Genomic DNA, 72089 nt, shown 5'->3' on the forward strand with positions numbered 1-72089 from the left:
CGAACAGGTCCACATCTGGAAGACCCCACTTCGCGCACAACATCTGGAAGACAGCCGGGTGGAGAGACCATTCCCCCTGATCCAGGGTCTGGCGACTCAGATAGTCCGCCTGCCAGTTCTCCACTCCCGGAATGTGAACCGCCGTTATCGCCGGGACATGAGTCTCGGCCCAAGACAGAATGTCGGCCACTTCTCGAGCCGCTCGGGCACTCCTGGTGCCCCCTTGGTGGTTGATGTAGGCCACCGCCGTGGCATTGTCCGTCTGCACCCGAACCGGGCAGCCCTGCAGCCGGTCCGTCCAGCGATGAAGACAGAGCCTTATCGCACGCAATTCCAGAATGTTGATCGGAAGGGAAGACTCCCCCTCCGACTAGGTCCCCTGGGCGGACAGAACGCCCAGAACACCACCCCAGCCCGACAGGCTGGCATCCGTGGTGATTATCGTCCACGAGATCGGACGAAACGACTTGCCCCCGGACACCAACGGGGACTGGAGCCACCACAGAAGGTTTTCCCTGGTGCGATGACTCAACGAGATCTGAAGATCCAGAGATTGAGGTCGCCCGTCCCACCTGGACAGGATCTCCGCTTGGAGACCCCGCGTGTGAAACTGCGCGAAAGGAATCGCCTCGAAGGCCGAGACCATCAATCCCAGACATCTCATACCCGTCCGCAGAGACGAGTGTGGAACGTCCCTGAGGGACCTGACTTCCTCCTGAAGAGTCCTGAGTTTGTCTTCCGGCAGGAAGACCTTCGCCTGCACCGAGTCCAGTATCATTCCCAGATAGGGGAGACGAACCGACGGACTCAGTGTCGACTTTGGAACATTTATCGTCCAACCGAACTCCTGCAGAGTTTGCATTGTGACAGACAGGTCCTTCTCCAGACCCTGTCTGGTCGCAGACCGAACCAGAATGTCGTCCAGATACCCCAGGACAGAAATGCCCTGGGCTCTCAATAATGCCAGAACCGGTGCAAGCACCTTGGTGAAGACCCGCGGAGCCGAGGCGAGCCCAAAGGGCAACGCCACAAACTGGTAGTGATCCTCCGCAATGGCAAATCGAAGGTACTTCTGATGACCCTCGAATATGGGGATGTGAAGGTACGCATCCTTCAAATCGATGGAGGCCATGAATTCCCCCGGAACCAGGGCAGCCACCACCGAGCGCAGGGATTCCATGCGGAACTTGCGAACTCGCACAGAGCGGTTCAGAGCTTTCAAGTCCAGAATCGGACGAACCTTGCCCTCCTTCCTGGGCACGGTGAACAGATTGGAATAAAACCCCCGAAATCTGTCCCGATGAGGCACCGGAACCACCACTCCCTGAGCCCTCAGGTCCCGCACCGCCAGGTGCAGATCCCGCAGGCGCTCTGGAGACAGTTGAAGATTTGAGGGAAAAAATCTGCTCTCCGGCCGAGAGAGAAACTCGATCTTGTAACCAGATCGAACGATTTCCAGAACCCATCTGTCCCTCACACGGGCCAACCAGGGCTGAAGAAAACCGAGCAAGCGTCCCCCCACCCCAAAACTGGGTGAGGGCGCCCCTTCAGGCCGAACTGTTATGGGCCGCAGGTCCGGATTGACCGGACTTCTGTTTCCCAGACCAGGGCTTCTTCTGAGAGCCTTGGCCCTTGAACGGTTTGCCCTTGTAGTGCGGCCGAAAGGCACGAAAGGACCCCTGAGGGGGCCGAAAATGAGCATGCTTCTTCCCAGAAGCCCCCTTAGCCTTGGGGAAATGGGGCAAGAGAGTGCTCTTACCCCCGGTAATCCCCTTAATCAACACATCCAGGGACTCCCCAAAAAGGCGAGACCCATCATAAGGCAGATTGGCTAAGGTTTTACGTGAAGATTGGTCCACCGACCAACATTTCAACCAAACCAGGCGGCGAGACAACACCGCCACGCTGTGCACACGCGCGGCCAACGGAATCAGGTCCAGGTCCAGGTCCGCATCACACAGATACATGACACCCTGGTGGATCTGATCCACCATATCCGGGGTCGCCGCCGAGGCCGAATCGGCCACTAGGACGCGCCTAAGCATCTGCGTCCAACTTGCGATCGCCTGGGCCGCCATGAGAGAAGCAAACAGAGCCTTAAGCATAGAACCCGTAACAGAATAAGTATGACGGGCAAGAGACTCCAGTCTCCTATCCGTGGCATCACGGAAAACAGGGGATCCCTCTGCAGGGATCGCAGTGGCTTTGTTCAAAACCGCAATAGCATGATCCACTGGCGGAGGCACACACCACCGTTCATCAGTGGCAGGCGAGAAAGGATAACGCAGCTTAAATTTACTTGGTACCGCAAAAGGCTTGCGCAAATCGCGCCATTGGTCCTTAACAGCGCGCTGAAAATCAGCATTGCAGGGAAAAACCTGCGGCGTCCTGCGTTTTCTCTGCGTCCCATAAGCCGCCAAGGCAGCTGGGGGACACACCTCGTCCTGCAAACGTAGCGTCTGCTTAATGGAAGCAATCAACTCATCCATGATTGCAAGCTCTTCAGGCGAGCCAGGGGGAGAATTATCAACCCCCTCAACTTCAGCCTCTACCTCAGACCCCACTAGATCAAGAGAGGAGCGGGACCCCGATAGGGGGGTCCCCGCCAGAACAGCCCCATCACCTTCACCCTCAGAATCAGAGGACAGAGCAACTCTGGGCCGTTTAGTAGATTGAGCAGCCACCAGCATTTGCACCTGTGCAGCAAGGCCAGCCACAATAGTGGCTAAATCCCCCCCTGGGGGGGAAACAGCGGTCCCCTGGCTTTCCACCAATACTGTGGGAAACTTGCCCTCCTGAGAATCCATTGCCCCTGTATGCCAGACAACCAAGGGTTAACTGCCCCCTTACAGCAAGCGCGGCAAGCGCAGCCCACCGCACCACACTCAGGCACAATGAGACCCCCACAGGGAATATACAGACTGAATACAGGCAATGGAACACAGGAATAGAAGGATAAAACCTGAGGAGACTCCGCTGCTGCTGCTGCCTCGATCGGTGCTTCCAGGAGAGAGGAAGTGATGCTGCCAGGGCGCTCTATGTAAGCCTATGGAGGCTACAAGAAAATGGCCGCCGTGCATGTAAACCATGCGGCCGGAGCGGGCGCCGGTAAAATGGCGTCGTTTGGCGCCGAAATCGCCGCTCCACAGTGCATAAAATCACACACAATATTATCCCATTATATGGATACATGTTAGATCGCCGCAGCGATCGCTGTATATGCCCCAACATGCCATTAAAAACATGCCCCACAGCACACAGCTCCTCACACTGCCCAGCCTGACATACTCAGTGTCATACAGCTCCCCCCCCCCCCTTGCAGCCCACAGCATGCAGCCGAGAGATAGGGAGACAAGCAGTGTGATTAAAGGCAGGTTACACAGTCCCAGACTGAGACCCCCCCCAGACAGACAGGTCCCCACATAGATACACTTACCTCACATGGCGTGGGGAACCCGCACAGGCGAACAAGCCGCTGCACATGAGGCAGGGAGAGTCGCAATTCAAGACGCACACAATGGCGGTTCAGAAACCGCACAGCGTCCGGTGAGGTAGCCACCTCACCAATCATCCCTGCACCGAACAGGGATGGGTCGTTCACTGTGCCAGGAGCGTTACCTGGCTGAACGCTCGATGGCAGACTGGGAAGCCACTGACCCACGACCTGCGACCAGGGGGATCAGCCCGAGACCCAGTCCGCATGATCCTCTTCGTCCGAAGAACGAACTAATGCTGACAAAAATAACAGCTAAGTAAAGGTAGAGAGAAAACTCAAACAAAATATCAAAAAGAAGAAAGAGTCTGGGACAAAAAGTCCCAGCACAGAGAGAGCCAGCCACTCCTGACAAGCTAGACATTAAAACTGAGATATGGTTGCAGGAAGTAGGAGGGTATTGACTGAGGGGACCACCCCTTGAGGGTGGGATATGTTAAAGCTTTATTGTTAACATATTCTGTTGCCTAACTACTCCTTCGGAGCAAAGTCTAATACCCCATATGTGACGAATATGAAGAGGCGGCGACTGTCGGAGGACGTAAGAGAAACATTGTCGTCACTTTGCCGTGTATATGGAAGGTGACAGTGTCTCTTCACTAAGGCAGAAGAGCAATTTGCAAAGTGATGTAACCCACAGATAACAATTAATAAGCATATACGCCAACTTGTTTATTAAAAAGGTTGTCGGTGATAGGTTGCCATGTCATGTACACTTTTTTTATTAAAAGATTAACCCAAATGTTTCTTAAAAAAAATGTCAGTCTGAGGCAAAGGCTGAACCAGCAACAACTGAAATGGTGCCTACCAGTTTATCATGAACATCTGACATCTGTCATTAGACTCCAATAAAGTGGCCAGTTAAATTCCTATGAACTCTGCTTTAGGCCAGATATACAATTAAACTATAAGGTGAGCTTATACCGAACCACAAGCAACCTTCAAGAAAGTTCAATATCCTACTGTCAAAGAAGAGATATTATGCTCACCTCTCCGGCAGCACGCGATCTAAATCCCCTCTGTCAGTCTTTTCTGTATTCAATGCTTTCTAAAGTGTTGGATACCTGTGTCCTCCACCATGTTGGTAATAACCAAGAAAGGCGTGGGAAACACAGGCATCAAATACTATCAAAAGTATTAATTACCCAAGAGACTGATGAAGGCTGCAACACTGGAACGGTACAGGAGGAGAGACAGGTCACAGGCCACTGGAAAGGAGCAAATAATACTTTCTCTCCTGTAGGGAACCTGTCATTTTCTCTTTAATGTCTCATATTTAAAATAGTACATACAAGACATATGGCAGTAATAAGTTCTTCACATTTACTATATCACCAAAAAAGTCCAAAATATCTACATAGAATTATTATGCAAGTACAAGCCATGTACTGTAATGCTTGAATTTGCCCCACAACGATTTTTAGGTTTTGAACACGAGTATATAAAGAACACAAAGAAGAGCTTTATTGGCTCAAATACATAGTGTAGAACACATAGGAACACACAAATTGAGGTAAATCAGGTAAAGTGAGCAGAAGACTAACCAGTGACATCTGGTAGATAAGACCGACTCCAATGTCCTTCATGGTCTTTGCACAGACAGCAGCAACCCACCTGTGTTACCTGGTATTTGTGAAATGTTGCACTGTGCGGCGACTCTCCTGTTTCAGCTCCTCAATGTGACAATCTAGTTTTTGAATCAGATCCTGTGATAGCAGCTCCTCCTCCTGTAGGAACCGTGCAGCTATTGTACTGGCTGGGGAGGAAGATGGCATTGGGAGCTACAATAAGAAAATTGAGAGATAAAACATACAATATTGACAGATGTAAATTGTAAGATTCTAAAATTGATCTAGTTGAGAAGGGAATTAAAACCAAATTGCACTCGCTAGAGGCAGGGCATTACATCTTCATCTCAGAGCCTCCAGCATGGAGAACAAATAGCAAACAGAAATGCAGAAATGGTTTCACTAAATCTCTTGAACTTAGCAAGCAATGGCAGTAGCAGTCCTCACAGAAGTAGCCAATAAACAGTTACAAGGCTGTAGGCTCAGGGACACCTTGGCATCTGTTTTTTTTTTTTTTTTTAGAAATTCCAGAAAAAACACAGCTTTTTTAAGAGAACTGCTTAGGCACAAGTAACATTTCTAAATGTTCTTTATAACATAGCAAAACCTTCAATTTTTGGAGTTCAGGTCTACTTTATAAAACACCTAATGGGATAAAAGAACAATGAGCCTTTCAATAGTTAAATACAGTTCCTATAAAAACGATTAATCGCTTGAAAAGTTCACATCTTTAGGTCACAGAATATGGAAGTATATGTTTTTTTTTTCTTTCTTAGGTTCATACTTGCCTATGTGGAGCTGTCCCTGGCGCCTCCAACACTGAGAACCAAGTGATCAAACACCGCCAATCGCTGGGGTCTCAAAGCTCCCTGGGCAGAGAGCTTGTGACTGTCAGCAACTCTGTGCTCTGCCACACCCCCTCCCCCCTGTGCTCACTTGAGTGATGGGCTATGGAGAGGCGGGAGCAGCTGGCTCTGGCTCTCAGCGGCTCGCTGAGAGGCTGAGTCGAGTGCTTCTCCAGGCATGTGGGCGGACCCTGACTCCATTGTCAACATCTTGCCCAAGCCTGGACCGGCTCTGACGTCAGCCGTCAGCGGGCTTCAGTTCAATAACTGCTGAAAAGGGGTCACAGGCATCACAAAGAAAATGAAGAAAGCTGCTCCAGATGAGTGAGACTCCAGTTAATCCTCGCACACACTAGTCAGGTGCTAGCCCAGCTTGCATGCTGTGTATCATAAAGCAAAGGTTTCCTGATAGCTGCACTTCCAATAATGCTTTTTATCGAGGCTTCATGTGACAAGTGGTTATTAGATGGAGCGGGGGACAAAGAGGTAGATGCCTTTGGCGCAAATGTTAGCGCTTAGCCCTTACCAATTCACTCCTGTGATCCACAGGAGAAGGAAGTACAGTCAAACAAGCTTTGGCTGTACCTCTTTAAAGTGATTGTAAACGATCACCTTGTAAAACAACCCATTCAGTTTAAAATAGAAATGAAAGGCAAAATATTTTTGTATGGATTTAAAAAAAAAACATTATTATATCTTTTTTTTATAAGTGATCACATTCCCTCTGTTCTCAGCTGCATAAGGAGCACAGGGAGGAAAAACAGCAGCACACTGAACTTTCCAGTGAAAGGTTTTGTAGGGGGGTGGGGGTGTATCAGGAAAAGCGGGCTGAGTTCCCAGCACAGCCAGAGAACTGACTGCACCATGCTCTCGTGCCTAGTATGGTCAGTTTTAAAAAGGAAAATCTAGGGACTAGCAGGATCACCTGGGATTTCACACAACTGAAGCAATATAAAGAGAACAGGATCATTTATCATACAAGTACATGATACAGCAGGCACATATCAGGAAAATGAAATGTTAGATTTACATATTCTTTAATATAGGCAAAGTCAGTTTTCACCTGTGATTCCTGGTTAGAGTCCTCATTTATAACATGGACATCTGCGTTGCTGTGCTCAGATGACACTGATTCTAGAGAACTTGTCCTGCTTAAACCTTTTAGAACAGAGGCGGCTTCCCGTTGGGAATGGAGAGCACACAGGACCTCCTCGTACTGCTGAGAGACTTTATTCAACCGCTCATTAAGTGCAGTCAGCTCTGCCTCATGTTTGCCCAGCAGTTCCTGAGATTTCCTGTCAATAAAAGAAAACAAATGTTTTATGGACCAGATAAACATATTACATTTAAAAGTGAACCCTAAATTAGATACTGATCCTGAGGAAAAAAAATCATAGTTTCTATATATGCAGCTATGTTTTTCATAAAGTAATTTGGGGAAATCTATCAACACATTCACTGCCAGATACTTCTTCAGTACGCGACAGTGAAGGTTTATCAGTGGATTTATAACAACTGTGCTCTCATGCAATTTGAAGCTTAAGGCCTCCTTGAGGCAGGTGATTAGGTGTACACAGTGACTCCTAGCAGCAAGAATCAGCAGGTCTATGTGGCTGGGATCAAGCGTGTATATGAATAGCTGCACCTGCTCAGCCTGTACAAAGCAATGACAGGCTGGGAGGAGTTGTCGCTGTTCAGATATATCCACACAGAGTGGTTATCTACAGTTAGAAATGGAGTCTGACATCTGGCTGTGTCCAGGGTCATACATCAATCTCAAACCGAAGGTAACCGCTTGTTGCATCAATACATGGGAACAGCAATGGCTGCTTTCAGCCGGTCATTGTTTTGTACAAGCTAAGCAGCCGCTGCAGGTCCCATACACTTCTCATTCCAGCTGAAAGAGTCTGCTAAATCCTGCTGCTGGTATGCACCGCCTCATTTCCACTGAGCGGTACGGTTCGGTACACTTTGATCAGGCTTGCGTTTCCACCGCCAACAGTACCTCAACAGTGCAGCTCTACCCTGTTGGTACGGTACTAATGTGCTTGGTACCCCAACGAAAGGGTCCCAAAAAAGTGGTACGGTACGGTTCAGAATTAGGGTACCATTCACAACTTTTGACAATGGAAACGGCAAAAATTGCGTACTGCACCGAACCGAACTGTACCGCTCAGTGGAAACGAGGCATAATGGCCCATGCGAAAGAGGTATACGAAATGGCATGAAACAAAAGTATACCTCTGGGCTACCGCAGTGTAAAAAAACAAACAAATCAAAATAGCTGTACAACACCATTTTTAGAAATATACTAAGAAATGACATACAATAGCTCTATGCAAAGGGTGTGCAATGCGCTGCCTGCAGCATTTCAACTTCAGTCACATAGCTGGAACCTGACTGAGCGAGTTAAATTATTCATTAGGGTAAAACTTTAAATGTATAAGCGAATATAAATTTAGGGGCAACTTTGGAGATAAAATCACCGCACTACTCTAGAGTAGGGATCGACAGATTATCGGCAAAAACCGATATATCGAGGGCCGATATGCACTTTTTCCAATATATCGGAATTGGCTCCGGAGGTTACCGATATTGCCAATATTTCGGGAAAGTGCCTGCAGCTAGAGGCATCACCCCGGTACCGGCGTCCATAGCCGACGGTCGGCTGTCTTGTAATGACAACCGACGCGGCTGAGAAGCCACTCGGCTGTCATTACAGGAGCGGGAGGGGACGTCCCCACTCCCGCCGCCTTCCGTGGCTCGCCCGGGTCTCCTGTCCCACCGGGAGATCCGGGCAACCAGCCTGCATGGCCGCCGAAGACTTGATCAAAGCCGCATTCGGCTCTGATTGGGTCTCCATGTAAAAACCCGGAAGTGAGGTCATGACATCACTTCCATGTACTGGCACCAGATTTTAAAAAAATGACAGCATTCAAAACAGCCAAACTTGGCGTTTTGAATGCTTTTAAGTGCAGAGGAGGGGTTTGGGGTCTTTTAGACCCCCAGATCCCTCCACAAAAGTACCTGTCAAAAAAAAATATATATATTTTTTTTAAATGTACAAAAATATTGGTTAATATCGGCTGATACCGATATGCATTGGCCAAAATATCGGTATCGGCAACAAAAAACCAATATGGGTCGATCACTACTCTGCAGGCACATTTTCGAACCTTCCTCTTTGTTTAGGTAGGTTGGTGCATTAAAGAACCATGTAAAAGTGATCAATCCCCTATTACAACTACAAGAAAGACAACTGTAGAATTCTGTCACAGGAAATGCAGTACTGCCTTTGACCATTCGAAGTAGATGTTTGTGGTTTAATTTGGTTTTCATTCAGAACTGTGAACATGCCAGTAGCACATAATTTACGCTCATCCACCAAGGGGACCAGTTTCCTCACCTATCCACTGCAGTCTGGATATCAGACTCTCGTGTCTGCCCTACATGCTCCAGATTCCCTTGAGCCTGGGACAATTCTTGCTTTAGTCTCTGGTTCTCACACTCAAGATTTTCCAAAGCCTGAAAGCACAAAGATTGTGATCTGAAATAAATCCATAGAGCACATACAACAGAAATGCACAAGGGGGGGGGGGGCTCAGACTGCAAAGAGAAATAAAAAAGAGGATTTTTAAGAAAACTTGGAATAAATACAAGTAACTATATATCAGAGCATTGTTCTAAAGCTTGTGAAAAGGCAATTCTAGGATCATCAGGAAATTGTTTCAACTCCTTCGCTGCCAGGGCCCTGCACTCTACTTTTAAACTCCAAAGGCCGGACAATTTTTTCCATTGCTTTTTTTTTTCCCCCCTTACAGCTCCCCAAACCAAACATTTTCTGAAAGTATAGGACCAGTAGAATAAAAGGAAGGTGCTACAAATTTTTTAGGCCCTGGGATATTTGTGGGATTGTTTATCAAAACAATATTTTCACGATAAATCATTAGTGGATACATACATGGCAACATTTACAAAATTCCTACTAAATATAAAAGTAAAAAAAACTGTATTGAGGTAATAAATAACAAATATTTGTACATTTTAAATTGTACCTTTTTGTGAAATGGTGAAAACTGAAGGTATGCAAAACAGTAAACACAAACCATTTACTCTGAAAAATGTGGAGGTTATAATTCTTCACTTATAGCTTTCAGAGTTCGTAAAAGACCCATTAAACCATATATATTCTGAAAGCACATAACATGTAGAATAAAAAAAAAAGTGCTACTGAATTTTAAGGCCCCACAATAATTGTGCAAATGGTCATGAAATTGCTACTTTCACTAAAAATACACTAAAATCAGTATTACTGCACACAAACCCCACTTAACTTACAAAATTTCTGCTAACTTTCTACTAAGGCCTCGTTCATATGGAGGATACTAAAGTGTATGCCCTTTGAGGGCCGTGTTTACCCACAGGGGGATGCACAGGCAGTCCTATTCATGTCAATTGGGATGCAGCGTCTGCAAGGGCACAGCTGCTGCTCCCAATGTGACACCTGTGTGGATGTGGGTGCATGACCACAGATATAATGAACTCTGGGATCTGCACCCAGACCCAGATGGATGTCAAATTGGAAGCAATGGCTGTGTTTGTGAGTATGCTACATCCCAAATGACATCAAAGGGACTGCTTGCAAAGGAATGCATGGCATACCTGTGCAGGTAAATACAGCTTTTCAGGGGACATACGCTGTAGTATGCCCTATGTAAACAAGGACTATCATTTTTTTTATATTTGATGTCTTTTTTGAAACAGATAGGAGGGAGGGAAGACAGTCCCTCAAAATTCTACAAACAATACCTCATAATGACAATGTGAAATAAGTTTGTTTAAAATCTTTGCAAATGTATTAAAAATAAAAAAATCCCATGTACATAAGTATTGACAGCCTTTGCTCAATACTTTGTTGAAGCACCTTTGGCACTAATTATGGCCTTAAGTCTTTTTGAGTACGATGCTACAACCTTCTCCCATTTTTCTTTGCAGGACCTCTCAAGCTCCATCAGAATGGATGGGGAGCGTCGGTCCACAGCCATTTTCAGATCTCTCCAAAGATGTTCAATCAGGTTCAAGCCTGGGCTCTGGCTGGGCCACTCAAGGACATTCACAAGGTTGTCCTATAGTCACTTCATTGTTATCCTGGCTGTGTGCTTAGGGTTTTTGTCCTGTTGGAAGATGAACCTTCGTCTCAGTCTGCGGTCCAAAGCGCTCTGGAGCAGGGTTTCATCAAGAATGTCTCTGTACATTGCTGCATCTATCTTTCTATACTGACTACTCCCCCAGTTCCTGCCACTGAAAAATATCCCCACAGCATGATGCTTCCACCACCATGCTTCACTGTAGGGATGGTATTGGCCAGGTGATGAGTGGTGCCTGGTTTCCTCCAGACATGACCATTCAGACCAAAGAGTTCAACCTTTGATTCATCAGTCCAGAGAATTTTGTTTCCCATGGTCTGAGAGTCCTTCAGGTGCCTTTTGGCAAACTCCAGGCGGGCTATTATGTGCCTTTTACTGAGTGTCTTCCATCTGGCCCCTCTACCATACAGGCCTGATTGGTGGACTGCTGCAGAGATGGTTGTTCTTCTGGAAGGTTCTCCTCTCTCTACAGAGAAATGCTAGAACTCTGTCAGAGTGACCATCGGGTTCTTGGTCACCTCCCTGACTAAGGCCATTCTCCCCAGATCGCTTAGTTTAGGTGGACGGCCTGCTCTAGGAAGAGTCCTGGTGGTTCCAAACTTCTTCCATTTACGGATGATGGAGGCCACTGTGCTCACTGGGACCTACAATGCTGCAGAATTTTTCTGTGCCCTTCCCCAGATCTGTGCCTCGATACAATCCTGTCTCTGAGGTCTACAGACAATTCCTGGGACTTCATGGCTTGGTTTGTGCTCTGACATGCACTGTTAACTGTGGGACCTTATATAGACAGTTGTGTGCCTTTCCAAATCATGTCCAATCAACAGAATATACCACAGGTGGACTCCAATAAAGTTGTAGAAACATCTCAGGGATGATCAGTGAAAACAGGATGCAACTGAGCTCAATTTTGATTGGCATGGCAAAAGCTGTGAATACTTATGCACATGTGATTTTTTTAGTTTTTTACTTTTTTAAATTTGCAAAGATTTCAAAACAAACTTCTTTCACGTTGTCATTATGGGGTATTGTTTGTAGAATTTTGAGGAAAATAGTAAATGTAATCCATTTTGGAATAAAGCTGTAACATACAAAAATGTAGAAAAAGTAAAGCGCACTGAATACTTTCAAGGTGCAAAGTATGTTTCCCAACCCCCTCCCCTCTCCCCCACCACTCCCATCCTGACAGTTTGTGACTCCAATCAGCAGCTGCAGCCAGAGGGAGGGAGAGAGGAAGAAGGGAATTCTGGTCAGCAGAACAGTGGGGATCGATGCCGGAGCAAAAGTAAAATGGGGGGTCCATTGGGGTGAGGTTGGCTCAAGGTGGGGGGGGGGGTGTATGTAAAGTATTTTGAAAGCCCCTGTGGCTGCCTTGAAGTAGGTAGGAGAGGCAGGAAGCCGGCGGCTGCAGGGTAGACATAGGGGATTGGGGCTGTAGGGGGTGCATAAATACGTGCTGGGGGGCACATAGTATAGAACAGATGAAAAGGGGTAAATAGAGTGAGGGGGGACATGGAACAGCGACAGGAGGTGGGGGGTCATATTTAGGGTGAATAGCTCTGATCAGTGGATTGTCATCCACTGATCAGAGCTATTAAATTTGTTCAGCAGCATCTGCTGAACATTTCTGTTATAAGTTCATGGTCTCTAAAGTGACCATGAGCTTAAATCAGGAGGAAAGTCAGGTCCTGGCCAGCTGGAAGCAGTTCTGTAGGTCTGTAAGGTGTAAGGACCTGGCAGCAAAAGGGTTAAAGACATCTGATACCTAGCACACAAAGATGTATGCCTGCAACGCAATGGGGGGGGGGGGGGGGACTGTAGGCCTACACTTACCTGTACACTGAGAGGTAACAATAATGAGCTATTGGATGAAAAAATACAATTTCACATCCGCTACAGCTTATGTAAAAACACAGACAGCAACTGGCAATTACAAGTCCTACACAATAATCATCAAATGTCTACAGGTACTCCAACCAGGTCCAACAAAAACAATGAAATTGCATAGGCAAGTTCTCTGCAATGCTTCCAATAGTCTTTGAATATTGGTATATTTTGAATTACTAGAAACAAAAAAGATTAGCTCTTTTTACTGGCTAGCAGAGCTGAGAGACAGAATTTTCATTGGTACTTTGCTCAATCTAATCCATCAATTCAGGAAGAACAGAATGCAAGGGCCAGAAAAATGCATCACAATGTTTGCAAACACTCTTGCAATTCACGCTTCACTTGTGGCAAATACATGTATAGCCAAAACTATTTTTTGTTTTGGACAAAAGTAAGGAAGGGTTAAAATCTGTCAATTTGTTTTTTGCTAGGGGTCCCTCCACCTCCTGTCCCAAAGACCAGGGCTGTGGAGTCGGTAGATAAATGTTCCGACTCCTCAGTTTTTTGTACTTCCGACTCAGACTCCTCTGTATTAATATGCAAATGTAAAAGGAGCCAATATGGCTCCTTTTCCTGCACGTCTTTTTAAAATTGCATCTGTTTTCGGGGCCCTGGCTGCAACAGTTACTTGTCGTAATTTGCCAATTAGTGTAGCTGCATGGCGATCTTTTAATCCATCTCTTATGGCAAGTTGCAGTGTATGAACAGCACATCGCATATGATGAATAGTAGCAAGCTTCAATGCTTCTTCAACAAAGTTGTCTAAAAAAATGTCAGCATTCTCTTCAGTTTCTAAACTTTCTCCAATACTTGCAGAGCTGTCTTCCTCCAACTCTGATATCTGTTTGTTACCTTCTTCATCTGCGTTCATCTTCTCAATTGTGCTCAACATGTTAGAAGCATTATCTGTCACAACACATAAAATCTGTTCCTTTGTAATTTCAAAATCTTCTAGAACACCCTCCACTAACTTCTGAAGGTAACCACTGGTGTGATGTGCCTGGGTGTCCTTTAATCCGATGGTCCGTGTTATTGTTTTGTTATTTTCATCCACAAATCTAACATTAATAGCAAAATAATTGACTCTGTGACGTGTGCATGCATCCATTTTAAAGGAAGCCAAAACTTCCTTTCAGAACTTTCTGTAGTTCTTCCTTTTTACATTTGGCCTCCTCAATTATAAGTTTCCTTATACTAAGACATTAATTATAACTTTTTGTGAATTGGGACATTTAAATTAGCTTTTTTTAAAAATTCCAATCTAAATTTAGTAGGAGTCGGAGTATTGTTTGCCGACTCCGACTCCAGGTACCCAAAATTTCCTCCGACTCCGACTCCACAGCCCTGCCAAAGACACAACAGGATGTGAGAGGAAGTCTCTACAAACTGGAAATCCCCCTTTACTTAAACAGGTCACACCATTAGGAAATGTACCCTCACCTCCTGTTTTGGTGACAACTGTAAAATTTTAGATTTCCAATCACTTTCACCATACAAGTAGGCAGAATTATTTCCTGAGATCGATCAAAAACAGAAGAAACCTTCGGCAGAAATCCTAGGTCTATCTTCAGAACTACCCGTTCTGGAAAAATAAGTCAGAAAAAGCTCAATACAGTAAGAGAAAAAGCCTGCAGCTCGCTGACCCTTCTAGCTGAAGTAAATGCAGCTAAAAGACTTACTTTTAAAGACCAATTTTTAATTGTAGTGTCTTCTGGTGGTTCAAAATGACTATTAGTCAGACCCTGTAAAACCACCAACAAATCCCATTTGGGAAAAAACTTAAAAGGCACTGCTCTGGGTCTGGCCAGAGCCCTAAAGAACCTAATGATCAAAGGGTCCTGAGATAACTGTTTCTATTAAAAAAAAAAACTGACAATGTGGCCACCTGAGTCTTTAAGGTACTGCCAATCCTTTCTCCATTCTGAAATTCTGTCATGGAGAAATTCAAGGACGGAAAGGCCTTCTGTAGAAAAATTTATTTTGAGGTACACAAGGAGTTGTAGCATTTCCAGGTCCTAAAATAAAACAGCCCTTGTAACCTTTTTCCTGCTACGATGTAGAAGGGGTCCTTGAATCAGAAGATCTTCTCGCAGAGGCAGCAACCAATGGGGTTCTGCTGTTTAGTAGCGTCGAGAACCATGTTCTCTTGGCCCAACAGGGAGCCACTAGAATTAGACTTGTGGCTTCTTCCTGCAATTTTTTGAGTACCAACAGAATCATCTGAAAAGGGGGGGGAGCGTAACACAAGCAGAAGTTCCAAGGCTGGGCTAGTGCAGACCCTTCGCTTGGTCCTGCCTGCTTAGAAAAAAAAATAAACCGCTACTTTTGCATTTGCCTGAGATGCAAACAGGTAGACTTGTGGAACTCCCCATCTGTACACTATTATCTGGAAGACTTCATAATTCAGGCTCCACTCTGACTCTAGAATACGCTTCCTGCTTAAAGTGGATGTAAACCCCATTCATTAAATTTGACCTGAGCACATATATCTGTAGTATTTACTTACCTCTCTCGAAAGCCTTAAGTCCTGTGTCTTTCTGCTGCTCTGTTCCCCTGTTATCAGCATGATATCTTCTGACAAGTTCTCCGACACAGGAGATAAAAGCAGCTGGAAATTTGTGCCAGGTTGGGTGCATAGAGATTAGCAGAGAGCTGGTCTATTCGCAGCACAGCTCTGCATGTTTCTTCCTTCCTCTGCCTATGTGGAAGGGGGGTATGTAAGGAGATTTGTTTAATCTCTGTGTATTATCTGAGGCTGTTTTCTTCAGTGGGTATATGTGAGGGTTTACATCCACTTTAAGAAGTCTGCTACTTGATTCATGTTGCCCTTTAGATGCATTGCTGTCAAAGAAGCCAGACTGTCTTCTGCCCATGACAGGATCTAGAAAGCGGAGGCCAAGAGAACTCTGCTTCTTTTGCCTCCCTGTTTTGAGACCTAGGCTACCGCTGTGGCATTGTCGGAAAGCACCTGAATGTGATGGCCCTTAACCATCTCCTTGAATGACCAAAGCCCTAGGAGAATGGCTCTTCTCTCTTTAAATTTGGAGGATCTCTTGGTTTCCGTGTTCGTCTAAGAACCTTGGGCAATCTGGCCTTCAAGATGTGCACCCCAGTCCCAGGAGTTTGCGTCCGTCGTTAGCCTCTTTGCTGTTGGAAATGTCCAGAACAAACCCAAGACTTTTCCGATTCCTCCACCACAATAATTTCCTCCTGACTCGGGAGGGAATTGTGATTTGCTTTTCTAATGATTCCCTGTGAGACCAATTCTGCAGAATTGTTTGCTGGGGATCCCTCAAATGGAGGCGGGCCCACTAAACAGCTGGGATTGAGGCTGTAAGGAGGCCCAGCGTTGACATGGCAGCCTGAATCATAATTGGTAAGCTTGTCTGGACCTGCTTCACTGCATTTTGAACCTTGATTACTTTCTCCTCTGGGAGAAAAATCTTTTCCTGAGTTGAAACAATGGTATAACCCAAGAATCTTAAGATCTGGGAAGGGGCTAGGTTCCACTTCTCACTGTTAAGAAGCCACCTCAAACTCTCTAAGTGACTCTCCATCCTTTTTCAAATTTCTCAACAAATGGTCTTTCGAATTGGCAAAAAAGAGGGGATTGTCCAGATAAGGCACAATAGAAATTTCCCTCCCATCCTGAGCGGTGCCAAAGTCTCTGTCATATTCTTTGTAAAGATCCTCGGGAGGAGGACAGTCCGAAAGGGAAGGCTCTGAACTGAAGATGCAAAATTACGTGTTGACTGCCAATCACAAATACCTTTGGGATGCTAGGGATATGGGGACATGTAGGTAAGCATATGTGAGATCTATGGATGCTAGGAAGCGCCCTGCGGTAAAAAGCTTCCTCACCAAAAAAAAAAAAATCGCATCCATTCAGAATTTTGTACCGAAAGGATCTGTTCAATATTTTTAGATTGTGGGTTAACCAAAACCTCCCAGATGGGTTTTTTGACTAGGAACACTTGTGAAAAAAAAACTCTAGTCCTCCCTTTTCCCAGGGAACTGGGATGATCACTCCCTGCTGTAAAAGTTCCTGCAAAAGAGACGTCATTGCCAATGATTTTTCCTGACCTCTGGGGACTTGAGTTACATAAAACCAGTTTGGAGGGGTTTCTGAGAACTCCAGTCTGCATCCTTGAGACATTACCCTAAGGACAAACAGACTGGTCATGACAGTCTTCCACTGTGGGAAAAAGGAATGTAGTCTTCCTCCCACAGTCGGAAAACCATCACTGGTTTTTGGCTGGCTGGCTAGGTGGTCAGAACAAAACGCCTGTTCTGTCTCGACCTCTTTGTGAATTCCAGGGTCTCTTGTGACCTGATTCCTTAAAATATTGGGCTGCTGAATGGGACGAAAAAAAATTCTTCCTAACTGGTGGAGTCATCTTCTTTTTAGCTGGAAAAGCCTTCTTTTTGTCAGCCATTCTGTCCAAAATGGTGTCAAACAAAAGATCCCCATCAAACGGAAGACTGCACAGCTTCACTTTTGAAGCTGCGTCTCCCAACCAGGTTTTACCCACAATGCCCTGCCAGTTCTTTCTGAAAAGAGGAAGTCAATGATGCAGTTTCCTGCTTTACTAAATCTGCTATACAGGCCTTAAATAAATAAAGGCTTGGTCCAGGAGTCCCTAAGGGTGGCTTTACAGGAAGGACATTTATTTTTGGAGGGGGCGAAAAGTGCTTAGACTTTGCTTGGTTTCTTTCAGGCGAAAGCCACAGTAAACAAACAACAGCATAAGCTAAATATGAAAGACAGGCCTCCCTCCTCTAGCAGACTCCCATGCAGCAGCCTAACAAAACACCATCCCTACCACACTCCTTAGTGCAGTAACCTCCAGAGTGTGATGCAGGCTCTCCTCCCCCCTGTAGTAAGGAAGGAGAGGAAACAAAATACAACTTACAGGAAAAAATCTAGCAGCCTCTGCCCCTGCTTACCTGAGCCCAGCTGGTGCTCATGGCTCCTGCTCCCGCCACTGCCGCCGGTTTCTCTGGATCCAACCCTGCAGAGTGCAAAGTGGACATATGGCTGCTTTTATTCAAAATTCCCAGTCTTTTCGCCGCTGCGAGGACCATAAATGCACCAGCAGGAAGGCCTATCCCTTTATGAATGAGTGGAGGCCTCAAAAACACGAGACCCTGCAGCCTCTCAAGATCTCAACAATCTGGCTATTGCGGTCCTATCCTGCTTTCCACTTTTAAACTCAGGTGGCCAACTTAGCAATTTTTCCATCGTTTTTTTATTTTTCCCTTGTAGCTTTCAGAGTTTGTAAAAGACTCCCCAAACTATATTTTTTCTGAAAGCACATGACCAGTAGAATAAGGAGGATTTTTAAGGCCCCGCGATATTTGCGCAAATGTTTATCAAATTGCTATTTTCACTAAAAACACACAAATCCTTATTTTCACACAAAACAACAACATAAGTTACATAATTCAAGCTAAATTCCTACTAAAGCATTGTTCATTGGGGTGTGCTAAAGCTGTGTTTACCTGCACAGAGATGCATGTTGGTTGGGACACAGCAGCTGCAAGGACAGCTCTGACATCTGTGTGGGTGTAGATGTATGGCTCTAAACGCAGACAGTGTGAGTTGAGGAACATGCACCCACATGGATGTCAATTTGGGAGCAGTGACTGTATCCATGCAGCCGCTCCATCCCCATCGATATGGATAGGACTGCCTGCACAGGAATGACCGGTTACACCTGTGCATTCAGCTGCAGCCGCTGTGTCCCAATTGACATCAATGGGAATGCCTGTATGGGAATGCACCTGTGCAACTAAACACGGCCTCGCTTTAGTATGCCCTGCGTGAACTAGGCCTTAGGCCTTGTTTAGACTTGTGGTTGGGGGGCAGCATAAGCGTATGGTTGGCCGCCCGCCAAATGCCCCCTCTTAAGCTGCAATAGGCAGTGGACAGGGTACTGTAGCTGTAAGGCTTCACTCCCACAGCAAAGCTGACCCAACTTGTAGCAATGCCGCCGGTAAAACACTACACATTGAAGTCAATGGGGAAGCACTGCAAACACCCCACAACCTCATGCAATGCACACGGTTGCGGCTCATTTGTCGGCAAAATAGGGTTAAAACAGGTAGTGAGGAGGCGTCGCATCACTACCTCACCGCCTATCAATATCCACTGCAGTACGATCCAAACATGGTTTGGGCTTCAGGCTTCAGAGGTAATTGAGATTTGAATGCATGTCCTAATTTTTTAGTTTTTGTTTTTTTTTTATTTAATTTTTTTTTTTTGGGGGGGGGGCTTTTGAGAGACATTAGGGGTCTAAACAGACCTCTAATCACTCTTTTTTTTTTTTTTTTTAGACAGAGAAAGGAACTGAAGACAGTTTCTTTCTCTGCACCCTGAGCAGACTGTAGATGAACGAATTGGAGTCTGTATGGAGACTTCTCTTTAACATAGTACAAAGAGTTTACTATGCTTCATTCACAAACTGAAACATAATAAATCCAGTTTACTATGTGTCAGTGATTATTAAATACAGAAGCAATCTGTATTGATTGCTGACTGTAGGCCTTCGGGAAAGGAAGGGGGATGGTAAAAACACATGTTTACCAGCAACCCCCCCCCCCCCCCACCCCGCTCTCTATCCTGATAGCGATCAGACATTGGCTGCAGCCAGCATGAGGGGAAGAAGGGAGAGCCGGCCAGCATCTTAAGGGAGAAGGGGCCTGGTCATCAGTTAAGGTAGGGGCACTGAAAAGGGGGGGGGGGGGGGTCAGAGTAGCAGGCGATCAATTAGGACAAGCAGATCCCTCTGTTGCAGCTCCCAAAGCCGGCGGGAGGGCAGAGGAGGGAACCTGATAGTTTCAGGATGGCCACAAACAGATTGGGATTTGAGAGGAAGGGGGAAATCGGAGCAGCGGGGGTGAAGCGGTAGGGTAAGGAAGAATTTGAGTGGGGGTTGTTTTAGATGTCAGCAAAGGCAGGTGGAGCGGCGGCAGACACAGTGCAGAGAAGCGGCAGGGAGGGGGGTCACATTTTTTAGGTAAATAGCTCTGATCAGTGGCTTATCAGCCACTGATCGGATCAGTTTGTTCAGCAGCTTCTGCTGAACAATTCTGCTATAAGCTCATGGTCATTGAAGTAGCGCTGTAGGTCCATATACCGTACCGACCCGGCAGCAAAAGGGTTAAACCCCAACAGAGATAAAGGGGGAACCTGACCTATTGAGCTGATCTGATACCTTATCTTTCCGCTTATGGTCCACCATGTGTGATTAAAATGTGCATGGTGAGGTACTCACTACCTTCGCAGCAGTGGTGCAGTGGGGAGAATACCTCGCTGTAAGCACATGTAGGCCACTGTAACCTAGGATTAGCGACAGTAAACTGCTATTAATTTTCCCTCAGGATCTAGAACCAGGAGACGTTACTCGATTTGCTACCTAAATGCAGAGAAAAAGGCAGGGCGTGAAACAGACAACCCCCTTAAAACAAGGCAATGCATGTCAAGAACATGATTTCTGCTGTGCAGGTGAAGTACTGCACCACAAGCCAAGAGTAGACCTGGTGCCACAGCAGGCGCCCTCTAGAAAGACATCCAAATGGCACAATTCAGCCAGGCAATCCTTGACTGTAAAATCACGCCACCAGAAGTGTGGAATTCTCATCTCCAAATAGGATTCAATGTTTAAGAGGATTCAACCTTGTTTACTCACCACTTCAGTAGCAGGAATAAAAAGGGAGTTAATGTATTCCTGGCTTCGCCCTTTCTTTGGTGGACATATCCCTGCAGAGGTTCTTAGAGACTTGGCTCTGCACTGGGCAGATCATGTAAGAAGGTAGGCTTCTCTCAGTAGAGAGAAGTGGTCCATCACCTAAGGACACCAGCAAAAAACTGTGGCTAGGGGGGTGGGGGATGACTCTGCAGCCTCTTTTTTGCCAATGTCCAGTCACCTCAAGGTAACAATATATGACCCAGTGGTAATGATTTAACGAAGTCTATGTATTGTACTGTACAATCAGGTAAAAAATGTTTTGGCTGGAGTTCTTTTTTTAATAAACTGATAACTAACTTTCACACAATTCACAGATCAAAATCACACTGAAAAAATTCCTAAGCAAAGATGACTTTTACTGAAAACCAAATAATCTAAAAATACTAAAAACGTAGGAGGCGAAGTACCTTATGCTGCGCTGCTTCCCTTTCAGCTCTGACCCGTTCAGCTTGCACTCTCCTCTCCCATTCTTTGGCTGTAACGCTAGAGGAGGCAATGCTGATGTCCCTCTGGTGTAGTTCTTGTGTCAGCTGAGAGATCTCCTTCTTCATCCCATCGAGAACACTGCTGTATGACAGTTCAGCCTGGGAAAGCTGGCTCTTCAACTGTTAGAAGAAACATTGGAAACTTCCATTTCTTTTTAATTTGTTTTTGTTTGCTTCTTCATTTCTACAGATTTTTTTTTTTTTTTTTTTTTTGAGGGTTTAAAAATAAATTATTACAAGCAGATGTATGGCAAGTTTGTTATAGTGTGAAAAACTTTAAATAAATGCTAAAGAGAAATGCTTGAAACAGGTCTAACCTGTCAAAATCCCACGTGACGGGACTCTGTAGCAGCCAATTACCAGGCACCAGCACTGTCACATGAAAGCAAGAGAGGTGAATCACATGATCCCCATACCTGGAAGTACCTGGTCTACGTCTTCACTCCTGAATGTCAGATGGAGTAGATGAGAGATCAGAGTGACCAAGAGATGGAGCTCATCAGTCTAGTGCTTCAAAAATGGGGGGTGCTTGGGCTTAGCACTTCTTAGCACAAGAGCCCTTGGTTTAAATCCCAACCAAGGCATTAATTGAATGCAGTTTTCAGGTTCTGTGCTTGTGTAGGTTTCCTCTGGTACTCTGATGTCTTCCACACTCCAAAGACATACTGGTAGGTTTATGGCTCCTGTCTAATTTAGCAACAAAATGTGTGTGTGTGAGTGTGTATGGGAGGTAGGGACTTTAGACTGTAAGCTTCATAGGGGAATAGAATACTTGCACAAGTTTTAATGTTTTATCTCTTTAAAAAACACTGCAAGTACACAACTACAATTGTTGATGTAACAGAAATAAAACAAGGAAAATAAAAATAACAGCATTTTTTCTCGCACATGATTGGATGATGGAAGTCAGCGGAGCTTCCCCTCATATACTAAGCCCTTGAGCAATTGCCCTTGCAGAGTGCAACTGCACTTACAAAGTGCAGTCTATTAGCCTTTAGCTTTGATATCCTAAACAAGTGGCGTCAACCCTGCCTATTTCATTTCTGAAGGATTACTCTCCTCATCTTCATAACCTTCTTGTGCACATGAAGTTATCAGCTATCAAGGTTTCTGGCAGAATCAACAGGTACCAATGGTATATTTGGCAGACCAAATGGACCAAAAAATGGAAGCTTATTGTAGTTAACGGTTTACATGCATTTTTACCTTTACCAGAAAAATAGAAAGAAAAAAAAAAAAAAAAAAAAAATCAGGTCTCCAGTCCCGTTAGACTGGGCTGCACTGTGTGGCAGTTATGTATAAATCTGGATGGCTAAAAATACAAATCCTTTGGCAGTAAAACAGCTTGTAATGGCAAGAGGCACTGGGATAAGCTGGAGAATCTATTGTCTCTGAAAGGGGTCTATAGTTGGGAGGCTCTTGTTGTTGATGGGGGGGGGTCTACGGTTGCTGTGTGGTCTACCGTCTCTACTGTGAAGGAGGAGTCTATTGTCGCTGGGGGGGGGGGGGATTTACTGTTGAGGGTGGTGTCTTATTGCCTAGGGGGGGCCTACTGAGAAGGAGAGGTCGATTGTTGCTGGGGGGGATTTACTTCCATTATTGCTGGCTGCTGAAGGGTATATTGATGTTGGCTGCTGGGAGGGGGGGGGATTTATTGTTGCTGCAGTGGATCTATTGTTTTAGTGGGGGTCTTTATTGTTGCTCTGTAAATTAATAGCGCCATACAAGTACCTGTAATAATATATATATATATATATATATATATATATATATATATATATATATATATATATACACACATATACATACATATACACACACACACACACACACACACACACACACACGCTGTCTCCTAAAAATAACAACACACAGCCATTAATGACTAAACTGCTAGCAACAAAAGTGAGGACAGCCCTGAGTGGACATGTCCAATTTATGCCCAATTAGCCATTTTCCCTCCCTGGTGTCATGTGACTCATTAGTGTTACAAGGTCTCAGGTGTGAATGGGGAGCAGGTGTGTTAAAAGCTTGTGTGTGTGTGTGTGTGTGTGTGTGTGTATGAGCCCTTTGTGGAGAAAAAAAAAAAAAAAAAAAAAAAAAAAAAAAGCTCATAGGAGTTCAAAGAAGCTTGAAAAAGCTCAATATAAACAATGTGCACAAGAGCGCAAAAAATCACTAGCTTCTTCAAGCTGAAATAAAAGTTCAAATGCCTGTAAAAGCAGCTCTTTTTTTTCTTGAGCTGCAGTGTGCTTGAGCCCTAAGTCGGATCCTCATCCTAATTGATGTGATTTGGATCCGACATTACATGAAGATTACTCAGGCATTTCCTGAAGTTGCCTTGAAGTCACATTACTTTAATCGTTTTATATGGACTATAGACTGAAGGACTTATGAATAAATGGTTGTGGAACGAATAAATGGTTGTGGAACGAATCATCAGAGTTTCCATTATTTCTTATGGGGAAATGCACTTTGATATACGAGTGCTTTGGATTACAAGCATATTTCCAGAACAAATTATGCTCGCAATCCAAGATTTATATAGCAAAGGCCCTGGTACACAGCACATATTATCAAGATCATTTCAAAGCAAATCAAATAAAATAAAAAGTACAGAGAACTCTCACTGACCTTCTTAATTTCTGTCCAGCATTTTGTGTGCTCTTCTTCCAACAGCTGCCTTGATTCAGCCTGCTCCTTAATCTCTTTGGCAAGTTTCTGGCATTGGAGTGTCACTGAACCAATCTGACTTTCTAGTTGGGTCACTTCATCTTGTAGCCTCAGCTCATTTAGCTGGCTAATGGACAGCTGAGCGCGCAGCACATCCACCTCTGTATGCCCATCAGAGAGCTGGGTTCCTTTTAATCTTTCTTCTAATGATCTGCAATCAATAATCATAAAGCCATAAAAGCATTTCATCTACCTGTTAAAAACATACAACATGTTTATATTCTAAATTAAAGAGATTATGAATTAGTATGCAGCGTACCTCTTTATATTATGTGCTCATAATACTAATCAATTATATACTTAAAAATCAGCTGTTCTAGCAGGCAGTAAAACAGAAGGCAGACTCCCCCCACACCATAAAAGGAATATATAAATAAGTAAACGTATTTAGAGGCGTGTCACACATGGTTTTGTTTAATAACTGAACAAATAAACCAGTATGATTAGAAAGTCATGAATGATCACAAACTATTCAATTCCTTGGAATATATATATATATATATTCCATCAGCTGATTTGATTTAAAGTAAACCTGTGGGTTTACCTTACAAGGTAAGGTGGCACTTGGACCTATAAGAAAGATACCCTCCATGCTCCCTAGCTCAGTTCCTCAGAATACCAAGGGATCCATAACATTCTAGCGTTTTATTACCCAATTACAGTCCACACAGCCTTTTTGTCAATATTTTTCCCACTTGCTCCCATCCGCTGAACCTTCCTATAGACAGCCAAGGTCATTTACTGCATTCAGCACTCAAAAGAAAGGTGCAATAGCAGGAGTAAGTCTAGTTATGCACAGATAGATTTTCTCTTATTGGTCAGTGGTTCAAACAAGAGAAAATCACTTGATTTCCCAACCACGTTAGACAACATGGAAGAATCTCAACTGTTGGCTGTTGTATTTCGCAGCAAGTGGGACCCACGGCTGCCTGAATACCCAAACAGTGACTGCATTCGATAAGACGCAGTCACTGTTTGGCTCGTATTCCACCCAGCTCAGACAATTATTAACCACTTGCTGAACAGCCGCCGCACATATACTGTGGCAGGTCGGTTCTATTACATGAAACGATGCACCTGTATGTTGTGCCGCGCAATAGCCAGTGGGGTGCACGCCGATTGGCCAGAAGGGGAGCCAATCAGCGGGTCCACTAGGCCACCCGCGCTCGCTCCCTATGTAAAACAAGGCAGACCACCCTTCTGTCAGAGATGAACCCAGGGATCCTGTGTTCCTACTATTCAGGAACACAGATCTCCATGTACATCTAGCGAGTCCAGCCCCCACACAGTTAGAAAGCATCCCCTAGGCACACATTTAACCCTTTGATCGCCCCTGGTGTTAACCCTGACTGTGCAATTGTCAGAGTAACGCAGTGCCGTACCACAAAAAATGGTCTGGTCATTAAGGGGGTAAAGCCTTCCGGTCCAGAAGTGGTTAAAAGTAGGGATCGACCAATATCGTTTTTTTCAGGGCCAATACTGATACCAATTTTCAGGTCACCCTTCAGGCCGATAGCCGATATTAGCTGCGGTTATTTTGCACATTTAAAGTTTTGAAAAATCAACACAATTTTCGACACAAATCTGGTACTGAACATATTAATGTTTATTAACATTTTTAACATTAAGGGCTCGTTCTTGAAACCATACCTGCGAGAAAACTGATGGGAAAACCGCACAGGTTTCACTTGCAGAGAGAGATCAGTTTCACATAATTTTTTAATGCGCGATTGAGTCAGTTTTCATGCACATTGTGTGGCGTGAACAGAGCACATAGGGAAGAGTAAAGAGAAGAACCATTGTTTTTTTGTGCACTTGCAAAACCGACATCTCTGTCTAAACCATGGTGTGAACGAGGCCTAGAAGTAGACAACTGTGAAAAATAAAGTGCTTGAAAAATAATAACTTATTAATGGCTTCCCAAAACATAGAAAGATGGCATAAACTGCTGCAGTGCACTCACTGCAATGATTACATTTAAATCACTACTGAAGTGCAAAAAGCTAGACAGTGGACTAGTTACTTCAATACTCCCAGTTAAGTAAAACAATATTATAGTGCAGAAAGCATAACATTTCAGCATGTTCACCTGTTAAACGGCTTCTGTTTTTTTTTCATATACAGTATTGCTGCCACTTCACTAAAAAAACAGAATTTTTGTAAAATCTTACCATAAAATTCCTTTCTCTGAGTCCTCTGACAGCCGCCACCTCTAAGTCATCAATAGTGATGACTTTGAGGTGGCGGCGACTGTCGGAGGACGTAAGAGAAAATGCTCATTTGGTACAGAGGAAAGAGGAGCAGAGAGGTATCTTCTAGCATGAGAGGCAAGTCTTTAGTAGTGTGCCTCATTTTCTTTCCACCACTTAAGAGGATCACCACTTCTTTTGTCAATTACTGGTTCCTTCATATAGAGATGAAGTTCATCATCCAGGCTGATTATTGCCGATTCAGAAGAATCCTCCGCATGAGGTTCCAATAAAACACTGAACGTGGCATCAATTCAACCACGATGAAGATTCTCTTCTGTCTGTTGTCTTTTTGAATGTTTGTCTCTTTTTGCAGCATCCTGCTCTTCCAGATTAGAAACATTCTCTTCTTGACATTTCAGCAGGCGTCTCCTGTACCTCCTGTTTAATATCTTCTGTTAGCCATTGTTTTGCCTTGGCCAATACATCATCAGAAGAGAAAGGATGATTCTTGTAATGAGGATCCATGTCCCTCATGACCTGCCTACATGTTTTAATGCCACGTGTGTTGGGTCCTTCATGATCTTGAAGAAGCATCTTCAGCACTCTCACACATGGGATGACAGATGACACAGATGAGTCGTAATTTCTCACCTCTATTGTCACTTCCTCTATGGGGAGGAGGGTCTCAATGACATTGGCTACAATGTCCCACTGATCAGCAGTAGGACAAGAATATCCTCCATATTCACCCTAATAGATGCTAAGAGCTTGCTTCTTTTCCAGCATTCTTTGCAGCATGTGAAGTGTTGAGTTCCATCATGTTGGAACAGCCTGAATCAAGTTGTTTTTGGATAGACCAAGGACTTCCTGAATGCACCTCAGTCGGTGCTTGGCAAGGATTAAATGGTGAAAATGGCCTGCGCACCTCTTCAGCATGCCAATTATATAAATTAAAGCTCTTTGGCTTGACAGACGATCATTTACCACAAGTTGGAGGGTGTGTGCCATGCAACTGAGGTCTTAAATTTCAGCAAGCTTCATTCTTTCACCATGCTTGCTCTGCTGTCTCGAAGTACAAGCATCACTCAGTTTTTGTTTATTCCCCAGTCTTCAAGCATGCCTAGAAACATTTCTCTAATGTACTTCCCAGTGTGGGATCCTTGCATCACTTTTGTATTTAACACCAATTGTCTTTTTGTCCATCCGCTGTCAATGAAGTGCCATGTAAGACTTATTAGTGACTCAGTTTGCCCTGATCAGCAGTCAGTCATGAATAAGAGTGAGTTGCCAGCATTCTCTGGTTACAGCACAGTCTTAACTTTCTCAACTACCTTTTGGTGAATCTTTCCCAACATTTCAGTTTGATAATACTTTTTACTCTTCAGTATGTACCTTGGCTCAGCTATAGACATGGCACCTTGCTGTGGGTGGCGGCTGGCATGTCCTCTCTAGTCCAGCCGTTCCATGGTGTGCACTGTCCGAGGCAAGGGAGGCGTGGCCTATCTGGGTAGAAGAAGCCAGGACTCAAAACGTCAAAAGTCAAAACGTGCAGGCCCAGTGTGCGGAGCCGCGTGGCGCAACATACGAAATGACGTTGTGTGCTCTGCGCACAAGATCGGTCAGATCAGTAAGTTTCGTGACCGATACTTAAAAAAAAAAAGTGAATATCGGTCGATCCCCAGTTAAAAAGGATAAGTGTGACCAAAGCTTTTTTTGGAACTTTTTCTCTTATGGATCACAGGACTGCAGATCTTTCTGCACTCCTGTGATCCCTTTTCAGCCGACATCAGGCCAAAGACCGCTGTCGGGCTGTTGTCACTCAGCCAGTCCAGGCTCCACCAAGAAGTGGCGAGTCAGGGGTTACATACAGGGCCAACCCATGTCTTGAATTTCACCCAATTCAGAGATAATTCAAACTGTGTATTGCTAGCTTCAATGGACAAGTTATTAAATAAGAAACTGCTTAGTCTAAATTGCCTAACAAAAGGCTGTAGCTTTTGGGAACCTCAGTCACAGAAGAGTCTGCTTTAGGGACTTGGGCCATGGTGCAAGGTAAGATGAATCCATGTGTTCACATTAACAAAACATGGGAAGTGCTGACCAATTCATTTGGTAAAATTAAGCCTGTGTAGATTGCACAAAGAATAAATCTGCTCTACCAACTGAGATCAAAAACCAAATAGGACAAACATTTTCCAACCAAATTTCTTATGGTTTATTTCCACATTCCAAAAACAGTTATATCAAAACTAATGTTACCTTACAGCCATGTATTTCCTATAAGTCCATTAAAATGTAAAGCACCAGGTCAATGGCAGCAGCGATTTAAGGTAACCTTTATTCTGAGGTAAGATCAGCTCACCTGATGCTGCTCTCCCTTTCTCTCAGCGTCTCGTTCACCCTGCACACCTCTCTGTGTAGCTCTTCTTTCTGTGCTTTAGACCCCTGCAGGAAGTCAGTCTGAGCTTGTATGGTTGCCCGCAGTTCAGCTTTCTCCTCCTGGAGAACCTGTACAGAGAAAGAGCAGGAGGGTTTATTAAACAAATATAATGAAATGTTCAGATAACTACAGTACAGAGCAGCCTATTCAGCTTTTTTTCTGAAAAAAGTGAGAAAGGGTTATAAACTTTGTTAACTTTTTACTGCTGCTTAAGTCGCTCATTTATTTTCCAGGTGTCAGACAGAACAAGAAATGATGGAAAATATCACCTTCTGTTATTTAGCGGAAAGAGGGAATCCCCCGCCATCACAGACACGAGTAGTATTAATTGACTACTTCAACTCTCTCCTCACTGGTTACCTTTGCATAGGCTATCCGCTAATTAGTCCATCATGAATGCTGCTGCCAGGCTCATCCACCTTACAAACCGCTCAGCGTCTGCTACCCCTCTCTGCATTTCCCTCCATTGGCTGACACTCACCCAACAAATTCAATTCAAAACACCAACAACTTACAAAGCCATCCACAACTTGGCCCCCAGCTACTCCAACAAAATGTGCTCTTGGTTCTTCCCAAGACCTCCTGCTCTCTTGCTTACTTGTCAGCTCCTCCCATGCTCACCTCCAGGATTTCTCCCGTACCTCTCCCATCCTTTGGAATTTCCTACCGCAATCTGTCCAACTATCTTCTACTCTATCCACTTTTTGGTGATCCCTGAAAACTTTTCTCCTCCTGCCTCCACCTAACAACTGTACTTTTATTTTATCAGCTGATGCCCCACAGTTCTTGCCTTTTGTATTGCTTGACCCTCCCTTTTAGACTGTAAGCTCTAACAAACAGGGCCCTCTGATTCCTCTTATATTGAATTGAATTGTAACTGTACTGTTTGCCCTAATGTTGTAAAGCTCTGTGCAAACTGTTAGCGCTATAGAAATCCTGAATGATAATAATATTATAATAATAAACATACATTTATCACACTGAGGTCAGTATAGAGCCCTTCTTAGGTTTTAACTGCTGTTTGTGTTCCCATTAGGGAGAACCCCCCGCCGCTAATTAGATTTCCAGATAACAGTGTTAGACAAAATAAAGAGAGAAATGAAGTCTCTTCGTTGGTCATACAGAATCCTTTAAAACCTGACGAAGATTCAAACTCTTCTCAATTCTCTCCCAAACCAAAAACTGCAAAACTGTAAAAGAATATGGACAACACAGTGGCCCAGTGGTTAGCACTTGCAGTACTAGGATCCTCAGTTAAAATGCCAACCAGGATGCTACCTGCATTAAGCATGCATGTTCTCCTTGTAGTTGCAAAGATTTACTCTGGGCACTCTGGTTTCCTGCAACCCAAAAAAATGCTGGTAGTGTAATTGGCTTCTGCCTAAATTAGCCCTAGTATGTGTATGTATACATGATAAGGATTTTGTATTGTGAGCTCCTTGAAGGCAGGCAATGATGCAATTGTACAATATGTAATGCACTGCCTACATTTTTGGCCCCATATAAACACCTGCAATAGAAAATTGGAAATAAGCCACAAAATTACAAATGGACACAGCGCCCAGAACTATGTGGGAGGAACACCCTCAGTACAGTAAAATACTATCAAAGCAAAGACCAGCCTTAGGGGCCTCACCTTTATGGTGTGCTGAGCCTGCTCAAGCTCACGCTCTGTTCTCTCCTGCCCAGCAGTTAAGGACTCTAGCTGTAGCTTCAGACTCTCTACTTCCCCTTCTTTGGAACAGAGTGTGTCATTAACACGTTCCAGCTGACCACTGAGATGCTGGATTTCTGATCGGCCAGCCAAGCTTGTTTGCTCTAGCATCTGCTTACGGCTTTGGGATTGCTGCTGCAAAAATCAAAAAAAGTAATTAAAAAAAACACAAAAAAAAAAAAAAAACTGAAATCTGGCATGGCAAATCGCAGGCATGTCTTTCTAAAATACGCCTATACTAGAGAAATATATACGTAACCATTGCTGACTGTGCATCCTCCTCAAAGCTACATGCAGGCACAACACAGAATTGGATACAGATGCAGCAGCTGCATGGACACAGCATCATATCAAAATTTAACATATGGGCAGCAGCAGGTGCACAGATCCAAACACAGACACTTTGGGGGTTGATTTACTAGAGGCAAATAGACTGTGCACTTTGCAAAGTGCAGTTGTTTCAGAGCTTAGTAAATGAGGTAAACCCAATCAACTGCAGGGAAAATAAACAAAAACTGCATTTTTACTTTCACGTGAGTGGAAGATGGAAGTCAGCAGAGCTTCTGTTCATTTACTAAGCTCTGGAGTAACTGCTCTTGTAGAGTGCAACTGCACTTTGCAAAGTGCACAGTCTATGTGCCTTTAGTAAGAGTGTGCGTGTGTTGGGGTGGAAATTTCCCAAATGGGGAAAAATATTACATTACAAACAGAGGTTCTACCCCTTATCCGTTCAATACAAAGTTTTGTCTGAAGTGCTTAAACATAAAATGCAATTATGCTAAATGTATTCAGCTTAGAGAACAATTATGATGATTACAGACTAAATAATAAGGCAAAGCTAGCAATAACAATGATATACAAATAGCTCTAGTCCACAGCAATCAGCAATCATCTCTATCCTAGCTACAGAAAACTGAAACCTGATTGGCTTTCATGTATTCTGTACATCATAATAGCTGTGTACTGTCTTATGAGGAAGAAAAAAAAAAGAAGAAAGCTGTACACTCAAATATAGAAGTCAAAAAACAACTGCGTCCCTGTATGTACCTGGTATATTTCAGCCTGTTCCGCAAGTGTCCTGCGCTGAGCTTCCAATCCTGTCAACTGTTGCTGATACAGAAGACGTTGCTTCTCCCAGTCCAGAGACCTCTGGCGGAATTCCTAAGGAAAAATCATATAATCCAATGCAAACAACAATTAGAGATATAGTAAGAAAAAGCAGAAGCTAACTAAACTGTCACAATTCTGCAAAAAAACACTTAACACATGAAAAGTACTGTGCAAAAGTTTTAGGTAGATGTGGAAAAAAAATGCTGTCTGTAAATTAATAATACTTTCAGAAATAGAGATGTTAGTAGTTTAATTTTTTCAATCAACAGCCTCCTGCTACAGCCAAATATTTAAAATATTGACTCGTCAGTCCAGAGCACCTGCTGCGATTTTTCGGCACCCCAGTTCCTAGGTTTTTGTGCATAGTTAAGTTGCTTAGCTTTGTTTCCACATCAGAGGTATGTCTTCTTGGCCACAATTCTTCCAAGACCACCTCTGGCTAGACTTCCCTGGACAGAAAATGAGTGTACCTGGGTCCCACCGGTTTCCGCCAGTTATGTGCTGATGGCACTGCTGGACATCTTCCGATGTCAAAGGGAAGTAAGCATGATGTACCTTTCATCTGGTGCATTAAATTTCTTTGGCTGACCAGTGCATCTACGGTCCTCAACATTGTTCAATCAATGGTGTCCTCAATGCTGAGCAATACAGGCAGATATTTATCCATCATGCCATACCATCAGGGAGGCGTGTGATTTGCCCAAAAGTTATTTTGCAGCAGGACAATGACGCCAAACATACAGCCAATCTCATTTAGAACTATCTTCAGAATAAAGAAAAACAGAGTCCTGGAGGTGGTGGTTTGGCTCCCGCAGACCCCTGATCTCAACATCATCAAGTCTGTCTGGGATTACATGAAGAAACTGAAGGATTTAAGGCAGTCTACATCCACAGAAGATCTGTGGTTATCTGTCCAAGATGTTAGGAACAACCTACCTGCCGAGTTTCTTCAAAAACTGTGTGCAAGTGTACCTAGAAGAATTGTTGATGTTTTGAAGGCAAAGGGTGGTCACACCAAATATTGATTTGATTTGAATGTCTCTTCTGTTCATTTACATTCCATTTGTAAATTGATAAAAATAAAACTATTAAAATATATATTTGTAAAAGACCACAGTATCTCACAAAAGTGAGTACACCTCTCATATTTTTGTAAATGTTTTATCATATCTCCTCTTAAGGTTCATATTTTATACTCCTGCCTGATTAGTGGGGGTAAACGGCTGCTAGACAAGACCCCATCATGGGGTAGGGGGGTAGTCTTATATGGTGATTATAGCCCAAAACCTATGTTAAACCTATGCTAATTAAAGGATCATAAAAGCACATCAGATCTTAATGGTGAAAAATATCATGCTGGATATCTATACGGATATGGTAATGTGTTCGGAATGAAAAAAATCCCCTATCGATGGAAATGAAAATTATTAACCTACAGAGGGCTGAATTTAGAGACACTCTGAAAATCAAAGTGAAAAAATGATGCAGCAGGCTAGTCCATTTTGCTGAAATTTCATTGCAGCAACTCAAAATGGTACTCAGTAGTTTGTATGCCCCCCCCCCCCCCCCCCCACGTGCTTCTATGCATGGCTGACAACGTCAGGGCATGCATCTATAATGAGACGACAGATGGTGTCCTGGGGTATTTCCTCCCAGATCTGGACCAGGGCATCACTGAGCTCCTGAACAGACTGAGGTGCAATCTGGCAGCGTCAGATAGACCGAAACATAACGTCCCAGAGGTGCTCTATTGGATTTAGGTCAGGCAAGTGTGGGGGGCCATTCAAATGGTATCAACTCCTTCATCCTATAGGAACTGGTTGCATACTCTTGCTAAATGAGGCCGGGCATTGTCCTGCACTAGAAGGAACTCAGGACCCACTGCACCAGCGTAGGGTTAGACAATGGGTACAAGGATTTCATCCAGATACCGAATGGCAGTCAGGGTGCCATTGTCTAGCCTGTACATACCCCCATGGATATGCCTCCCCAGATCATCACTGACTCACCACCACACCGGTCATGCTGAACGATGTTACAGGCAGCATAACATTCTCCATGGCTTCTCCCGACCCTTTCACGTCTGTCACATGTGCTCAGGGTGAACCTGCTCTCATCTGAAAAGCACAGGGCGCCAGTGGCAGACCTGCCAATTCTAGTGTTCAATGGCAATACCAATCGAGCTCCACGGTGCTGGGCAGTTAGCTTAGGGCCCACTAGATGTCATTGGGCCCTCAGGCCACCCTCATGAAGTCTGTTTATGATTGTTTGGTCAGAGACATTCATACCAGTGGCCTGCTGAAAATCATTTTGTAGTGCTCATCCTGTTCCTCCTTGCAAAAAGGAGCAGATACTGGTGATGACTGTTCTATCTCCACATAGGATCTCTGGAGCTCAGTGAGAGCAATGGGGTTCTTGGTCACCTCTCTTACTAAGGCCCTTCTCTCCCAATTGCCCAGCTTGGCCAGGCGACCAGCTCTTGGAGGAGTCCTGGTTGTGCCACACTTCTTCCATTTGAAAATTATGGAGGCCACTGTGCTCTTGGGAACCTTCAGTGCAGAATTATTTATTGTAGCTCTCCTTAGATCTGTGCCTTACAATTATTCTGTCTCTGAGCTCTGCAGGCAGTTCCTTTGACCTCATGGCTTTTGTTCTGATACAGTATACATTGTCGGTTGTGAGGCCTTTTATAGAGAGGTGTGTGCTTTTCCAAATCATGTCCAACCAACATAATTTACCACAGGTAGACTCCAATCAAGGTGCAGAAACATCTCAGCAATGATTAAGAGAAATGGGAAGCACCTGAACTAAATTTCAAGTGTTGTTGCAAAGGGTATTTTAATAAATTCACAGACATTTCTAAAATTCTGTTTTTGCATTGTCATTATGGGGTACTGAGTGTAGACAAATTATTAAAAAAAAAGAATACATTTAAACAAATGAAGTATCAGCATGCAACATAAAATTGGAAAAAGTGAAGGGGGTCTGAATACTTTATGAATGCACTGTATATAGACTATATTACCAAAAGCATTGGGACATCTGCCTTTACACACACATGAACTTTAATGGCATCCCAGTCTTAGTCTGTAGGGTTCAATATTGAGTTGGCCCACCTTTTGCAGCTATAACAGCTGCAACTCTTCTGGGAAGGCTGTCCACAATGTTTAGGGGTGTGTCTGTGGGAATGTTTGACCATTCTTCCAGAAGCGCATTTGTGAGGTTAGGCACTGATATTGGAGAAAAGGCCTGGCTCACAGTCTGCACTCTAATTCATCCCAAAGGTGTTCTATCAGGTTGAAGTCAGTACTCTGGGGCCAGTCAAGTTCCTCCACTCCAAACTTGCTCATTCATGTCTTTATGGACCTTGATTTATGCACTGGTCCAAATAATTTGGTGGAGGGGGGATTATGGTGTGGGTTTATTTTTCAGGGGTTAGGCTTGGCCCCTTAGTTTCAGTGAAGGGAACTCTTAAGGCATTAGCATACTAAGACATTTTGGACAATTTCATGCTCTTAACTTTGTAGGAACAGTTTGGGGATGGCCTTACCTGTTCCAACTTGACTGCGCACCAGTACATTTTGGACCTAGTATCAGAAGGTGATTTTTAGAGGGGAAGGGGGCCTGGACATTATAAGTGGAACTTGCAATATACAGTAAGGGTCCACGTTAGGCTAGACTCTTGAAGGGTCCAATCGTACAACTGATCAGCTGCCAGTTCAGCATGGTTTGTAATCGCTCACTCTGTACTAGGACCAAACACTACTGATGTCATACAAACAAACTAAATAGTTTCAGTGCTTCACAGAACAGTATCAGTATATCAGATTTGATGGTTGTAGTTCACATTTTTTGACAGTGTTACTGCAGGAGAAATGGTAAGACTGAGCAACCCACAAAGCAGTGATGATGAACACGCTGAAGAGGGACACATCCACGCTGCGACTCGGATGAATGCAACTTAGAGTTTTAGATTTTTCTCTTTGTAATTTTCTCACCTCCAGCCTTCTTGTAAGACGGCCAACCTCTGACCTCTCTTCTTCCGCTTTGCCTTTCAAATCCAACCTGTGGTGTCGTCTCTGAACCTTTTCATATGATCTTTTCAATTTATTGAGCTTTTGACAGGACAGTAAATAAAGGGTTTCATGTTTAAAATAAGGCACTCTTCAATAAACTCCAGACATATTTATTAAACAATATATATTAAAACAAAACCAGGGCAAGTAAATCAAAGCAAATGAGGAAAAACAGCACAAGCAGGGGTGACCATCTATGAAAACCACAGGTCAAATGACCAGAAGAATATAAAACACAGGATACTGCTACAACATGCAGCTCTTAACTGCTGTAAAAGTTGCACTTGGCTTGGCCTCTTTCACCTGCACAGTCTGGTTAGACTGACTGATTATTTATGGGGCTTTTCTTCTTATGGTGTTGTCCTTTATCAGGGATAATGACCATCATCTTGGAAATATAGATTGCTACTATGGGTAGATATATATGTAAGTAAGCATTTAAAACACTTGATTTTGCTGTACTTCTACCTGCACTTTTTAAGTTGGTTAGAGTCTCCTTTAAGTTGTAGTGAAGTCTACCCTTTTTTTTATTTTTTTTAAAGTGGCCATGTGCAGTTGTATGTCATAATGTGCTAGTATGCACCACATACTAGCACATTATGGCAGACTTACATTTAAAATGGAGCCCTCTAGTGCTGCGTAGTCACTGCCAGCACTCCCATCATCACCCGGATCCTCCTTCCAGGTTTGTATTCTCTGGGCACTTGAATGCAAAGGCTGCGCTGACGTCAATCACACACATGTGGACAATTGCCGTCACCGTGGCGCAGCTCTCTGCATTTAGGGGACATTCAGTGTGCCCTGAATGCACAACGTCAATGTATATGCGCAGTGACTTCATCAGGCTACAGCGGATGTGAGGATCTCCTAAAGTTCTATATAGGAGCTCACTACCGCTTTAAAGTACAACTAAACCCTAGCTGAGAACCATTTTGTTTTCTTAAGCACCGTGTAAAAAAAAAAAACCTGAAAAGTCTTGTTTTACTTTTATAGACCCCTTTTTTTTCATCTAAGTACTGCTGATCTTCTCCTGCCTTATGCAGTCACTTCCTGTCTACATGCACTTGCTTTAGCTTTATTACAAGACACAGAAGGGGGCTAGCTGAAAAAGTCCAAGAGCTCCAGTCAGTTAAATGAGTGCCTAGGCATAACCTCTCAGGGTCTGCCCAAAAGGAGCATCTTGGGAGAATTAGGTCATGTTCTGCTGAAGAACAGAATAAAGCTGACCATACACAGCTAGATTTATCTTGTTCAGCCTCTGGGGCTGCAAAAAAAGAAAGAATCACTGAATTACCCCTATCCATGCTAAACAGCAGGAATGGTGGAATCTCCGATGCCAACTTTTGCATTCAGACAGCCAGCCCTCGCAGAACAAAGAATGAATCTGATAGGATGCAGTCATTGTTCGGACAACAACTTCCACCAGACTCCTTTGATTTTGTAAATTAAGTTTGTTGAGCCGGGTGGTTCCGACAGGAGCACCCACGGCTTAAATTTTGCTCCATTCAGCAAGAATTGGATGAAATTGGAGCCATGTATGACTAGCATGAGGGATAATTTGTTTACAGGTTCAGTATGAATATGTCTTGTTGGAAAAGGTAATGATGGTGTAACAAACCTCTTCCTGAAACTGTGTCAGCTGAGATTCATACTCTGCGGTCTTCTTGAGATTGCTATCCTCTTGCTCTGCCAGCTGTTTTCTTAGAGTCTTGATCTGTAGAATTAAAAAACAGGAGCATTCAGGATACACTTTATAAAAAATAAGCCAACTAGTTTAAATGGAAATAAAGTTTTATTTAAAATAACTGCTGGCGAGCCATTTTTTATTGCAGCGGAGCCTCTGCATTAAAAAAAAGAAAAAAATGTATATATGTATATATATATGCTTGCTAGCAATCTTTTTTTATAAATGCACATTAAGTTGGGCATCTCAGCGTACAGTCCTGGTATCTGCCGGAATGAATAATTTCCCTTGTGCGAGAATTACATTACACCTGGCTGGCAAATCAAGATGGCAGAAGAAGCCAGGGCAAAGAGATCCCTTTGGCACATAGTTCTGCCATAATATACATATAGTGGTATTGCCCCATTAGAGCAAATTGGATCATGCTTTATTGTTTTTTTGTTTGTCTTATTCTGGATCAACTATGGGTATAGGAAAGTGTATATGGAGGGTTTTTTTCCCCTATTGGTTGAACTGAATGGACTTGTAACTTTTTTCAAAACTAACTATATATTTATATATTTTTTTTTAGTTGGGTAAATATGAAATATTGGAATAGAATAAATATTGCTTAATATAAAGTTGCGCTCAACCAAAATACACTTACAGTGGTGATCAAAAGTTTGGGCACCCCAGGTAAAAATTTGTATTAATGTGCATAAAGAAGCCAAGGAAAGATGGAAACATCTCCAAAAGGCATCAAATTACAGATTAGACATTCTTATAATATGTAAACAAAAGTTAGATTTTATTTCCATTATTGACACTTTAAAATTACAGAAAACAAAAAAATGGCGTCTGCAAAAGTTTGGGCACCCTGCAGAATTTATAGCATGCACTGCCCCCTTTGCAAGGCTGAGACCTGCCAGTGTCATGGATTGTTCTCAATCATCGTCTGGGAAGACCAGGTGATGTCAATCTCAAAGGTTTTAAATGCCAAGACTCATCTGTTTCCATACATACTTCACTATGAGAGTCCTCCTTGTTTCTCCTGGTCACGGCATTCGAGAGATCCCTTCCCTGTGATAAGGATATATATAGGTGGATATCTGGAGGTGTGTTGGAGGTGCCAATTGGATACCTGGTTACCGGTCGATACTGGCTAATTATCATGTCCTTACTTTTGATTCCCTGCCTGAATTGACCCCCTGTAATTAAGGGGTCTACCTCATCTGGTAAGCATTTTAGCGCACACCGGGTGACCCTGTTTTTTTGGTGGAGGTGTTGGAGTGCATTATCAAGTGCTGAATTTGCTGCTACCATCAATCTAATATATAACTGTGTATTGGACTCCATCTATTGGACTCTCATTCACTGTGAATTATCACTATATCTATTATGGACTGTCACTTGTTTGTACAATTATTTACATTTTATATACATTTATTGTGGATTGCCAATTGATTGCACAGTCATATACTTATTTGCATTTGCACTTTTGGTATTTATATCTGCACTATATTTTGATTTAACTGATTCACTTATGCACTTTATATTTATTTAAGACCTTTTTTGGTTTTACCTAAATTTATTTTGGTTGAGCGCAACTTTATATTTAGCAATATTTATTCTATTCCATTATGCGTTTTACACGGTGTTGTTGCAGCCCCTGAATAGGAATTTTTCCTACACTTCATCAATAATTATTAATATTTAATCTTATCACTATCTATTAATTTACTCACCCTCCATTGCACGGGTTCTGTTGGTGCTTAACACCAACTTTTTTCCTTAAGTATGAAATATTGTATATTAACCACTTCAATACAGGGCACTTTCACCTCCTTCCTGCCCAGGCCAATTTTCAGCTTTTAGCGCTGTTGCATTTTGAATGACAATTGCGCGGTCATGCAACACTGTACCTAAACCAAATTTATGTCATTTTTTCCCACAAATAGAGCTTTCTTTTGGCAGTATTTGATCACCACAAGTTTTTTTTCTTTTTTGCTAAACAAATAAAAAAAAAAAAAAAAAAAAAGACCGAAAAGTTTGAAAAAAAAAAAAAGTTTTGTTTATGTTATACAAATTACAATGTTATACAATTTTGTAAATAGGCAAGTTTTTTCCTGCCCTGATGAGGCTGCACTGACAGGCACTGATGAGGTGGCACTAATATGCTGCACCGATAGGCAGCACTGATGGGCACCGATAGGTAGCACTGATTTGCAGCATTGTTGAGCACTGATAGGCGGTATTGATGGGCAGATAGATGGCACTGATGGGCACTGATAGGCGGCACTGATGGGTGGCACTGATAGGCAATAATGGGCACTGGTGGGTGGCATAGATAGATGGCAATGATGGGCACTGGTGGGCAGAACTGATGGGGAGGGCACTGGCGGGCAGCACTGATGGGAAGGGGACTGGCGGGCTCCCTGAGCCCTGATTGCTATTGATGGTGGCCATGGTGGGCATCCTTGGGGTCATGGGTGGACATTCCTGGGGTCATGGGTGGGCATCCCTGGTGGTTCTAGTGGCACCCCCCCTCCAAGGGTCTGCACTGGTAGTCAGCACAGAACCACCCTGTTAGGAGAGCCGCAGATCGGCTCTCCTCTACTCGTGCCTGTCAGGCACGAACTGAGGAAAGCCGATCAACGGCACTTCCTATTTACTAGGTGACCAGCTGTGATTGGACACAGCTGGTCACATGGTAAAGAGCCTACCGAGATCGGAGATGCGGTGTGTCAGAGTGACACGCCGCAGCATCGATCGCCGCTCTGCACGCCGCCCAGGGGAGCGCAGAGTGCATTATTCTGCTGCCGTCGTATGATGTCCAGTCAGGATAATGTAACCACCTTCCCACCGTAATTTGCCTATAGGGCGGGTGGGAAGTGGTTAAAGTTTTCTGGAGCCTAATAAATCAACCCCACAGTCTCTAAAAGAAGACAACTCCTGCTGTGACAACGCATCCTCCATATTAAACCCATAGTGCTCTGGGAATACACTGCCATGCATTATATATTTACTTGAAAAAAATATAAAAAGTTTGCAAATTGCCAGCCATAGTTGCTCATTACATAATTAGGCTTTGCTTGTCGACGCTTTTGTCTTGCTGTTAAATCAGAATGAAAATAGTAGACTCTGATGGTGTGTTAACACAAATGTTAACAAAAGACCACTTTATCTTTGCATGCAAACAACATAATAAATTCAAGCAATATATAAAGTTGTTAAACTTTAAGGAAACTTTATAGTGAACCAACCAAGCTATTTGCAGGCTTGCATTGAAATCTGATGGTGTGATTTATGCAGATAAATGTTAAAAAATGTATACCATTCTGGTATATTTTCACAGTGCTAATAAAACTTGACCACTGTGTTCTATAGCATTGTTGTCAATGTTAGTTAAACTTTTCTGTATCACTAAAACATTGGTCAGAATCATATGGGGATTTTCATTTATTGGGATTTGCATTTTCATTTTAACAGCTGAACCCATTCAGCTGTCAGAGATGGCAGGATTACCTCTTGGCTCAGTCTTTCTTCTCGAGCTTTGGAGGTATTTAACTCCTGCTCTCGGAGTTGTAAAAGCGTATTGAGTGTCTCAGTATTGGCTTCCCACTCAGCCTTCTTATGATCCAACATGATGTCAATCTGTCTCATCAGTTCTTGCAACTCTGCCTCACAGGAACTGTAAAGTGTTCTGACACAAGGGAAAAAAAAAAAACAAACAATTATGTTAGTACTGTATTTGAAAGTGTGGACATAAAAAAAAAACACTACAAAAGATTACAGCAACATTATCAGTAGAAACGAAAGGGCCAGTTCACAACACATGCAGTCCAGTGCGTTTTTTTTTTCTGCATCAAAAACACATCTATCAGGGGCGTAACTACAGAGGTTGCAATTGCAACTGGGCCCCATGCTCCAGGGGGCATGTGCAGCTCCCCTGTACACCTGGATAGGGGGGGGCAGCATGTAGAGAAATCACTGCCCTCCTCTTTCCTCCTGTAGCTGCAGGAGGAACATGGAGGAGATTGGTTCCTCTGTATGCTGCCCCTGCCACTCCTCCTATCCAGTTCACTTGTGTTTGGCTGTCTCTGGGACCCTGTGTGCTCCCCTGGTCTCTCCCCCCCCCCCCCCCCCACTGTGCTCCCTTCCCTCTACTGCCGGCTTCTGCAGGGGATGTGTCACAATAGAGAACCAGGAAGTGTTGGGAAATATGTAATTTACCAGCTCCTTCCTTTTCTAAATGAACAGAGTCATAGTCAGTGACACTGTAAAAAGATAAAATAAAATGAAAAAAAAAATAATACAATTAAAATACCAAAAAATAAAAACTACTGACACCAATGGGTGAACTTGCAGGATCGCAAAGGTCACACTTGCAACAGGGCCCTGGCATTCCACCACTGTGGGGAGTCCCCAAGATGGCAGGAAGGGGGTCCACTGCAGAACTTGTGAAAGGGTCCCGCTGCAGGACCCTAATAAAGGGCCCTGCAACGAGAGTAAAGGGCCCCAGGATCAGTGGGAAGAGCCCCAGCCAGGGGTCCTTCATGGTTTCTTGCACCGGGGCCCTGAAGGTTCCAGTTACGCCTCTGACATGTATAGTAGGTTATGGTTTTCAATGGCACAGTTCACACCAGTGCGGTTAGTTTCAGGGCATTCCAGTTCCAGAAACAAAAGTAGAAACTGCTGCATTCTTCCTGAACTGGACTGCGGAAAAACGCATCAAAAACACACCAGACCATAGTACAATGGGGGGAAAAAACTAAAACGGAATGCATCCGGAGACTCATCAAAAAAAGAAATGCTTTCGGAATGGATATGGAGTGCTTTTTTGTGGTGTGAAATAGCCCTAACACATTGCTCATGAGAAAAGACATGTCCAGGGCACACAGCTACTCATTAGTATGGATTATCGAGAATGTTGAAAAACAAGAGTAATGGTTTAATGTCTACAGCATGCATCTGCAACCTACAGCACACGGTGCCTTTTTAACTGGAGTCCAAAGCAATGCTGCCATAGCCTGTAATTCACAGCTCACTAGGCTGTCATTTACAAAGACTTTTCTGCCCATGGCTCACCCATTTCCCTAACTTTACTGACAGTGTAGCGCACTAGCAGTTAAGAGCAGGGTGGATGGAAGAAGCCTGTCTACCCACCTACACTCTTTCTCCAATTGTTGGAACTGCTGTAGCAGTAAAACTTCAGTTCTGCAGGTGCGGTTTGGGGCTGATCTGAGGTTTGAAGGTGTAGAGTTTGGGACTGATCTGAGGTTTGAAGGTGTAAAGTTTGGGACTGATCTGAGGTTTGAAGGTGTAAAGTTTGGGACTGATCTGAGGTTTGAAGGTGTAAAGTTTGGGACTGATCCAAGGTTTGAAGGTGTAGAGTTTAGGACTGATCCGAGGTTTGAAGGTGTAGAGTTTAGGACTCATCTAAGGTTTAAAGGTGCCGAGGTTGGGACTGATCTGAGGTGTAAAGGTGCAGAGTTTAGGACTGATCTGAGGTGTTAAGGTGCAGGAATTGAGTCTGATATGAGGTCTGAATATGCATACATTATTATACAACTACAACACTCCGTTGTTTACTGGCATTATCTTGGTCTACAGCAGGCATGTCCAACCTGCAGAACGGGGGCCGCATGCGGCCCGGAACCGCAGGCAATGCGGCCCACTGCCCCCTGACAATTTTTTACTTTTTTGCTGGGGAGGAAATAAGTCGAGTCGGGGGCACGGCCACAGAGGCAGCCTCGGAGGGGATCATCCACTAGTTGTGTTAAATTAGTGCTGGGGGGGGGGGGGGGGGGGGGGAGTGTGGCGCAGCAGCACGGGAAGGGCGCGGTGGCGTTTTATTACTTATATACCTTAATAGTATATATTTTATATGCGGCCTGAGAAAATTTCTCTACACTCAATGTGGCCTTGAGAAGTTGGACACCCATTATTTACAGTATTGATATTTAACCACCGACACAAAAAATGCTACAAATCAGGCTTGCTGGGCTGTTGTGGAAAAAAGGGCAACACTTCCATGGCAGGGTCACAAAAAGACACAAGGTAAAATCCAGGCATTTTGGGAAAAACAAAGTTATTACCTATTAACTTGAATTTCAGGAATCTTCCAGGAAGGCTTAATGAGAGATAAGCTCCTCCCACCTAGCAGACGAGAGACAGAGACCCTCAGTATTAAAACAAATAACTGAAGGCACAACTGATTTCATACCTACCACCCATACTACAACAGGTATAATAGGGTGGGAAGCAGCGCTGTCTTGGAAGATTCCTGGAAATCATGTTAACAGGTGATAACTTCGTTTTTCCCCAGTCATCTTCCAGGACGGCTTAATGACAGTGACATTATAGAAACCATACCTGCTAGGGAGGGACCACAGCCTGTAGCACTTTTCTTCCAAAAGCCTGGTCGTTAGCGAATAGGAGATCCAGACGGTAATGCTTGACAAATGTCTGGAAACTCAACCAGGTGGCTGCTTTGCAGATTGGGGCTGTGGTAGCTTCTGCCCTGTCAGCCCAGGATGTAGCCAGGGCCCTGGTGGCAGGGCCATCTAACCCAATGAGCACTTGCCTGAGGAGCCTGACCTGCCCAGCGACCCAGCTCCAGCCAAGCATTAGTCTTAATTCCCATGTGCATCCCCCTGCCAAACTTAGCAGGTGGCAGCACCTGTCGGCCCTGCACTGCCGTTAGGCCACTTGGGCCATGGAGGGGAAGCGGTCATTAGCCTGGCACTGCTGTAACAATAAATATCGCCTTATCGATAATTTGCATTTTTATTCAAGTGGGTGATTGTGTAGGCGGGGCCCCAGTGCACTGCATTGCCTGGGGCCCTTTAATGCTCTTAAGATGGCACTGCCTGGTGGAATGGGCTCCAAGATTTTGGGGAGCTTGCAGCTCAGCAGTTGCATAAGCCTCAATGATTGCAGCCGTCATCCATATAGAGATGGTAGTTTTAGAAGCAGCTGAACCTTTTTTGTGCCCTGAATATAGAAGGAATAAATTAGGGACTTTCCTCCATTCTTTGGTGCACTCAATGTAACATAATAAGCACCGCCTTATGTCAATTTTATGGAAATCTTCTTCCCTGGGACTGCTAGCATGACACTTTGGAAAGAAAGCCCGGGTCCAGCGATAGAATTACTCTATCGGGCAGAATTAAGCCGTATGGCTCTGCAATAGACATCGCTTGTAGTTTGCTGACTCTTCTAGCCATGACCAACACCACTAAGAGCACTGCCTTGTAGGTTAAGACTTTTAACGCATTTTCCTCTAAAGGCTCAAAAGGTTATTTTGAGAAACTCAGAAGGACCGCAGAAAAATCCCACAGGGAAAACATATTGGACCGCGGCCCTCTATTCCTTGAGACGGCCTTGATGAATCCTATTAGAATATGTTTTGCCAATCTTATATCTAGAAAATTGCACAATGCTGCCACCTGTACTCTCAAAGTATTGAGGGCTAACCCTAGGTCAGATCTTTTTTAAAGAAAGTCCAATAATGCCGGAAAAAAAAATCAGTCTAGAAATCCTGTTATTGTCCTTTCACCAAAAGCAGAATTTCTTCCAAACTTTATTATAGATTAAAATTTGTCGATTTTTTCTTACAGTTTAAGATCGTGCTGATAACTTTTTCTGATGATCCCTAGTTTTTTAAAAGATGCCGCTCGGGAGCCAAGCCATCAGAGAAAGACGGCTCACACCTGCGGGTGGCATAAATCTCCCTGGACTAGTAAATTGATCCTCTCTGGCAGCCTCCAGGGTGTTGCTATTGACAGTTTCTGTAGAGCGGCAAACCATTACCTTTTTGGCCAAGCTGGAGCTATCAGAATTACTTTCGCTCTTGAGGATTTGACTTTCAGAATCACCTTTGGTATGAGCCTGAATGGAGGGAAAGCATACAGGAGATCCCTTGACCATGGAAATGGAAAAAGCATCCAGACCGACTGAAAATTGAGAAAAAAAATGTATATATTTTGCATTTTTGGATGAGGCGAACAGATTCTTTAGAGGACGACCCCACATCTCAGAGAATTCAGATCCCCTTTGAGGTGAATGGCTGCCAGGGAGAGGGTTTTTTCTTGTGCCCATGTAAGGAACAGTTTTGCCACCTCCATGAGGGAGGGAGCCCGCATACCCCCTTGCTTGTTATGTAGGATACTGCTGCCACATTGTCTGATAGAACCAGAAATATTCCTTCCTTTTATGTTGGGTTCGAAGGAGAGAAGAGCCTTCCATACTGCCTTTAGTTCCCTTACATTGGAAGAGCAGGCGGCCTCTGATCTCTCTGATTTTCCCTGTGTAGCCAGACGTTCCATGTGGGCTCCCCAATCCCACGCACTCGCGTCCATTGTTATCTGGACTGGATTCTCCTGCGTCCAAGATCTCCCTTTTGTCAAGTTGTCTTGCTGCAGCCACCAATGCAAAGACTTTTATTTGATCAGGAAGGGTCACTCAATCGTTCAAGGTACTCTGTTGCCGTTGAACACTGACAGGGAGAAATTCTGCAGTATTCTCATGTGTGCTTGGGCCCAGAAGATTGCTGGGATAGATGCCGTCATCGAGCCCAAAAGCCTCATCATTTCCCTGATGGAGACAGCCTGTCTCAGGAGGAGATTGGAGGTTTCTATCTATCTTCGAAAGATCTTTCTTCTCTTTCGGTAAATATATTTTCTCTTCCACCGGCTCCAGTATGTAACCTAGGAAGACAACTTTCTGCGATGATTGCAAATTTTACTTTCCTGAGTTCACAATCCACCCCAGCGATTGCAGATGGTTTATTGTGTAGGTTAGGTTTTTCTCCAGCTCTGTGGTTGACTCAGCAAAAAAACAAAAAAATCGTCCAGGTAGGGTATTATCTAAATACCCGAGATCCTCAACCCCTGTAAGGCTTCTGGCAGGACTTTCATGATTTTGGGAGCAGATGCCAACCCCAAACGGGAGGGCGTTGAACTGGAAGAAAATTGTCTGACCTGGTCCTTTCAAACCTGAGAAAGGGTTTGGAGCAGTCTCTGATTAGAATTTGCAGGTATGCATCTTTCAGATTGATCATCACCATTAAAGCTTCTCTGAATAATAGCTCTCTCGTTGTGAAAATCGTATCCATCTTGAATTTTTTGTACACAACACTTTTGTGGACTTCCTTTAAATTCAGATCAACCTGTATTTCTCTGAAGGTTTCCTTCTGATGAACATATGGGAAAAGAATCCTCCATACCCTTGCTCTCAAAGGGATGGGGGAAATGACTCCCTGATCCAGAAACTCCTGGATCAGATTTGTCATGGCAGCTGCCATGTCTTGAGTCTTTTGGCAGTGGAGTCACTAAAAAGTGGCTTGGGGAGGTGTATGATGGAATTCTATCCTATAACCGTTGCCGAATAGATCCAGGATGAACTTGCTGGTTGTAACCCTTTGCCAAAAGGGTAGGAAGGCCCCCAGCCTCCCTCCTATCCTGCAGGGGGTGTCATTGGCTTTCTTTGGTTTGGGAGGGATTAAACAGAAATCCCTCTTTGCCTTTACCCTTCCTCTGTTGCCAGGGTCTATTTTGGTCCTTTTTGCCTGCATCCTTCTGACTGATTTTCCTAAAAGGACAAAAAGGCTTTTTGGACTGTTGTCTCTTTGGATTTGGAAAGCCTTTTTTATCGGCAGACCTCTCCAAAACTGAATCCAGGTCTTCACCAAATATTAAGCTGCCCTTGAATGGTAATAAGCATAAGTTTGCTTTAGAAGCTGTGTCTCCTGCCCAGGCTTTAAGCCAGATTGCCCATCTGGCCTTAATTTATGAGCGCTGTACATCTAGCTGAAAACCTGATGGCCTCTGTGAAGGTGTCCGCAATATAAGCCACGGCCCTGTTGAGGATGGGGAGTGAATGCTAAATCTCTTTAGGGGTGTCTTGCTCTAGGAGGATCTTCAACCAAAGATCCAATGTCCTGGCTACACAGGTGGACAAAATGGCTGGTTTAAAGTTAACAGCACCTGCATCCCATGCCTCCTTTAAATACCCTTCCGCCTTTCTATCCATGGCATCTTTAAGCGCCCCTGCGTCCTCAAAAGATAGGTCTGATTTTCTGGCCACTTTGGACAGAGCTGCATCTAGCTTTGGACATTTCTCCCATAATGCCGCATCTTCCTCCTTAAAAGGAAACCTTAATTTCAAATTTCTGGGGGGAAAAGTTTTTTTTCCAGCTCACTCCATTCCTGCAGTATGGTATCTTTCAATGCAGCTCGTATGGGGAACGTTCTTGCCTGTTTTGATTGTAATCCTGCATGAGTTTATCATGTACCGAAAAACTTTGGATCTCTTTTTCTTCTAACTTCAAAGTATCGTATATAATCTTCAGTACATTGCCTGTCTCCCCAGAGTGGAACAGACATTTTTGCACCCGACTTGCTTTTTCTTCTCTCACTTCCCCTTCTTCCGCACTAGAATCTTCACTGGAGTTGTCCTCCAGCTATTCCAGCACCCCTTGTTCTTCTATGACTGGTGTGGATGCATGGGCCTGAGGTATTGTGCTAGCATATGACGTCCTCGGCTGAGATGCAACCGAAGGACCTGGCTCTTGCAGAGAAGATCCATTCATGGTGTCCAGCAATTTTTAAACATAGAGCTTGTTTATTTTTTGGTTAGAGCGTCAATGCAGTCTTGGCAAAGCACTTTTCCCAGGGAAATTACAGCTTTTGTTTGCACGAGGCACATTTCTGTTAAGAGACATCCCTTTGCCCTGCTCCCTCTTTTTCTTTGTGGCTCTTGCCCTGCAAGGCACAAGTGAACATCGAGCGGTAAAGAAAATAGCCAGGTGAAACAACAAAAAATACACCAGTGAGAGAGGAAGACTACCGGGGACTCCTGCACCTTGTAAACTATTCACTTGTGCCCCTCCACCAGTATAAGGTAACAACGCTGAGGAGTCCACATCATTCGCTTACCTTAGGGCCAGGATATGCGTGCGTCCCCTGATCCACCTCCTCTGCAGCAGCCACCTCCATTGCAATGCAGGGAGTCTCATGATTGCGGTTTCCTTATGTGCACTGATACGCCCGAATGAGTACTGCCCCTGTCCGTCCCTGCAGGCCCCGGACCGGATCCTATGGATTGGGATGCCTGTCCATGGTGCAGCCTTGTTTTTCTCCCATTCTCTTCCATCCCAGAATAGTGTGGGACACCGGCGGCCCATAGTCAAAATGGCCGCCGCGACACTTCTGCCGTGCCGCCCGGAAATGACGCACCCTCTGCATTCCTGGCTCCACGAGCGTGATCTGCCTCGCTCTGACAGCTGTGCTAGCAAGAAGGGAGACACCAAACCCCACTCTGCCCCGAGTTCCCCAGCTAACCCTCTCCAGGGACACTGCCCCAGTTAAGGAGAGGCCATGGTCAGGAGGCGGCCTGACAGAATGTAGTTTTTCTTAAAGTGATCCTGTCTGGCTGAGGAAACACAAAATACTGACGGTCTCTGTGTCTCACCTGTATTTAAACTAATGTGGATTGTGTTTCCTATGCTAGGTGGGAGGAGCCTATCTCTCATTAGGCTGTCCTGGAAGATGACTGGGGAAAAAGTAGCAAGTAAACTTTCTTTGAAACTGACAAAATGAGACATAGGCAGGATCTCAATAAAACACAGGGATTCTATGAAGGGAACACTTTGCACAACTTAAAACTGAAGTAAACTCAACTCCACTCCTGGGATGCAGATTACCCTCGCCAGCTACTGACATCTTCGGCAGGTCTTCTTCCGAGTTCTAATTATTAGCCATTTTGACTGGCCAGGCAAGTATAACATCACTCCCAGACATGCACAGAAAAAGACGAAATTGCATGCTGAGCTGCGCATGCTCAGCTTATTGTGCATTGTAAACAAGCAGGCAAGAATACTTTAATGCAGAAGAGACATAGCATGTCTCCTCCACATTAAAAATCCTGACTGTATAAAATTGTATTTATTGTGTAAGCTTTAACTGAAAAGGCAACCTTTTAAATCAATTAAATACATGCCAGGTTCATCAAGTTACAGTTCATTTTCTTTAGAAAGCAGCCACAGCTGGATATGGAACCCCTGTCCGTCACCAGCCTGTTGCAGAAAAAGGGCCGCTTTCTTTCTGTGTGGAAGCAGGGGTCTCGTTAAAAAGGTCAGACATGCCAATAAGCAAAGCTCATACCACATGGTGAGTGGTGAGCTCTAGCTCTGACTCAGCAAGTGGTGGGTTGGACATTTGCAGAGAGACCACTGCTTCCACATAGGGTAAGGGTCCTTTTCTACCTTATGTCAGCAGAGAACAAGCTTCTCATTCTGCATTTTATTATACTCACCCTGACTTTCCCTTTTTTTGCATTCCTTCCAACAGAGCTTCCATTATGAGTGATAACGTCCTGGAACCAATACAGGATCATAAGGCTGAAAGAAAACATGAACACTGTGATACAACCACATGGCAGATTCGGGATTCATAGGAAAATTTTATCAGTCATAGATTTAATAAAGTCCAGACTAACTTCAAGAATTTTGTTCAAATTTTCTACAAGGCCCTGAGTTAAAAAACTGAAATACCACAGTTTTTTAAAATGATCACCATAGAATGATCATAGCATTACGTGTATATTTACCTGCAACCATGTAGCATTTGAGCCTAAACATATTGCACAATTTATATCCAATCAGGTTCTGCATGGAGATTCTTCAGCCCTGTGTAATCTCCAACTAGAGCAGCTCCTATCTGCAATGTTGTGGGTCCAACACCACTTAGCAGAGTCAAAAACATAACACCATTGACATTTATAGCTGTCTGTAGGGGGAGGATTCTGACCACCACTGTAAGGGGGGAATTCTTTCCAATTAGATATATTGATCTTGCAAGTTACTATCTATGACGTTAAGTGAATTTAAGCTGCTAGCATTGTTCACAATCCCACTTATGTGCTAACTAAATCAATACACAATAAATGCTGCGCTATGTGAATGCTAAATGACTATACAATCAGAATATAACAATATCAAAATAATATTTAAAAGTGCATAAATATAGTGAAAAATTGTCCAACATATAGTGAAATATTGTCCAACATAAATGTGCAATAACCATATAACAACGAAAGAGTCCATGCAAATGATTGCTTGCAATGAAAATTTAAAGAAAAAAAATCAAGACAAACACGCAGTGCTTTTCCCGGGGGAGGGGCCAGGATGGTGACAACACCTAGGAACCAACGTGGAGCTGGAGGCTAGGTCTGTTTGTGAAGATACATTAATAATTTAGTTTATTCAGCATGAGCACGGAGCTTAGTTATGTAGCAGAGGCTGTGTTTTCTGCAATATTTACATTTTTGGTAAACTCATTCAATGAATCCAAGCTCTGCAAGCTAAGATAACATGCACTGCATTGATCCATTCACACAATGTTACAGTAACCAGGAGATAAAACAAAGTTCAGGAATATTCCTTTATCCCATTGTTTTGCAAATCTATATGCACTACAAACTGTACGATTGCATGAAGAGAAATGCACATAGCTTGAAGTGCTTTATTCCTCCTATGAGGACCAAAATTCACGTAGGCCATAAAAGAGACCCAGTTTGGGAATATTTTAAAGCGGAGTTCCACCCTGGGTATACTTTTTTTTTAATAAAAATACCCCCGGGAAAGTCAGGGCTAGTGCATTCCACAATGGCTAGCCTCTGATCTGTCCCAGGTTGCACTTACCTTTAAGGAGAAATACTTACCTTGAAAAAGTATTGTCCAGCGCTGCCATTTCAGGTGTGGGCAGCTTGAAGCCAGCGCGATCCTCTTCCGTCTTCTTCGGTCCCACGATGCCCTGCACCGGCCCCGCCGTCACTTCCGGTGCGCGCGCGTCATCCCTCCACAGCTTCTGGGCATGCCCAGAAGCTGTTTAGCAAGGTATGACGGCGCCTGCACCGGAACTGACATCAGGGCCGGTGCAGGTGCATTGATTCCTGGGAGCGATGACGTTCTGCTCCCAGGAATCATTGCAAAGCCAGGAAGTGACGAATCGCCGTGGCCGCCGAGGGGAGGAAGAATGAAGTAAGGTAAGTATATTTTCTTCTATACGAGGTAGGTAAAAAAAAAAAATTGTGATTATCCATTTGTTTTTCAGGTGACCTGGAGCGAGAAGATGGAGGTAAATATAATTTTAGGGTGGAACTCCACTTTAATGAAGTGCCTGGTGGCCTGAGAAGATGTGCTGTGATGAAAGGACTGTGTTTGAAGTTTATTTTAGTTGTTGTAAAGTTGTAAAGTCAGAAGATTTTTTTATCTTATTGCATTTTATGCATTAAGATAAAAAGCCTTCTGTGTGTAGCAGCTTACCCAGCGACCCCAATACTTACCTGAGCCCCATCTCTGTCCAGCGATATCCACGAGTCCCTCGGCCGTCCAGGACTCTCCCTCCTGATTGGCTGAGAAACTATTGGCTGTGGTTGTCAAAGTCAGTTAGCCAATCCAGAGAGAGAGGGGGCTGGGCTCCGTGTCTGAATGGACACAGGGAGCTGCAGCTCGGCTCGGGTGCCCCCATAACAAGCTGCTTTCTGTGGGGGCACTCAATAGGAGGGAGGGGGGCCAAGAGCAGCAATGAGGGACCTGAGAAGAGGAGGATTGGGGCTGCCCTATGAAAAACCAACTGCACAGAGGAGGTAAGTATAACATTTTTTTTTTTTTTTTAAATAATGAGTTTACAATCAAGTTTTTTTGTTTTTTCAAAGATATTTTTTGTTTATGCACTTCAGTTACTAAACATTGATGTTTAAGCACATATAAGAATATGTAATATGTTATGGTTTCAGGCTGGGTTCACACCTAAATCAGATGCGGCTTTCGGCAGGTTGTCCAGGGCGTCCCCGCACTCCGTTTCAGGGGCGATTCAGGACCAAATTTTTAGCTGAATTCGGACCTGAAACAGAGCCAAAGACACACAGGACCCCTGTGAAATCCGCTCCGCAGCCGCCACAAAGATGTGTGAACTGGCTCCATTGAGAGCCGGGCACACTCTCCTGTCATGCGAATTGCATGCAGGGAAATCCAAATCCACTTCACACTAGTGTGAACCCAGCCTCAAGTAAATAAAACTGATTTGAAATACTGATGAAGTCAATGCTGAACGCTTGACGTAATGCGTATAGGTCACACGTCACATCGTCTCTCTGCTGTGAACACGGAACAGCTGATACAGCTCGCCCTGCTGAAGTGCTATGATTGAAAGTGTATTTCTTTTCAATAAAAGTAGTTTTACCTTATCAGAGAGCATTAGATCTCTTTTACTTTCTCCTATACATTTATGCCTGCTGTGGACTACGAGTGATCCAGTGCTGGTCCTGGGAACATCCTTTCAGCTCCAAGTGTATATCTGCCCATTGATCCATTAACCCTTCAGGGAACTGCTTTATCTGACCCATTGGTGACTTTTGGGTCAGATGGGAAGGTGAGAGAGGCTTGATTACTTGGTGGTGGCGGATTAAGGAGCACGTTATTCCATTTGATTATCACGGAGGTGTATGAGACCGGAGTTATCTTTTTTATTTTTGGATTTATTTGACACTTGGACTTTTTGCACTGATTTATTTTCAGCATCAATTTATTTTGATTCACATTAACTAATATGTTTTTTTATGAATATTCCTTTGAAGGACATACTTTGGGGTGATATAGTGATTTTATGTCACATTTATGTATCGCTTATAATATTTATTTATAGGATTATTCACGACTAATCTGGCGCAGCACATTTTCTTTGTTATTAATTAACCACTTTACCACCGGAGGATTTTGCTGTCTTCCGTCCAGGCCACTTTTTGCGATTCGGCGCTGTGCGACTTCAACTGACAATTGCGCGGTCGTGCGACGCCGTACCCAAACGAAATTTACGTCCTTTTTTTCCCACAAACAGAGCTTTCTTTTGGTGGTATTTGATCACCTGTGCGATTTTTACTTTTTGCGCTATAAACAAAAAAAGAGCGTTTATTTTGAAAAAATAACAATATTTTTAACATTTTTTTATATGAAATTCCCCCCAAAAAAGATGTAAAAACCAATTTTTTTAAAAATTTTTGGCCAATTTGTTTTATGCTACATATGTTTGGTAAAAAAAAATCGCAATAAGCGTATTTTGATTGGTTTGCGCAAAAGTTATTGCGTTTACTAACAAAGGGAAAGATTTCTGTCATTTTTGGTGTTTTTTTTTAACGCGTAATGGCGGCGATCTGCGATTTTTTTTGCGGGACTGCGACATTGCGGCGGACAGACCGGACCCCTGACTGACATTTTTGACACTTTTGGGGGTACCAGTGACATTACTGCAGTAATCAGTGCTATAAATATGCACTGTTACTGTAAAAATGACACTGGCAGGGAAGGGGTTAATTTTATTGGAGAGGGAGGGGTTAATGTATGCCTGGTGCTTACTGACGTGTAGGGGGGGAGGTGACTGTGTGAGTCATGGACAGATCGGATGTCCAGCTATGCTGAACAGTCCGATCTTTCACTCCCTGTCACTATGGAGATCCGCCCGCTGTGTTTACACACAGCGGGCGGATCTCCAGACTCGATCCCCGACGATCGGGTAAGAGCAGCGGCGATCGCCGCTGCTCCTCCCCTGGCCCGACTCCCGCTGTGAATGAAAACAGCGGGAGCGAGCCTCCGGCGGCGCGCAAGCGCCGCCCAGAAGGGGGAGTGTCCAATCACGTTAATACCACGTGGCTGGACGATAACGAACCACTCTGCCGCAGTAGTATTACTGTGAGCGGTCGTAGAGTGGTTAAATAAAAGAATTTGAGCAGTTCTCCAACTATGTGTGATTCACCAATTAACCTAAAATTGGTTTTGATATCGCTGTTTTACTAGCCTGACAGCTTATTACTCTAACTAGAAAACTTTAATTTTGCTGGCAAATATTAAAGATTCTAACTACCGGCAAGAATGAGCCCTTACATTCAAAGAGCACCGGTCATTTCAGATCCATCATGGCAGCGCCTGTTAGCGGGCATCCACTTACCTGCTGCCACCATGTCCCTCACCTTGTTGTGTCACTGCCGCATCCCCAGCCTTCCCATTAAAGTGAATGTGACTGTTGGCGAGTCAACAGTGGGTCAGAGGAGGAGCCGCTGTGGGACAGAGATGACAGTTGCTCTTTAAAAATTTTGATTTAACCACTTGCCAACCGCCCGCCGCAGTTTTACTGTGGCAGGCTGGCTCGGCTGCGTGAACCAACGGCATGCTCCCGCCCCCACTAGGCAGTGGGGATGCCGATGCACGGGGCCGGCGACCGAAACTGCTGCCGGTCACCCGCGATCGCTTCCGGCTTAGAGAGAACAACGGTTGTAAACACAGCTGGCCGTTCTTCTCTCTGAAATGATCAGAGCGCATGTGATCCTTCTATATAGGATCACAGGTCTCTATGGTCATTTCACAAGCCCCTCCCTCCCCACAGTTAGTAAACACCCCCTAGGCTCACATTTAGCTCTTTGATCACCCACTAGGTTAACCCCTTCCCTGCCAGTGTCATTATTACAGTAACAGTGCATATATTTTAGCACTGATTACTGTAGTAATGTCACTGGTCCCCCTAAAAGTGTCAAAAAGGTGAGTTAGGGGTCCAATCTGTCCACCGCAATGTCGCAGTCCCGCTAAAAATCGCAGATCGCCGCCATTACTAGTAAAAAATAAATAAATAAAAATGAAATAAATCTTTCCCCCAGTTTGTAGACAATTGTTGATTTTTACTAGTGATTGAAATTGGCTTGATTTAAATCAAACCCATCTTGCTGCTCCTTTTTCTGTTACAGCTGGGGCAATATCCAGTGCTTCTGGGTATGGGGAGCATGTAACATTGCTTGGGTCCAACAGCTAGGCTCAACCACTCTCACACAACAGAGGGAGTGGAATTTAATGCTGTCTGCTACAGACGAAGGAGTTTGGGGGAGCGCCAGCAAGCTAAGTATCAGTGGTTGGAGAGTTACCTTTGCAAAAACCCAGTCACATTGTCCTGAATAGGCAATGGGCAGGGTAGCTTTAAAGTAGTTCTACAGCATAAACATTTTCCACCTTAATTGCTTTAAGGTAAAATTTTAGGCATCCTTTTTGACCCCATAACCCCCCCCCTTTACTTACCTGAGCCCTCATTCGATTCAGCGCTGTGCATGTCTGCAGATCTTCTCTCCCCTCACTCCAGGTCTCACTGGCATTGCTGGGGTACCAGCAGCCATTGGCTCCTGCTGCTGTAAATCAAATCCAGTAACAAGGAAGCATAGCTGAGTCCTGCTGTGTCAATCAAAGTAATAGTGGGGCTTGGGAGCGTGCACGCATGAGTGCCCCCATAGGAAGTGCTTCCTGTGGGGGCACTGGACAGAGAGGAGGGGACCTGTACAGAGGAGGTTCGGGTCCGCTCTGTGCGATTCCGCAGGGCTCCATTGCACAGAGCAGGTAAGTATAGACATGTTTTTTTTTTTTAATCTCCCTTGTAATCACTTTAGGCAAATTTGTTGCATTGCTCTGCATGGGAAAAATTCAGGTTTGCTTTAAAGAGGAAGTAAACCCTCCTCTGACACTTTTACCTATAGGTAAGCCTATGATAAGACTTACCTATAGGTACTGTAAATATCTCCTAAACATGTACCGTTTAGGAGATATTTACCTTACATGCAGCCAGTGACGTCACTGGCGCATGCGCTCTGAAGGAACGGCCGCTGGTGCCAATCAGATGGCCGGATGCCGCAATCCCGGAAGACGGGCGACTGGACATGTCGCCTGTCATAGAGGTGAGCGGACGGCATGGCGGGGGCTCGTTCTAAGGTAAGCATTTCATAATGAGCTAGTATGCTATTTTTGTTGAGAAAAAAACATTCACCTCTGGGTGATCTATGTACATTGCAGGGATTTTAAGAAACTTTGTTGCAGATTACTACCTTTTGTTATTCTGAAGAAATCATTGTTTGTTCCTCTGTGCTGAGTGGGTCTAATGGGAGTGGTTTCATAATTATCTATCAGCTGTGGTAGCTGCAGGGCTCTAATGAGAAAAGCTGCTGGCCCTGTATCCCTTTACTTCCTATTGGAAGTATCCATTTTTGTTGTAGGGGATGCCAGAAATCTGACTTGTATCTTAGTGCAGACTTCTGGGAGAATTGGTGAGCCAATCACACAAGCAGGAAATGATGTTTCTGGGGTGTGGTCTGTACACATTCTGTGTACAGAACAGCTCCAGGTAGCCATATTGCATTGCATTTTCAGAAAATTACAACAGCTGCAGATTGAAAAGGAAAAGGTAATTTTTAAATAACATTCAATTAAAATATGATTTGTGTCGCAATTGTATACGCTATATTGTTTTTTCTTAATTTTCTATTTTTTTTCCCCACTAAAGTGGAGTTACCCTTAAAGTTACTCTGTTACCACTGAAAAAAAAAACGAAAAAAGAGCTCCAAGTAAGGAAAAAAGGAACTAATACTTACTCATCCCAGCGCCCATTTTTCCAAGCTTCACCAGATGTCTTCAGAATCCGACACACTTCTGGGAGTGTCAGATGTCTGGTCCCCTGCTGCATTCATCACACCATAACGATATAGCAGTTCCGGATGGAATCCCAGCACGCAGAGGAGGGACCACACATGCTATACTCTCAGAAGTGTGCTAAATGCTGAGGATTCTTTGGTTGCGTTTGACCAAAGATTAGAAATCCAAGTGGCAGGACAGGTATTAGTCCTATTTTAGTACTGTATAGATTCTGTTTAAAATTATACAGTTTCAGCTTGTGTGGTCATTCGTATGATAGGTTTATGGGTCTAATGTCAATGTATAATTACTAACATAAAAAAACTCCATATTTTCCTGGGTTCTGTATTTTCAGAACCTTGATTATGTACTGCAGCATGTTATCACCATAAACAAGTATAACTTAGCAGTGCCTCTGCTGTGCTGATCTACAGGAGCCCACGTTTACAGCGCACCTCTTTTGGGGCTTTTCCACTGCATGGAACCGAACGGTTCGGCTCGCTTTTGTGCTTTTCCACTGCTGGTACCGCATGGTACGGTGTAGGAACGGTTCGGTACGGTACGGTATGGCTGCGCTTTTCCACTGCATGGAACCGAACGGTACGGCTCTCAAAAACAGTACCACCTCGATTGTGGTTCCAAGAGGTACCATACCCGGTACCATATCCCACAATCCTTTGCATGCAGTCACTACTAACCACTGATTGGTCAGAGAATCCCACCCACCCTGTTGTTATCCCACCCACTTAACTTTAGTACTGCTTTAGTGGAAAAGCAAACCATACCGTACCGTACCGATCCGTTCCAACACCGTACCAGCAGTGGAAAAGCAAACTGAGCCAAGCAGGGCCGAGTAGAGCCGAGCCGAGAATAGTACTCCTGGCATGTGAACACAATATGACATGGATCTATAGGAATGAAGCTGGTGGTGATCACCATGTGACACATACCTAACAAACAGTGATCAAATCCCCAAGCAGTCCCCCCAATTCCCCCTGCCAAGGTATTGAGCTCATTCTAATAATGTCTGAAATATTTGTGTTCTCATTACATGAGGCCAAGTAGACATTTATACAAATAAAGTCAGACACACTTTCTAATGTTAGGAGCAGCCACCCATATCACCAGTGGGTGAACCAGTCTTCTCAATCACAGTTCTGTAGCTCTTCCTTAAAGCTGAATTCCAGGTATGGATTTTATAGGGTAGTTACATTGGTCCAGCTTGGATCAATGACAGTATTATGCATATTTCATACCTATAGGAGTGCTGTGGAAGTGGAGAATTACTGTAATAGTCACCGATATTACAATAACTGCCACTGTCTAACGGGTCCTGTGCCAAGGGTCTACCCTTCTTCATAGTGAACACAGGGGGTGGCTTGCATTAATTAAAGAGGTTGTAAACTCGTATAAATTTTTTTTTTTTTTTTTTTTACACCCTGCAAAAGAAAGACATAATGAGCTAGTATGCATCGCATATTAGCTCATTATGCAATACTTACCTCAGAACGAGCCCCCGCCGTGCCGCTCACTCACCTCTATGACGGGCGTCTTCTGGGATCGCGGCATCCGGCCATCTGATTGGCCGGAGCCGCGGTGACGTCACTCCCGCGCACGCGCGCGGGAGCCGACAGTCACGGCACGGGGCTCTGAAGGAACGGCACGATCGCCGTTCCTTCAGAGCGCATGCGCCAGTGACGTCACTGGCGACATGTAAGGTAAATATCTCCTAAACGGTACATGTTTAGGAGATATTTACAGTACCTATAGGTAAGCCTTATCATAGGCTTGCCTATAGGTACAAGTTGTAGAGGAGGGTTTACTTCCTCTTTAAGAAAATTACAAAGCATTCTGTGTATGGCGCCTGAAATACAGGACCTGGAACACAGCAGTGGTGATTCTCCACTTCCATGGGAATTGGCTAGATATTGAATATGCATACTTACCATGTTCTGAGCTGGACCAATGTAACCATTCAATTGAATCTATGCCTGGAGTTATTCTTTAAGGGCTAAGGACTCGTTTACACTATGTGCAGAGACTTGTATTTCTCTGTACCTGATAAATGCAGGTCTCTGCAAGGACATATAGAAAACAAATGTTTTCTATGTGCCCTGTTCATACCACAAGGTAGCAGTGTTGTGCAGTGTGGACAAATGAAGAATGTATGCATTTTTTGGGAATGCAATGCACATGTACACAGGTAAGGTTGTATATAAATGCAACCCAAATGAAAGCAATGTGATAACATAGGAAACAGGGAAGAATGTATGAAAGAAAAAGGGAAAAATGTATAAGAGAAACGCACATCAACACACAGAAAAATGTATGTAAATGTGTAATAATCTTTTTTCATGAGTTTATATGCACAGTATGGTGTGAATGAGCTCTAAGCATACGTTCACACTATATGCAACCACCTACATTTTTCTGCACTGGAAAACCATAGATCGCTGCTAGGGCACACAGAAAACAACTGCTATCTATAAGCCCTGTCCATTCCACAATTGTTGCACGTTGCAGACAAATGCAGACATGCTGCTCTCCGGAGACATGGATGACATGTCACATTGTGATGCTACAAATAAAGTTAAAGGAGATATACACTAAAAGCTTGTTTGGCTGTACATCTCCTATGGATCACAGGAGTGCAGTTTGTTCTGAACTCCAGCGACCCGTTTTTCACAGAGAGTGGGCTGAAGTCTGCTCTCTGCTGATGTTATAGAAGTCAGTCCAGACACCGCGTCATCACGACAATGGAAGTTGGGATCCGCCAGGTGCCTGGACTGACATCGCCTCTCAATGAGCCGCTGAGCCCCCTCCACAGCCCAGCTCTCCAGTGAGTGAGGAGAGAGCAGAGCAGAGAGCTTCTCACTGACAGTCAGCAGCTCTCTGCTCACAGAGCTGTGAGAACCAAACGATTGGAGGTGTGTGATCGCTCGGTTCTCAGTGCAGAGGCGTCGGGGGAACACTGATGCATCCAAGTAGGTAAGTGTAATACTGGAAAAACATAAACCCATACTTCTCTTTTAAAGTAGCAGTCCAGGCAAAACCTAATGCTAAACCTGCTCCGTGCCACATTCTAAACCTAATCTATCTAACCCTGTAAAGCAAAAATCGCTGTACTTACCTTTTCTGCAGCCGATCTGGTCCGGTCTCAGCATCAGCGGCGGCTTCAGTGTGGAGGTGAGTGCAGGAGAGGCATCAGAGGAGGGAAGCCCCATAGTAAATCTATGGGTGACGTCACTTCCCAGGCATTTCCAGCCATCGTCGGTCCATTCCTGCACACAGCTTCCGCCACTGGAGACTGGACTGGATCGGGTACAGTGATTTTTGCTTTTCAGGGTTAGATAGATTAGGTTTAGAATGTGGCACAGTGCAGGTTTAGTCTGGACTTCTCCTTTAAAAAAAAAATTAAAATTAAACAGTGTAATGTGCTGAAATGTGTCCTGCCCCACCCCTTGCCCAACCTCCCACAAGCTTGCATGGTAAAATGCTGCATTTTACTAAGCCACCTTTATGACCACATTTCATCTCACAGTGACATATTGGCTCCATTCACACTGACACGTGATTGGGAATTGTGGGCAGAATCGTGGCAATCGCTGCACAACACGCCTTTGGGTTACATGATCTTTTAATGTCACCACAAAAGTGATGCAATTCTGCCGCGATTGTCGTGTAACAAAACGCACCTTTACCCACTTGAGCTCTGGAAGGTTTTACCCCCTTCATGACCAGCCATTTTTTGCTATTCGGCACTGCGCTACTTTAATCGGTAATTGCTCAGTCATCCAATGCTGTACCCAAACAAAATTGTTATAGCTTTTCTCACACAAATAGAGATTTCTTTTGGTGGTATCTGACCAACATTGGGTTTTTTATTTTTGGGATGTAAAAAAAAAAAAGTCTGTAAATTTTGGAAAAAAAAAAATCCCAATAAGTGTATATCGATTGGTTTGCATGGAATTATAGCGTCTACAAATAGAAAATAGGAGGTGCACAAATATACAAATAGAGGTGCACTGAATGGAAATTTTGGTGCCGAAACCAAAAATTCAGGATGCACTTGACTGAAACTGACAGTTTCAAAAAAAAAAAAAAAAAATGTATTATATATATATATATATATATATATATATATATATATATATACACACACACATTTTTTTTATTTTTTATATATAATTGTATTATATTTGATTTTTTTAATTACGATCATGAATTTAAATAAATATGAACTTATTGTCAGTCATTATCGGCACCTTTAGCTCAAGAAAAATACATCCCTTTAATTCTCTATGTATGTCTTCACACTGGCCCGTTGCGCTTCTATTGTGGTGTTAAAAATCTTGCTTGCTGCATTTTTGGTCAGTTAAAAAACAAACAAAAAAAACAAAAAACGCTCCTCCCAGTTGAAATGCATTGAAAATGCAGCAACAACGCACCCGTGTTACATTTTTGATGTGGTTTTTGAGTCACATGACCTATGAAAAACACACCACAAGCACAGTAAAATCGTGGCAAAAGCATTTTTTGGCGCCATTATCGGGACCTTTTTCTCTATCTCCAAAATGCAGAAAAAACACAAAACGTTGTCTCTATCTATAAACTATGGTATATATGCTGGAGTTTATATTTATTTATACTACTAATGTCCATTATCAGTGACTTATAGTGTGACTGCAATACTGCAGTGGAAAATCTGACACTAAGTGACATGGGGGGGGGGGGATTTGACTGACTGCCACTAATACAGTGATCACTACTAATGATATGCATGGTCACTGTACTATTGACACTGGCAAAGAAGGGGTTAACATCTAGGGTGATCAAGGGGTTAAATGTGTGCCTACTAATCTTTAGTGTGTGATGATTTTACTAAACAATATGCCGGTTTTTACTCCATGCTTTGCAGGGAGAAATAAAAAAGGCACATCGCTGCTGTCTGTAGAAAGCTCTGTGTTGTTTACCAACACAGGGCTCACTTGGGTCATTTGCTCAGCCCAGCAGTGCGTGCCGACCATAAATCACTGGCCGGAACCCGCTGACCGGCTTGTGCTGCAGGGAATGACAGCACAGTTTTCTGGGTCACGTACCCACATGCGTGAGACAACACAGAAGAAAAGACGCAGCGTACAGATACGTGATTGTGACAGATTGTGGTCAGAACGTGGTTATAAATCATCCAAAACGGATCAGGAGGTTGTTTTTTGAATGACAAACGTACATAGGGCAGGCCATTTAAATGAAACGCGTGAGGAACGCGCTTTGAAAATGACATAATAGAAACACTCGTTCTTGATACGCTGTGTGGAAAAGGGGTCTTACGTGGGGTGTAACATGAAACATGGCCACATTCCCCACCAGCCCCCCACTTACCTAAACTGTGGGCATTTTCCCTGCAACATCATGTTTTTTTTTTTAATCAATATGGCCGTGTCATCGATTTAGAGATTCAGGGATCTGTGAATGGAAAGACTACAAGTCTCATCTACCACAACAGAGGAACATGCACTTCTCAATGAAGCACCAGTGCAGTAGTCCAGTGTTTACTTCCTCTGCCCCTATATCACTAACTCCATACAGACCTGGGGCTGGAGTAATGCTCTGCAGAACATTACACCCACTATCCACTAAGCATGGGGTGCACTGCTCTGCAAGCTTCAATGCAATGTGGGCTCATTTCTGCAAAGAAAAGATGGACTATACCTTTATTCCTCCACCGAGATAAATAAATCAGCACTGTACCTGTATCCAAAGTCGGTCTATTTCTATCGGTCAGCATACATCACACTGCTCAGCAAACCCTCACAGGAACCAAGCCTCGCTTTCACATTCCGGGTATCTAGATTCACTATCATATTCCAGGAACCAAGCCTCGTTTTCACATTCAAAGAACCAAGCCTCATTTTCACATTCAAAGAACCAAGCCTCGTTTTCACATTCAAAGAACCAAGCCTCATTTTCACATTCAAAGAACCAAGCCTCATTTTCACATTCAAAGAACCAAGCCTCGTTTTCACATTCAAAGAACCAAGTCTCGTTTTCAGTTCTGGTTGTCGATTCATTACTCTTTTTACGGTTTAGCAGCTCCCTCTTGCAGAGGTATAGAGCATGTACAATGAAGTTGTATTAAAACAAACTTTATTGACCTGTCAACTCTGATATCACCCACTACAGCTCTTACCACTTTTTTACATTTAATGAAATCTTTGGAAAAAAAAAAAGTAACAAAAGTTTTTTTCTAATTTGATTATTGTTAGTTTAAAAAAAAAAGTGTTACTATAAAACACTTTTTCCATTTAGAGTGGAAAGGGTTTCGAACGCCACTTTCGCATTGGGCATCCCATAATTCTTCTCCCCTTCAAGTTATTATCCACTAATTAAAAAAACAAAACAAAAGCTCAGGGACTTTTCACTGTGTCTGGATGGAAGTGGAAAATGTTCTGTGCCTGGCTGTGCAACAGTGGGTAACTCTGTCACCTGCTGCAACCCATATGAGGGTAGTGCTACACATACACACACACACACATATATATATATATATATATATATATATATATATATATAATGGATATGTATATTGTATATGTATAGAGAGAGAAAGAGATACTGTAACTATATATGAATAAATGTATATACCATATATACAGTACCTCACAAATTTGAGTACGACCCTCACGTTTTTGTAAATATTTTATTATATCTTTTCATGTGACAACACTGAAGAAATGACACTTTGCTACAATGTAAAGTAGTGAGTGTACAGCTTGTATAACAGTGTAAATTTGCTGTTTCCTCAAAATAACTCAACATATAGTCATTAATGTCTAAACCGCTGGCAACAAAAGTGAGTACACCCCTAAGTGAACATGTTCCAATTGGGCCCAAAGTGTCAATATTTTGTGTGGCTATCATTATTTTGCAGCACTGCCTTAATCCTCTTGGGCGTGGAGGTCACCAGAGCTTCACAGGTTGCCACTGGGGTCCTCTTTCACTCCTCCATGATGATATCACAGAGCTGGTGGATGTTAGAGACCTTGTGCTCCTCCACCTTCTGTTTGATGATGCCCCACAGATGCTCAATAGGGTTTAGGTCTGGAGACATGCTTGGTCTGTCCATCACCTTTACCCTCAGCTTCTTTAGCAAGGTAGTAGTGTTCTTGGGGGTGTGTTTGGGGCCATTATCATGGTAGAATACTGCCCTGCGGCCCAGTCTACAAAGGGAGGGGATCATGCTCTGCTTCAGTATGTCACAGTACATGTTGGCATTCATGGTTCCCTCAATGAACTATAGCTCCCCAGTGCCAGCAGCACTCATGCAGCACCAGACAATGACACTCCCGCCACCATAATTGACTGTAGGCAAGACACACTTGTCTTTGTACTCCTCACCTGGTTGCCGCCACACACGCTTGACACCATCAGAACCCAATACGTTTATCTTGCTCTCATCAGACCACGGGACATTGTTCCAGCAATCCATGTCCTTAGTCTGCTTGTCTTCAGCAAACTGTTTGCGGTCTTTCTTGTGCATCATCTTTAGAATAGGCTTCCTTCTGGGACGACAGCCATGCAGACCAATTTGATGCAGTGTGCGGCGTATGGTCTGAGCACTGACAGGCTGACCCCCCACCCCTTCATCCTCTGCAGCAATGCTGGTAGTACTCATACGTCTATTTCCCAAAGACAACCTCTGGATATGATGCTGAGCATGTGCACTCAACTTCTTTGGTCGATCATGGTGAGGCCTGTACTGGGTGGAACCTATTTTGTCAACCGCTATATGGTCTTGGCCACCGTGCTGCAGCTCAGTTTCAGGGTCTTGGCAATCCTCTTATAGCCTGGGCCATCTTTATGTAGAGAAACAATTCTTTTTTTCAGATCCTCAGAGAGTTCTTTGCCATGAGGTGCCATGTTGAACTTCCAGTGACCAGTATGAGAGAGTGAGAGTGATAACACCAAATTTAACACACCTGCTCCCCATTTACACCTGAGACCTTGTAACACTAACGAGTCACATGACATCGGGGAGGGAAAATGGCTAATTGGGCCCTTTTTGGACATTTTCACTTAGGGGTGTACTCGCTTTTGTTGCCAGCGGTTTAGACATTAATGGCTGTGTGTTGAGTTATTTTGAGGGGGCAGCAAATTTACACTGCTATACAGGCTGTGCACTCACTACTTTACATTGTAGCAAAGTGTAATTTCTTCAATGTTGTCACATGAAAAGGTATAATAAAATATTTACAAAAATGTGAAAATGTGAGGGGTGTACCCACTTTTGTGAGATACTGTTTATATATACTGTATATATATATATATATATATATACCTATGAGTACTGTAAATATCTCCTAAACAGGCACCGTTTAGGAGATGTTTACTTTGAATGCAGCCAGTGACATCACTGGCGCATGCGCTCTGAAGGAACCGCCGTCCGTGCCGTTCCTTCAGAGCCCTGTGCCATGAACGGCGGAGGACGCAAACATCCTCCATGACGTGAATTAGTGAATAAAAGGAGTTCTGGGAGAATATGGCTTTAGAATTATTGTCCTCAGGGGATAAACCACTTGCCAATTGGACCTTTTCTCCCCCTTCCTACCCAGGCCAATTATCAGCTTTTAGCGTTGTCACACTTTGAATAACAATTGCATGGTCATGCCACACTGTACCAATAAGACATTTTTATCATTGTTTTCATACAAATAGAGATTTGCTTTAGTGGTATTTAATCACCTCTGGGGTTTTTTTTTTTTTGCTAAACAAATGAAAAAAGACCAAAAATTTAGAAAAAAAAACATATTTCTTTGTTTCTGTAATGAAATTTTGCAAACTGGTAATTTTTCAGTGATGGGCACTGATAAGCTGCACTGATGAGGTGGCACTGCTATGCGGCACTGATGGGCACTCATACATGGCACTGATGGGCACTAATAGGCAGCACTGATAGATGGTACTAATGGGCACTGATTAGCAGCACTGATTGGCTGCACTGATCGGGCTGCACCGATAATCAGGACACCGATGATCAGTGCCCTGATTATCCATGTAGATGTCTACTTTCCCACTGGCTGGTTACCGTCCCTCCCTCCGATAACCAGCAAGTGTGTTTAAATTGTGATCCGCTATGATTGGACACAGCTTATCACATGGTAAGGCTGGGTGCACACATATCTGTGTCCGATGCGGTTTTGTTAACTGGTTCAGGTGTGATTTAGGCTCAACGTTTTACTTGAATTCGCACCTAAACCGGATCCAAAATCGCACAGGACCATTTTCAGAAACGGACGGCATCCGCCCTGGACATTGACGGCTAGTGTGGTTAAAACTGCATCCAATTCGTAAACATGTGAACCAAGCCTAAGGGGCCGCTGTGATCGGCTTGTTACCCTGATCTGTGATCAGCTGTGTCCGAAAGGCCACAGCGATTACAGAGCGCACCAGATGCGCGCTGCAGTGAGCGCACGGGGGGGGGCTTTGTGGTTCTGGAAGGACGTCAATAGATGCCCTCCCAGAACTGGACGACCGTGCTGTAGATGTCAATTTAGCTATATCGCAGTTGGCACAAACAAAAAAAGTCTGAGGCTGGCCATACATTTATTGCAATTCCGCCAGTTCGGCAGGGAACCGCCAAAGAGGCCCGGCGCTAGCACTAGGCAAATTAGGCAGCTGCCTAGGGCACCCGGCTGCTGGTTTCCCTACTCTCCGTCTGTCGCCGCTGGTGGTGCAGCTACTCGGGCCTGACCAATCACTGAGTATTAAAACGCAGCGGCAGCACTGAAGGACATGTCCTGACGCTGACACACCTCTATAATCAGTGATGGACAGGTCACAGTTTGTGACCTGTCTTTCTATCCCAGAGACTCTCTAGTGAAGTGCCAGATGTGGTGATCGTCCCTCCCATCCATGCCATCCCAGACCAGTACAGCCAACCAGCTCTGCCTTTCTCCCCTCCCCTTTATCCAGCGGCAGAGCAGAGTCACGTGACAATCCAAGTATTGTGGGCACTCCGGGGTCGGTGCCTGGTGCGACAGCAGGAGCCTGGACTAGAGACACTGCAGGGCAGGCAGGGTTTGTGCCTGGCAGAGACAGGGTCGTCAGAGGCATAGCCTCCTCCCCTCTCCCTCTCTTCCTATTCCTCCTTCCCCCCCTCCTCCCCCTCCACCCTGCCACCTCTCTCTCTCCCCCCTCCTCCCTCCTCTTACCCCTCCCCTCCTCCCTCCTCTTACCCCTCCCCTCCTGCACTGTTATAGGGTGTGTTCATACATTGCTCCATATGGATGGATGATGTAATGCTGCCAGAGCCTATTCTTTTCCTATGGATGCCTCCTCCACACAGAGGACCACCTTCCCAGCTGTCATCTGTGCCCAGCTGCTGAGGAGAAGAGTTCTCCACACAGAAACACACAATGCATCCCTCCTGCTCTAGGATAGTGGGTCGGCAAGCCCAGACCCGCCATCCCCAATATCAAACATACTCCACCTGTGACAGGGGCTGGCGCTATATAGGAAGCAATGGCTCTGCTCCCTCTAGCTAGCGCCAGCTCCATTCTTCATACTGATGCTCAGGGATGGTGGGTCAGGAACCTGCGATCTGGGACAGCAGCCACCAGAGGTACCAGCCAGCAATAGCTGCCAGCAGTACCCACCAGCAATACCCACCAGGAGTACAAGCCAGCAGTACCCACCAGCAATACCCACCAGCAGTAGCAGCCAGCAGTACCCACCAGCAGTACCAGCCAGAAGTACCTACACCAGCAGTATCTACCAGCAGTACCAGCCAGCAGTACCTGCCAGCAGTACCAGCCAGTGGAACCTGCCCTGGAGGACAGCCAGCAGTACCCGAGAGCCATAGCTGCCTGTAAAATTTTGAAAATTATCTGGTCTAACAAAGTGTTGCATGCAAAATGGTAGCAATAATAAAAAAGGTTGGGTTTACATGGGCAGGGGGTGGGGTCAAAAAATTGCCTGGTCACTAAGGTGGAAAATCTTCTGGTCCAGAAGTAGTTAATCTAACCACCACCAAGGCTAAGACATTGCTTACTGTCACTGATGCCGGGACATTTTCTCCTTTCACATCGCAGTCCTCCTAAAGTCTAAAGAATAGGGTTGAGCGGACACCTAGATGTCCGTGTTCGACGGGTTCGGCCGAACTTTAAAAAAAAGTCCGGGTCCGTGTCCCGGACTTTTACCGAACTTTTCCCGGACACCGAACCCCATTGAAGTCAATGGGGACCCGAACTTTAAGGCACTAAAATGGCTCTAAAACACCAAAGGAAAGAGCTAGAGTGCTGCAAATGGCAGCAAAACGTAATTAAGAGCATGGCAAGTGCTCTGCAAACAAATGTGGATAGGGAAATAACTTAAAACAACAAAAAAAAACAGAAATATAAAACAATGTTCTTCTTCATCTCTGAAGGACGAGGCCCATATGGAGTAGGAGGGAGGTTGAGGTGGTGGTGGATGTGGTGGTGACATAGGCATGCGCACAGCGTGTGCCGGGTGTGCCTGGGCACACCCTAATCACCTAGGGCACATAGCATTGCCAGTGAGGAGATGGGAAAGATCTCCCTCGGACCTGCTCTGCTCTATTTCTCTTTGCCTACAGGTACATGGCCCCGATACATTACTCTCCCTGCTGGCAAACACATGCATGTGTATTTCAACTTTGGGGTGCACACCTTAATGCAATAGGCTGCGCACACCTATGGGCGGTGTAGGTGGAAGCGGCGGTGGAGGAGGACCAGGGCCAGATTAAGAGCATCATGGGCTTGGTGCTGAGGATTTTGAAGGGCCTTAAGGGCCGTGCCTTGCCATGCACCCAGAGGAGGAAGGGTGCAGCCATGCATGCCTAATTCAACATGGGATGCTGTCTCTGAAGCCCATAAACACATCCATGCATCGGCAACTGTCTCTCCTTGTCCGGCCTTCGCGCTGTGTGGGGAGGTTCTGAGGGTGCTGCCTGGGGAAGCGAGCATAGAAGCCAGACTTCTGTGTTTACAAGTGACAGAAGAGCGGTAACAGTGAATATGGCCAACCCGGGGCCTATATAAAAGGTAGGGGCCTGGAGCTGCAGCTCCAATAGCCCCTACGTTAATCTGGCCCTGAGGAGGAGGACGAGGTAGCCAACACTGCTTCTTTTCACAAATTTTAAATGAGGGTACACCCCAAAAGAGTGAGAAAGAGCAAAAATGTAACAATGGGTGGGTAAGGTCGGTATCCATTGCTATTCTGCATAAGGTACGGAAAAGTCCCGTGGGATCCATGCCTGGTTCATTTTAATGAACGTGAGCTTGTCCACATTGTCTCTGGACAGGCGGCTGCGCTTGTCTGTTATAACGCCCCCAGACGTGCTAAATACCTGTTCAGATAATACACTGGCTGCAGGGCACGCCAGCACCTCCAAGGCGTAAAGGGCAAGCTCAGGCCATGTGCCCAATTTGGAGACCCAGAAGTTGAAGGGGGCAGACCCCTCATTCACTACATGTAGGCGTGTGCACACATACTGCTCCACCATGTTGGTAAAATGCTGCCTCCTGCTAAGACGTTCCATCTGAGCTGCTGGTGCTGCTGTTTGTTGTGGCGTGCTGACAAAGCTTTTCCACATTTCGGCCATGCTAACCCGGCCTTCTGAGGTGCTGGCGGTGCCCTGGTTGCGTTGGCGACCTCCTCCTCCTCCTCCTCTGCCTTGTGCTTCCACTGCGGCCCCGCTGTCAGATGGGAATGCCAGCAGCATGGCGTCTACCAGCGTGCGCTTGTACTCGCGCATCTTGCGATCGCGCTCCAGTGAGTGAATTAAGGACGGTACGTTGTCCTTGTAACGGGGATCCAGCAGCGTGGCCACCCAGTAATCAGCACAAGTTAGAATGTGGGCAACTCGGCGGTCGTTGTGGAGACACTGCAGCATGTAATCGCTCATGTGTGCCAGGCTGCCCAGAGGCAACGAAAGGCTGTCCTCTGTGGGAGGTGTATCGTCCGTGTCCTCTGTATCCCCCCAGCCACGCACCAGTGATGGCCATGAGCTGGCCTGGGTGCCACATGGTTCCATCTCCTCCTCCAGCTCCTCCTCCTCCTCATCCTCCTCATCCTCCAGAACTGTGCCCCTGCTGGACAATTGTGTCCCTGGCATTTGTGTGTGCAGGAACCCACCCTCGGAGCCCCTTGCGAATGACTGCCCTGAAAGCCTTGGAAATGTTACCTCTTCATCCTCCTCCTCCTCCTCATCCTGTGCCACATCCTCTTCCATCATCGCCCGAATTGTTTTTTCAAGGAGGCATAGAAGTGGGATAGTTAAGCTGAGAACGGCGTCATTGCCACTGGCCATGTTGGTGGAGTACTCAAAACAGCGCAACAAGGCACACAGGTCTCGCATGGAGGCCCAGTTATTGGTGGTGAAGTGGTGCTGTTCCGCAGAGCGACTCACGCGTGTGTGCTGCAGCTGAAACTCCACTATGGCCTGCTGCTGCTCGCACAGTCTTTCCAGCATGTGCAAGGTGGAGTTCCACCTTGTGGGCACGTCACATATGAGGCGGTGAGCGGGAAGGCCGAAGTTAGGCGAGGTTGCCAGGCGAGCAGCAGCAGGGTGAGAACGCCGAAAGTGCGCACAAACGGCCCGCACTTTCTGCAGCAGCTCTGACATATCGGGGTAGTTTTTAAGGAACCTCTGCACCACCAAATTCAGCACATGCGCCAGGCAAGGGATGTGCGTCAAACCGGCTAGGCCCAGAGCTGCTATGAGATTTCGCCCAGGCCGGGCTTGAGGCTCGCTGGCAGCAACCACTCATTTGTCTGCTGTTCCATGCTCCTCCACAACTCCTGCGCGGTGTGTGGTTTGTCCCCCAAACAGGCAAGTTGTAAAACTGCCTGCTGTCGTTTACCCCTGGCCGTGCTGAAGTTGGTGGTGAAGGTGTTACGCTGTCCGGATGAGGAGGCGGTAGAGGATGAGGAAGCGGAGTAGGAGGAGTTAGGAACAGGAGGCAAACTGAAGCGCCCTGCAATCCTCGGTGGTGGAAGGACATGCGCCTAATTGCTATCCGCCTCAGGCCCATCCGCCACTGCATTTACCCAGTGTGCCGTTAGGGAGATATAACGCCCCTGACCATGCTTACTGGTCCACGTATCGGTAGTTAGGTGGACCTTGGCACAGATGGCGTTGCGCAGTGCACACCTGATTTTTTCCCCCACTTGGTTGTGCAGGGAAGGGATGGCTTGCCTGGAAAAGTAGTCGGTGGGACAGCCACCGACATAAGGTTTTTAAAACTGTGCATCTCCACCAGACGGAATGACAGCATTTCAAAGGCCAATAATTTTGAAATGCTGGCATTCAGGGCCAGGGATCGCGGGTGGGTAGGGGGGTACTTCCTCTTCCTCTCAAGTGTTTGGGAGATGGAAAGCTGAACGCTTCCACGGGACATTGTGGAGATGGTTGTTGGTGACCCAGGTGGTGGTGTTGCTGACAGATCGTCTGTTTGCGGGGTGGCAGGTGCCGGTATCACTACAGATGTGGCTGGAGCGGCCGAGACTGCAGCAGAAGAGGAAGCAGGATTAGCCAGAGACGTTTCTTGGTTTTGAAGGTGTGTACTCCACTGCAGCTCGTGCTTTGCACTTAGATGCCTGATCATGCAGGTTGTGCTCAGGTTGAGAAGGTTTATGCCTCGCTTCAAGCTCTGATTGCACAGGGTGCAAACCACTCGTGTCCTGTCATCAGCACATTTTCGAAAGAACTTCCACGCTAGAGAACTCCTTTGAGCTGACTTTGGTGCGCTCGTTCCCTTGCTGCGTTGGGCAGTAGCGGGCGTAGTGTCTAGGGCACGGCCGCTCCGCTTCTGCACCCTGCTCTCTCTTCTGCTGTGCTGGTGGCTCTGTGCGACCACCGCCTCTTCCTCCAAACTACTCAGGTCACCTGCATGACGTTCATTCCATGTGGGGTCGAGGACCTCATCGTCTTCCACATCATCTTCCACCCAGTCTTCACCCCTGCCCTCCTTGTCGGTCTCCACAATGCTGAACGCCGCAGCAGTTGGCACCTGCGTTTCGTCATCATCGGAGACGTGCTGCGATGATCCTTGCATGTACTCATCTTGAGAAATAAGTGGTTGGGCATCGCTGCACTCAATCTCTTCCACTTCTGGGGCAGGGCTAGGTGGATGGCCCTGGGAAACCCTGCTGACAGAGTCATCAAAAAGAAGAAGAGACTGCTGTATGGCTTGGGGCTCAGACTGCTTGCCTGATTTGCAAGGGGGTGAGGTGAAAGACGGTTGGACATCGTCTGCAGGTGCCAACTGTGACCTTTCTGCAGTAGACTGGGTGGGAGACAATGTGAAGGAACTGGAGGCACTGTCAGCAGCAAACCAATCTACTATCGCCTCCACTTGTTCTGGCCTCATCACTTCTAGGGGCGTATGATGCCCTACCAAATACTGATGCAGGTTCTGTCACCTACTCACACTTGAGGAAGGTGTTTCACTTGTGCGTGTAGCTG

At 44.8% G+C, this 72089-nt stretch overlaps 1 protein-coding gene across 3 annotated transcripts; it reads right to left on the reverse strand.

The window, feature by feature from the left end:
• Positions 1-4687: 4687 nt before the first annotated feature.
• CEP63 (centrosomal protein 63) lies at positions 4688-49510 on the reverse strand. Of its 3 annotated transcripts, none has more exons than XM_082251828.1 (12): positions 49423-49510; positions 40630-40807; positions 37060-37155; positions 35364-35480; positions 31303-31416; positions 30178-30387; positions 28464-28609; positions 23811-24060; positions 21099-21296; positions 9313-9431; positions 6970-7201; positions 4688-5274 (listed from the first exon to the last, which is right to left on the reverse strand). In XM_082251828.1, the coding sequence occupies exons 1-12, from the start codon at positions 49464-49466 to the stop codon at positions 5113-5115; spliced, it is 1866 nt and encodes a 621-aa protein (XP_082107954.1). In that variant the 5' UTR covers positions 49467-49510; the 3' UTR covers positions 4688-5112. The 3 variants fall into 3 exon arrangements, with proteins under 3 accessions (XP_082107954.1, XP_082107955.1, XP_082107953.1); XM_082251829.1 differs by having other exon boundaries at positions 21132-21296; positions 30178-30390; XM_082251827.1 differs by having other exon boundaries at positions 30178-30390.
• Between the last annotated feature and the right edge of the window lie 22579 nt (positions 49511-72089).

The sequence above is a fragment of the Pelophylax lessonae genome (assembly GCF_965119305.1).
Source record: "Pelophylax lessonae genome assembly, chromosome: 3".
NCBI lineage: Eukaryota > Metazoa > Chordata > Amphibia > Anura > Ranidae > Pelophylax > Pelophylax lessonae.

Bases quoted from the DNA above. Each gene is read 5' to 3' on its own strand.
- CEP63 (XM_082251827.1), bottom strand. From the start codon at position 49,466: ATGGAAGCTCTGTTGGAAGGAATGCAAAAAAAGGGAAAGTCAGG. The intron at 9,432-21,098 runs GTACTTCGCCTC...TTGTGCTTTCAG, and splicing joins GGGAAGCAGCGCAGCATAAG to GCTTTGGAAAATCTTGAGTG. The intron at 7,202-9,312 runs GTGAGGAAACTG...TTTTATTGACAG, and splicing joins ATCCAGACTGCAGTGGATAG to GAAATCTCAGGAACTGCTGG.